General features: G+C 38.5%; 1 protein-coding gene, 1 long non-coding RNA gene and 2 pseudogenes across 2 annotated transcripts; 1 reads left to right on the top strand and 3 right to left on the bottom strand.

Annotated features, from left to right (window-relative positions):
* Positions 1-21,092: 21,092 nt before the first annotated feature.
* LOC112865866 (NXPE family member 1-like) lies at positions 21,093-31,257 on the bottom strand (annotated as a pseudogene).
* A 19,852-nt stretch (positions 31,258-51,109) lies between these two features.
* Positions 51,110-51,766, bottom strand: LOC112865865 (NXPE family member 1-like). The gene is given in 3 exon segments (XM_086676440.1): positions 51,110-51,315; positions 51,318-51,624; positions 51,626-51,766. Coding segments are annotated over 3 exon segments (585 nt in total). The 3' UTR covers positions 51,110-51,178.
* A 6,700-nt stretch (positions 51,767-58,466) lies between these two features.
* LOC147576960 (NXPE family member 1 pseudogene) lies at positions 58,467-61,927 on the bottom strand (annotated as a pseudogene).
* Positions 61,928-63,831: 1,904 nt separating this feature from the next.
* LOC147576959 (uncharacterized) lies at positions 63,832-71,805 on the top strand. Its single transcript, XR_015241341.1, has 3 exons — positions 63,832-64,945; positions 65,214-65,306; positions 71,475-71,805. It is a non-coding gene; the product is annotated as an uncharacterized LOC147576959 (long non-coding RNA).
* The last annotated feature ends 284 nt before the right edge of the window (positions 71,806-72,089 follow it).

The following is a 72,089-nucleotide window of genomic DNA, read 5'->3' as shown; positions in this document are numbered from 1 at the left end:
GGGCTATCTTCCCTTATGTTTACATTTTAAAGAGATGACTTCTAGGTCCTTGAGAAAGACATTCTTGGGTTGTAAAACCATCAAAAGGCTTATTTAGCTTTTAAAAAGATCTACATATACTTTAAAAGGGCAGAGAAAGAATGTGTGATTACAACTTTTCCAAAGGAAAGCGCTCTAAGAAAAGTGAAGCGAGGGGAGAGGTCTCTTTCTTTTCTTTCTTTTCTTTTTAAGATTTTATTTTTAAGTAATCTCTACATCCTGAGATCAAGAGTTGTGTGCTCTACCAATTGGCCCAGTGGGCCAGCTGGGTAACCCCCTCTTATACCAGAGAAAATTCAACTTTTTTTTTTTTTTTGAGATTTGTATTTACCCATATGGTACCTATGATCAGAAACTCTTTGAATGTAATCCAGAGCTTATATCTATTCATTTGATCTCACTGGAGACTGGAGGAGAGCTTATTATCAACCTCCAAATAATTGCTTTGATTTCAAAGATTAAACCTTCCTCCTTCAGGCCACTAATTAATTACTCCAATCATTGTTATCTGAGCCCTTTCTTTTCTTGGTCTGTACACTCCATCAACAAATGAAGACATTTTCAGTCATGTTTAACCAACCATGCTGTGAAGAAAATCTGTATTAAATTCTCTTTGATTCTGAATGGTGAGGAATATTATACAGATACTGCGCCCCACTGTCCTGGGCCCTAGGGATATACGGTAAACATGGCAGGCATGGTGTCTTCTGGTCCTGGAGCTTACCCTCTGGCAGGAAGTCAGACATTTAACATATAGTAACCTGTGCCATGAGCGCTTCTACTGGAGAAGTTTGGGGTGCTTTGGAACAGAATCATGAATAAGACACGCTAACCTAGCCTGGAACCGCAAGAGGTCAGATTGTGAAGGTCCTGTAAACCGTAGTAATGATTTGGGATGAAACATCAGTATCTTGGACCTAACCCTAGAGATTTTGATTCTTTGGGTTTGATATAACTTAAGAGGCAACGTTTTAATAAGCTCCATTATAGGACTCTGGTGTAGTTAGTCCCAATGCATCCGTTTGAGATGGTCTGGGCTTTATAGCATTTGAGAAAAATTTTTTTAATGTTTATTTTTGAGAGAGAGAGAGAGAGAGATTATGGGTGGAGGAGGGGAGGAAAGAGAGGGAGAGAATCTCAAGCAGGCTCCACACTGTCAGCGCATAGTCCGACGTGGGGCTCGAACTCCCAAACTGTGAGATCATGACTTGAGCTGAAATCAAGACTCAGATGCTTAATGGACTGAGCCACCCAGGTGCCCATGAATGATTACATTTAGATTTAAATGGATTGATGGAGGGAGGGAACAAGAATCGTTGTAGGGTAGTTAGGTGGCTACTGTAGTATTTAAGGACAGAATGATGGTAGTTTGGACTAGTAGACATATGGAGAAGTGGATGGTTTTGAGATAGGAGGTAAAATAGGATTTGGATTTTTTCAGTGTGAAAGATGCTGAAGGAGAAGGATGTATCACGGATGCCTCCTAGGTTTTAAATGTGAGTAGTGGGCTGGATGGTGGTATCATTAATAAGTGAGATAATAAACACTGGAGGAAGAGCATACTGGGGTTGAGGGGTAGGAATGTGGAGTTAATTTATGGACACAGAGACAGTCACGGAAATGTTTAGTAGGCAATGAGATGCAGTACTTTGAAGCTCAGTAGCTCTGCAATGGTGTATGGCGGAGATGTGGATTTGAGAGATAGTAGTTGAATGGGAATGGACCCCACAAAGAAAGGCTCTCTATAGGTGAGAAGGGACGAAGGTCTAGAACAAAGCTTGAGCAGTGTCAGGATATATTTTGGTGGGAAGAGGGAGAGGAGTCAGCAGTAGATGTTGAAAGGGGATGGCTAAAGAGATGGACAGAAAAGTGGGACAGTGTGCTATCCATGTGGATAACTATGCAGAGTGGCCCCTGGTGGTTTTCTGTATTTGTAATTGGGCCAAGTCAGGTTAACAACATTTCTGTTCACAGGATCTGAAGGGTGGATATTCTTAGTGCCGTGTGCAATGGTTTTATCCCAGGCATCAATCACACTTACACTGAGATCCTAAAACATCCCCTTGAGGATAAGTGAGTTAATAGAGCTACAAAAATCACTCAACCCCTCTCCTTCCATATGCACATTGTTAATGTTTTCCATCTCGCTTTGGTGTCCAGACTTCTCAGGGGCAGACATTCGATGGCTCTTTGATCCTGTGAATGAAAACATTGGTAGGAAAGGGTCTGAAGTGCTGGCCTAGGGTGATGGCAGTGACTGTGATGTTTCCTGCTCCTGGGTCAGTTTCTTGGGTGATATACTTACCTTTCACTGAGAAATGCTTCAGAGTGTTAAATGGAATCCACATCTTTTCCACTGAAAGTGAATGTTTTTTCTGCATCTAGAAGTACATCTCTTCTCCCCCCCTTTTTCTTTCTTTTTAAAAGAAGTCTGCCTAACTCTTGGCTATTGACCAGGGGTCGGCAAATGTGGCCTGCCATCTGCTTTTGTACAGCCCACCAGCCGTGAATGGTTTTACATTTGTAAATGGTTGCATTTTAAGGTATTATGTATTTATATAACCTTGATTTTGCCTGTTGGACACAAAGCCCAAGATGTTTACTGTTTAGTATTTTATGGAAACACTGGGCAGTCCCTGCTCCTTGAGTATTATTCCTTAACTACATGAGGCTGAAAAGAAATCTGTTCACTTGAATGGGAACAGATAGGCCAGTGGTTCTCAAACTTTAGTACGGGTTAGAATCCCCTGTAGAGGGCATCTGGGTGGCTCGGTAAGTTGAGTGTCCAACTCTTGATTTCTGCTCAGGTTATGTTCTTATTGTTCCTCAGTTCAAGCGCAGCATCGGGCTGTCTGCTGTCAGCACAGAGCCTGCTTCAGATCTTCTGTCCCCCTCTCTCTCTGTTCCTCCGCCACTCGTGCTCGCTCGCTCTCTCTCTCATGTTCTCTCTCAAAAATAAACATAAAAAAAAAAAATAGAATCCCACGTGGGTTTTGTTAAGTATGGATTGCTGTACCCCAACCCTGATGTCTGGAGTGGGACCAGAGAAGTGGAATTTTCCTTTCCTTTCCTTCTCTTTTCTTTCTTTCTTTCTTTCTTTCTTTCTTTCTTTCTTTCTTTCTTTCTTTCTTTCTTTCTTTCTTTCTTTCTTTCTTTCTCTCTCTCTCTCTCTTTCTTTTTCTTTCTTCCTTCCTTATTTCATTCTTAAAATTGAGGTTCTGTTTGACATTTGACATTATATTCGTGTCAGTGGACAATATAATGATTTGACATTTGTGAATACTGTGAATTGTTCACAATAAGTTTAGTTAGCCTTCATCTGCATATACAGTTATAAATTTTTTTCTCTTGCTGAGAACTTTTAAGATCTGCTCTCTTAGCACCTTTCAGATGTGCAACACAGTATTACTAACTGTAGTCACCATACTGTGCTTGACATTCCCAGGACTTATTTATAACTGTGACTTTGTACCTTTTGACTCCCTTCCTCCATCTGCCGACTTTGCACCACCCACCTCTGGCAGCCACCACTTTGTTCTCTGTATTTATGAGCACGTTTTTGTTTTTGTTTTTTTAAGATTCCACATGTAAGTGAGCTCATACGGTATTTTTATAGAGGTTTTTTTATTTTTTTGGAAAAAAATAGTATTTGTCACTTTCAAATGTTTGACTGTAGCAGCCATATAGCCACCAAATCTATCCCTCTCAGGGAATCAGTCCCCCCTTATTCCACCTATCAATCTGTCAGTCTGTTAACCTACCATGTCCTGTGCCCTGCCTTTCTACTATATGGTTGTGGACACATGACCCTATCCCCTAGGCCAAATGATTGGTTTAAGGATGGGCACATGGCCCATAGGTTCGTTCCTGGGATAGATACATGGATGTTAGGGGAGGAGAATCTCTTTTTCCTATTGTAGTTGCTCAGCTGGAAGTATGTGAATGTGGGTCTGTGGGCAGCCACTTTTCACGCTGCACGACGAGGGCTTCTTTGAGGTGGGAAGCTGGCTCATGACCAGAAGTTGAGAGATGGGGAGAGAAGCGCTCCAGTGACACCATGTGAGTGGTGGGTCCAGCTGTCATTTTGAATCCCTGTATTTACGGATAATACCCCTTCTCCCTCAACCTGGTTGGAGATGGACTTTTGTCAATAACAACTGAAAAAGATCTAATGAATCCAGTTACCCAGTGGTCAAAGTATTCACCTTAATGTTCTAGGAGATATTTATTAAACATCCTTAATGGGCCTGACGCCCACTGCTCTCTCTCTCCCTCTCTGCTCGCCATAATGAACTAGAAAAAGGTTCATCGAATTGTGACGTTTTAATTTTAGATTCCTTAATAGTATGCTCTTTTTTAGGAAAATAAATGATATTTATTAGAATAAGGCTAGAGAATAGATAACATTTGCTAGGTTCCCTTGAGAAACCTCTCTCTAGAAATTATGCTTGCTTGCTGTTTTAATGTTTAGTTAGCACACAGAGACTCTGTCCATTCAACTTGCCTCAAATGATATTCTAGAGTTAGGATTAGATTCACCAGGGACTATTTATTTCTCTCCCGGAGGATGAGCAAAAGGAGTTAGAACCCTTGTTCTCTTGTGTCCACAGAACTTGGTTTTCTAACCCTTGGTACCAAGTTAGTTTCTGGCTTAGTGTGGGGGTGGGGTGAAGGTATCACACTGTGGCTGGAGGTTGGCAACTGTGATGTAATATTTAAATATTGTTTAGTGTCGCCTTCAAAATGAGTGGACAGAGATCTTTGATTGGTGTCCTGAACTTTCCAACTTCTTGTTTAACAAATTTCAAGGTAAGCCCGGTGCTGAAAAGGAACTCGTCCCAGATTTTGGGAAGGGTTTAAAACACATGCTAAGATAGTCACATTTATTTTTTATTTTGTATTTTTTTAAATTTTTTAACGTTTATTTATTTTTGAGACAGAGACAGAGCATGAACGGGGGAGGGTCAGAGAGAGGGAGACACAGAATCGGAAACAGGCTCCAGGCTCCGAGCAGTCAGCACAGAGCCCGACGCGGGGCTCGAACTCACGGACCGCGAGATCGTGACCTGAGCCGAAGTCGGACGCTTAACCAACTGAGCCACCCAGGTGCCCCGATAGTCACATTTAAACCACTGTTGTCTAAGAAGGGCAGGACCCTAGCTCACATGAATTAGAACTGCAATGACAGAACTCGTTATTAGAACATGTTATGAGGATAAATATTATTTTTAATTTTTTATTATTGAAATAAATTGGCATACAATGTTATATCAGTTTCACGTGTATATCATAGTGATTCAATAGTTCTATACAGTACTCACTGCTCACCATAATAGGTGTAGTTACTGTCTGTCGCTATGCGATGTTATTAAAATATCACTATATTCCCTATGCTGTACCACTCATCTACCTGACTTATTTATAATATAATTGGAAATTTGTACCTCTTAATCCTTTTTATCTATTTGGCTCATGCCTTCACCCACCTCCCCTCTGGCAACCACCAGTTTGTTCTCTGTAGTTAAGAGCTTGTTTTCTTTTTTGTTGTTGTTGTTGATTTTTATTTTTATTTTTTTTTGCTTTTTAGAGTCCATGTATAAATGAAATCATGCTATTTGTCTTTCTCTGTGACTTACTTAGAATAATATCGTCTAGATCCATCTGTGTTGGCAAGATCTCATTGTTTTATGAGTTAGTAATACTCTTGTGTGTGTGCGTGTGTGTGTACCGTATCTTTATCCATTAATTTGTCGATGGATGCTTAGGTTGCTTCTATATCTTGGCTATTGTAAATAATGCTGCTGTAAACATAGAGGTGCATATATCTTTTTGAACTAATGTGTTCATTTTCTTTGGGTAATACCCAGTAGTGGAATGACTGGATCATATGGTATTTCTATTTTTAATTAAAAATTTTTAAATGTTTATTTTTGAGAGAGAGAGAGAGGAAGGGAATGTGTGAGGGGCAGAGAGAGATGGAGACATAGAATCCAAAACAGGCTTCAGGTTCTGAGCCGTCACCATAGACACTTATGCGGGGCTCAAACTCACAAACTGTGAGGTCATGACCTGAGCTGAAGTTGGACGCTAAACCAACTGAGCCACTCAGGCACCCTATTTTTAATTTTTTGAGGAACTTCTGTGCTATTTTCTACACTGGTTGCATTAATTTACATTCCCACCAACATTAAGATTCCCTTTTTTCCACATTAAAAAAACCGTTTTATTTTTGAGAGAGCTACATTGAGAGAATGACCATGTGTGCGGGGGGACAGGGGCAGGGAGAGTGGGACAGAGGATGTGAAGCTGGCTCTGCACTGACAGCAGAGAGCCCAATGTGGGGCTTGAACTCATGAACCATGAGATCGTGACCTGAGCCGGAGTCGGATGCTTAACCAACTGAGTCACTGCCAGAGCCCCCTTTTCCTACATTTTTGACAATACTTATAATTTCTTGTCTTTCTGATACTAGGCATTCTGACAGGTGTAAGGTGATATCTCATTGTGGCTTTGATTTGCATTTTCCTAATGAGTAGTGTTGTTGAGCATCTTTTCATATGTCCATTGGCTATCTGTGTGTCTTCTTTGGACAAATGTCTGTTCAGATCCTCTGCCCATTTTTTTAATCGAATTGTTTAGGTTTTTTTTTGGTGTTAAGTTGTATAAACTCTTTATATATTTTGGATGTTGGCCCCTTACTGGTTGTATCATTTGCAAACATCTTCTCCCATTCAGTAGTGTTGCCTTTTTGATGGTTCCTTTGCTGTGCAAAGGCTTTTTATTTTGGTGTAGTCCCAATAGTTCACATTTTGCTTTTGTTTTCCTCTCCTGGGGGGACACGCCCAGAAAAATGTTGCTATGGCTGATGTCAAAGAGATTATTGCCTGTGTTTTTATCCAGGAGTTTTATGGTTTCAGGTCTCACCTTTAGGTCTTTAATTCATTTTGAGTTTATTTTTGTGGATGGTGTAACAAGATTGTCCAGTTTATTTTGCATGTAGCTGAGAGGGTGAATATTTTTTTTTCTTGTGAAAGGAGAAATGAAATTTAAAAAATAATAACTCACAAGTCAAAAGGGTGGATAAACCCATATAAGATCAAGAGCATAGAAAGATGTAATCATTTAAAGAAATTAAAAAACTTAAGGTTAAATTTTTTTAAAAAAGATACTATTTTTAAGTAATCTCCACACCCACTGTGGATCTCAAACCCACAACCCCGAGACCAAGAATTGCATGCTTCACTGACTGAGCCAGCCAGGCATGTCCCCTAAGGTTGAATTTTAAAATGGTGGTTTAGAGGCACCTGGGTGGCTCAGGTGGTTGAACGTCTGACTTCAGCCCATGTCTAATGTCCTGGCTCGTGGGTTCGAGCCCTGCGTCGGGTTCTGTACTGACAGCTCAGAGCCTGGAGCCTGCTTCAGATTCTTTGTCTCCCTCTTTCTCTGCCCCTCCCCTGCTCGTGCTCTGTCTCAAAAATAAATAAACATTAAAAAATTAAAAAAAATTTGAGCATAAAATGATGGTTAAACTTTTGTTATTTTGACTTCACAATGGTGTGAAAGCAATATACATCTGGTAGAAACCATACTTTGAATTTGTAATTTTGATCTTTTCCCCAGCTATATGTATGTGTTACCTTCCTCTCCTGTGATGCTGGGTGGTGCCAGTGAGCCACAGCTCCCTGTCACCACGCAGTCACGAGGGTAAACAGTTGACACAAACATTCCACATCCATACAACCATTCTGTTTTTCACTTACATTACTTGAGATATTTAGCACTTTATTACAAAGTAGTCTTTGTGTTACATGGTTTTGCCCAAGTGTAGGCAAATTAAGTGTTACATTCAAGGTGGGCTAGGCTAAGTTATGATGTTCTGTAGGTTAGGTGTCTTAAATGAATTTTTGACTTAAGATACTTTCAAGTTATGAGGGGGTTATTACTATATAACCCCATAAGTCAAGGAAGACCTGTAATTTTAAAAACTTTGGGAAATAGTAAATACACTGGTATAGAATCTTCCATGAGGTAAACAAATTTTCCTTTCAAATGGTCATGGATGGTTTTAAATCCAATCTGTTTGCAAACTTCTGAAATTTATTTCTCTTCCAAAGGAGAACCGGTGGGGGTGGAGAACTTACCTCAATTTTTGTATCATTTTTTAATTTTTCTGATAAATCCCACACCCCTCAAAAGCAATATTCAGCATCATTGTTTTTGTTATAGCCCTTCCTATATGCCCACAACTATCAGATGAATTAGCCATATTTTTCTCCAACCTTGGCATATGGAAGAATGTAGCACAGGTACTGAGTGAAGAATATTCATACATAGGTTTCAGCTGAAAAATACGTGAAAAAAATCTCTCAATTCGTGCTCCTTATCAAGTGGTGGTTGCATGACTGCCTTTTCCTTACTCATTTATCAAGTGCCTCCACCGTAGCTATGCAAGGTTCAGGGGATACAGAGATGGAAGAAGTATTTTCTGTTCTTTTAAAAAAAATTTTTTTTTTCAACATTTATTTATTTATTTTTGGGACAGAGAGAGACAGAGCATGAACAGGGGAGGGGCAGACACAGAATCGGAAACAGGCTCCAGGCTCCGAGCCATCAGCCCAGAGCCTGACGCGGGGCTCGAACTCACGGACCGCGAGATCGTGACCTGGCTGAAGTCGGACGCTTAACCGACTGCGCCACCCAGGCACCCCAGTATTTTCTGTTCTTAAGTAGCCTACAGCCTAGTGTAAATTCAGATATGAAAGACAGTAGTATAAAGGCTCTTCCCCATTGACTGAGGTTAGGAGTGCACGCTGTAGCTCTGAAACAAGGCATTTAACAGACCTGTGACACTCAAGACACTGGCCTTGTCAAAATCGTGTTTTAACAAACTGAGTTAAGCAACTAGCGCTGTGTGTGAAATCCAGGTGTTACCTAAGTACTCATAAAAGTATTCAGAAAATAACTCCCAAGAAGTCTGTTTACAAGCAAAGGAATCCACACGTCTTGATGGCTTGAGTTTTGGAGTGTTCTTTAGTTTTAGCTATATTTTGAATATTTATACATTTTCTTTCTCCCTTCTTGCTTATATAACAAAATATATTGCTTTAGTTACGAATCTTTGTTATTAAAGCAGGTGCAAGGTACCTTAGCTAATTTTTCTACAACTACTAAGGTCTGGCACAACTACCTTCGCCTTATAATGCATACCACATATTGTCACATTGTCCAATCTGTCATTCCCATGCTTTCCACCATTGTGTCTTGAATATGAATACACTAAGACTTTGGTTGTCCCACACGACTCTTCATGTATGTCACTTATTAAGTTTTTTTTTTACTTAGAAAAAAGCAAACACTGGGATATTTCATAAGTAATACACACTTTAGGGGCACCTGCCTGGCTCAGTTGGTAGAACATGTGACTCTTGATCTTGGGATTGTGAGTTCAAGCCCCATGTTCGGTGTAGAGATTACTTAAAAATAAAACCTTTTAAAAAATAATATTCATTTTAGAAATTATATTTTTAATTTAACAACAGCTTTTTCAGATATAACTCTCATACTATAAAATTCCCCTTTTAAGGTATACAGTTAAATGTTTTTAGTAAATTCATAGTTGTGCAACCATCACCAATGTTATTATTTTTTAATTTTTAAAAAATAGGCTCCATGCCCATGTGGGGCTTGAACTCACCACCCTGAGATTAAATGTTGTATGCTCTACTGACTGAGTCAGCCAAGTGCCCCACCAACATGTTATTTTTATATATACTTTAAAATTATTCACTTTATACTTAATGTCATAGGAATCTTGACACAGAAGAAAAAAGTAGTGCCACTCTAGTACAACTATGTTGATTTCCTGAGTCTGATATAGGTGGGCTTACCAAATAACCCGGGAGATTTTAAGTTGGTAAGTTTTTTGTATTTGATGTCTTTTTTTTTATTGACTTTTGCCTTTTACATATAGTCAGGATGTTTATAAATTTTGTATCCTGCATTGGCCACTTTATCATAAGCGTTTTCCTTTTGTCTAAATGATGTTCATACTCATGATTTATAATGGCTGCATAACAGTATAGCACATGGATGTATCATAATTTACGTAACTATTTCCTTATTTTAAAGTATTTAGGTTTTTCTAATCATCGAATTTTATGAGTAAGACGGAATAAAATCTTTATGCATATTAAAACATTTTTTTTTCTTTCAGTAAGAGGTATGGTTTTCTTATGAGGTCTGAGCATGTAAAATCCACAAAGGTTTTCTCAGCATTATTTCTTGGGCTCCATACCAACTCATCTGATCATACCCATTCATTCAGTGGGATTAGTTGTAATCCCACTTTGTTAGGTTACAATGGTTAGGTTCCTCTCACTGTTCCCAGTGTTCAGCTACCAACTTGTCTTTCTTTCATTTATAAAACTTTACTGAAGTTACTTTATATTCTCTTATCTTTTTATTTTTTCATTTGTCGCTATCCGAATCTGGTGTTTTCCATAGTTATGAAAGCAACAGTAAGGTTTAAAATTTCAGTAAGTAGATTTGTTAAGACACTTAAAAATTGTTCAAGAGGTAGAAACTGGCGTATCTTGAGCAGAATGCCTCGGTTCAAACCCCAGCTCTGCCACTTGCTGTTGGGTTAGTCTTTTGCCTTTTACATATAGTCAAGATGTATATAAATTTTGTATCTTGTATTGGCCACCTTATCATAAGCGTTTTCCATTTGTCTCAATGATGTTCATACTCATGATTTATAATGGCCGCGTAACGCCTCTTTCTTTTAACATCTGCAGAGGAGGCATAATGTTAGCACAGAGGGAGTATTACATAGTGGGTAGGATGAGTGGCTCTGGCATTGGGTTCAGATCTTTGCTTTGTCACTTATTTGCTGTCTAAACTTGGTTAGATTTATTTGACCTTTCTAAATTGCTATTTTCTCTTCTTTGGTCCAAGGATTATGCTATCACCTGCCTCTTTTGATTGTTGATATGAATGTAAAACATTTAGCACAGTGCTTGGCAGACCATGAGTGGTAAACACGTGATAGATATTAGGGAAAACACATACCTGGGTCAAAATCAATAAACAAAAAATCAGATATGCAAAACAAGATAGCTTTCTAATTTTTCTAAGACTGACTTAACCTTCTTCCTGCTGACTTAATATTGTTCCTGCTGTTGAGGGAACAAAAGTCAAATTTCCCATCACCGGTCAGTGTCTCTTCCAGTTTAAAATGGTATCATTCAGATTATTTCCCCATTTCTTACTTTGTGAAATGGACAGTGTTGGAGGAGTCGTCTTCTTGCCCTATCCCTCTTGATCACCCTCCTTTTCTTCTTCTCTTTCTCTGGTTTCTATTCCAGCACAGAGAGATGGTTATATGACCTCCTGGTAGCAGGAGAATTTCTATCCTAAGGAAAAGCTTTCTCTGCTGGTCCTGACTGTTCTAATTCATGTGATTCACTCCACCTCATCTCTGAGCATCTGTTGCTGTCCTTGCCTGTTTTCTAGTCAAGGGAAGTGCAAGATGGTGGCTCTTGGGGAAGTTCTCGATCATGTCCCACTGATGGCTCTGCTCCCATTTGAATCTTACTAATGCTGATGACCTTATGTGACCCAGTATCATTGTTCACCTCTCCCCTCCCCTGTCCCTTGGTGTTGTTTCTGTATGTCATTGTTTTCACTCTATTGTACATTGGCGAAATACCTGCTAGCCATGCTTTTATCAAAGTTCCAAATGGAACGTGAAATCCAAGTCCCCCCATTGGTATGACCTCAAACTATCTCAAGCTATTTTGATTGTACTTTCCTCAAGGTTTGACTATGGTAGTTGTAGGGGCAGAATCGAGGACTTCCTTGATGGCTTCTTTCCCTCCTGTCTCCCAGCTGCTTTTCCTAGTGGCTAAAGGGCTCTATTCTTTTCCTGTCTATGTGTTGGAAGTCCTCTATCATCATGGATTTTGTAAAACTCTGATTAAGTTGACCAGACTTAACTCTCTTGATATATGAAGGGCATTAAATATCCTTTTGAAGGTATTGTCCTCTCAGAAACCAAAAAAAAAAACAAAAACAAAAAAAAAAACCGACCAAACAAATCTAGCTTTCCAGTTTCCTGTTTCTGTGGGCTAGAATTCTGGTTTGAAGATCAAAACTGAGCAATACTTCTTTTTTCTCCCCAAAATGATGAACACTGTTGATTAGGTAACACAACATATGGGAAATGAAATTTGCATCCATTTACTGTTTCAAATATTATCCTTATTATTTCTATTTGTTAGAAAGGGATCATCACAAAGTAGAAAAATAATTATCTGTAATCCCATCTCCAAGAAATAATCACTGTTAATAACGTTTTCCAGCTGGATGCTAACTGGATGATATAGAGCAAGTTACTCTACTTGTCATCCTCTCTTTCCTCTTCTGTTAAATGGGGTTAACTCCTCCTCCTACACAGGGTTCTTTTGATTCCAGATGGCATTTTTATCTAGAGTAAATGGTTATATGTAATTGGTTCTTTTTCTGTCTATTCCCGTTGCAATGCTCTTACTCTAATTCCTGTATCTTCATAGTACATTTTAATATTTGACAAATATTCTGCATCTTTTATTATTAACTTATTACTCATGTTTCAAAGTATTTCGGCCATTTAGAACTTGTTTATTCTTTCAAATGAACATTGGAATTGTGTTAACTTCTTAAACATTCTGTTGGTATTTTCATTAACATGTTTATGATATTAAACCTTCTCATAAAGAGGTTTTCTTCTCTGGTCCTTAGTAAAGCTTGATAGCTCTCATATAAGCTGTTTGAAATTTCTTATTAAGATGTTTCCTAGGCATTTTATGTCTCTGGTTGTTGTTTAAAATAGGGTGCTCTTTTTCCTTTTAAATTTCTCAACGGGTTACTTGTATATAGAAAAAAATGGTAGGTTTGGTATATTTCTAAAGTAGTTACCTCTGCTAGTAGTTTTCATTTAATTGACTTGGGTTTTCTATTTAGAGAAGCATCCTCTGAAACTTGTCTCGATTCTTCTAAAAGTTACCAGTTAAACAAATTCTTCTGTCCTTTATTGAACTGGCTAGAATTTCCAGAAAAGTGCTTGACGTTAAGCACACTGCTCTTGTTGAATTTAATGTGAATGGGCTCTAGTATTTCATTAACAACTATATATTGGCTGTAAAAATGTAATTATTCTCTGATAGATTGAGGAGGTTTTCTTCTATTATCAGGAAGCTTTTGAATTTACTTTAATATTGCATTTATTTTAATTATTTTTAATCTTTGCATTTACTTTTCAATATTCTGAGGTATTGAAGTGGTTAATTAATTGACTGGTATATTTAACATGCTACTGGATTAGTATGTTATTTACATCAATAGGGAGATTAATCTGTGTTTTCTGTTTTTGTGCTCTATTTGTTGGGCTTGAAATGCGAATATTGCTGGCTTGGGAAAATGATTGGGAAACATGCCATCTTTTTCTGTGCTCTGGAACAGTTTAAATTACATGTGAAATATCTTTCCTTGAAGCTCTGCTAGAATTCGCTAGTTAAATTGTTTAGATATGGTACAGCATTTGGAGTTATTCCCTAGGCAAATTTTTTATTTCTTCCATGGTTATTGGTACCCAGATGGACTACTTTCTCAAGTCATTTCTGGAAGTTTATGTGTTCTTAGAAAATTGTGTGTTTCATCTGTATTTTCAGAATTTGTAGCTTAGAGTGGTGCATGAAAATTTCTTATACCACTATAAAGTACTTCTATATCTGTGAATACAGTCTATTTCTCACTTTAATGATTTGAATGTGTTTTCTATGCAAAACTGCTATATGCTTTTCCATTTCATTGGTATTTTCGAAGAAATTAGCTCTAGGATTTATTTTTATCTATTTTTTTATTTTCAAATAATGTCTGCTTTTATATTATTAATTTATTTCTCCTCAACCTATATGCTTCTTTTCTTTTTGAAATTTTTTTCAAATTATTTTTATTTTTATGTTTAAAAATAAATATATTTGCTGAGACTTCTGAATATAGTTGCCCTCATAATATCACTTTTGACTTGCAGATTGTGTTGTTTTTATAGGTTTAATGTAATTGCATTGCTTTCGGATTTTGTAAAAATGGAGTATAATTTACAAACAATAAAATGCACATACCTTAATTGTACAATTCGATGGGTTTTTGACAAATCTTTGTAACGAACAAACCAAGCCAAACACGGAACTTCTGCATCCTTTGAGAGTTCCTTATGCTCTCTCCACTAAGTCTCTGCTCCCATCCCACCCCCAGCAACCACAGTTATGTTTGTTTTTTAATGTTTATTTTTGAGAGAGACAGAGCATGAGTGGGGGAGGGGCAGAGAGAGAGGGAGACACAGAATCTGAAGCAGCTCCAGGCTCTGAGCTGCCGACACACAGCCCTTCAATAATGTTTTCTATCAGCAGAGTCATTTTGTTGATTCTTGAACTTCATGTAAATGAAATCACACAGTATGTGTTCTTTTTTGTCTAATTTCTTGCCCTCAGTGTAATGATTTTTATATATTTTTTAAAATGTTTATTTTTAAATATTAAAAAAAATTTTTATTATTTATTTTTGAGAGAGAGAGAGGGAGAGAGACAGAGCGTGAGCAGGGGAGGCGCAGAAAGCTGACCGCACAGAGAGCATTGTTCCATTCAGTTTTGGTTTTGTTGATTGTTTCCTTTACTGTGCAGAAGTGTTTTATTATGGTGTAGTCCCAGTAGTTTATTTTTGCTTTTGTTTACCTTGCCTTGGGGACCTAGTATCTAGGAAAATGTTGCTAGGGCCAGTATCAGAGAAATTATTGCCTATACTCTTTTCTAGGGTTTTTATAATTTGGTCTTTAATCCATTCTGAGTTTATTTTTGTGTATGATGAAAAAAAGCAGAGCGATTTCAGTCTTGCATGTTGCTGTCCAGTTTTCCCAACACCGTTTGTTGAAGGCACTGTCTTTTCTCCTTTGTCGAAGATTAATTGACCATATAATTGTGGGCTTATTTGTGGGTTTTCTGTTCTGTTCCATCGACCTATGTGTCTGTTTTTGTGTGTGTGTGTGTCAGTACCATACCGTTTTGAGTATACAGCTTTGTAGTATATCTTGATATCTGAGATTGTGATATCTCCACTTTTATTTTTCTTTCTCAAGATTGCTTTGGCTCTTTGGGGTCTTTTGTAGTTCCATACAAATTTTAGGATTGTTTGTTCTAGTTCTGTGAAAAATGCTTTTGTTATTTTGATAAGTATTGCATTAAACGTGTGGATTGCTTTGGGGACATTTTAACAATATTTGTTTTTCCAATCCATAAGCATGGAACGTCTTTCCATTTCTTTGTGTCATCTTAAATTCCTTTCATCAGTGTTTTATAGTTTTCAGAGTAGAGATTTTTACCTCTTTGGTTAATTTTATTTCTAGGTATTTTATTATGTTTGGTGCAATTGTAAATCGCTTCCTTAATTTCCCTTTCTGCTGCTTCATTATTGGTGTACAGAAATGCAGCATATGTCTGTAGATTGATCTTCAAACCTGTGATTTTACTGAATGCACTGATCAGTTCTAATAGTTGATCAATTTTATTGATCTTTCAAAGAACAAACTCCTGGTTTCATTGATCTATTGTTTTTAAAATTTCTATATCATTTATTTCTGCTTTAATCTTTATTGTCTCCTTCCTTCTGCTGGTTTTGGGTTTCGTTCTTCTTTTTCTGGCTCCTTTAGGTGTATAGTTAGGTTTATTTGAGATTTTTCTTGCTTCTTGTGTTAGGCCATTATCGCTACAAAATTCCCGCTTTAAAACATGTTTGCTGCATCCCAAACCTTGTACCATTGTGTTTTCATTTTTATTTGTTTCTATGTAATGTTGTATTCCTTCTTTGATTTTCTGGTTGGCCCATTCATTGTTTAGTAGCCTCTTAATTAATCTCCATGTATTTGTGGTCTTTCCAGATTTTTTTCTTGTGGTTAATTTCTAGTTTCATAGCGTTGTGGTCAGAAAGATGCATGGTATAACTTTGGTCTTTTTGAATTTGTTGAAACTTGTTTTGTGGGCTAATATGTGACCTATTTTGGAGAATGTTCCCTGTGCACTTGAAAAGAATGTGTATTCTGCTGTTTTAGGATGGAATGTTCTGAATATATCTGTCAAATCCATCTGTTCCAGTGTGTCATTCAAAGCCACTGTTTCATTGTTGATTTTCTGTTTTGATTCTCTGTCTATTGATGTAAGTGGGTGTTAAAGTCCCTTACTATTATTGTATTACTTTGGGTTATTTCCTTTATATTTGTCATGAACTGTTTTATATATTTGGGTGCTGTCATGTTGGATGCATAAATATTTATGATTGTTACATCTTCTTGTTGGCTTGTTCCCTTTATTATTATATAGTGTCCTTCTTTGTCTCTTGTTATAGTCTTTGTTTCAAAGTCTATTTTGTCTGCTATAAGTATGGCTACCCCAGTTTTTTTTTTTTTTTTGACCTCTGTGTGTATAATAAATGTTTCTCCATCCCCTCACTCACAATCTGCAAGTGTCTTTAGGTCTCACGTGAGTTTCTTGTAGGCAGCATATGGGTGGGTCTTCTTTTTTGTTTTGTTTTCTTTTTTAAGTTTTTTTATTTTGAGAAGGGGAGAGAGAATCCCAAACACACTCCACGCTGTCAGTATGGAGCCCAATGCAGGGCTTGAACTCACTGTGAGATCATGACCTGAGCCAAAATCAAGAGTTGGATGCTTAACTGACTGAGCCACCCAGGTGCCCCATAGATAGGTCTTTTTTTTCATCCACTCTGTCACTTTATTTCTTTTGGTTGGAGCATTTGGTTAATTTACATTCAGAGTAATTATTGACAAATATGTGTTTATTGCCATTTTGTTACTTGTTTTGTGATTACTTTTGTAGTTTTTCTGTGATCTTGCTTTCTTTCAATGTTTGCTGATTTTCTTTAGTGATAAACTTGGATTCCTTTCTCTTTATTCCTTGCATATCTATTACTGGTTTTTGATTTGTGGTCAGTATTAGGTTTGTATATAATATCTAATGCATATAGCTGTCTAAGTGAAGTTGATGGTCACTTAAATTTGAACCCATTCTTTACTCCTTCCTACCCACCCTACCATGTTTTAGGTATATGGTGCCATATTTTACATCATTTTATTTTGTGAATCTCTTGACTGAGTTTTACAGATACACTTATTTTTAATGCTTTGTGTTTTTTACTTTTCATATTCTCATTTATGGCTATTCCTTTCCATTCAAAGTGTCCCTTTAATATTTCTTATAGGGCTGGTCTAGTGGTCACGAACTTGCTTAGTTTTACTTATCTGAGAAACTTTATTTCTCCTCCTATTCTGAATGATAGCTTTGCTGGATAGAGTATTCTTGGTTGCAGATTTTGGCCTTTCATCACTTTGAATACATATATAATATATCATATCATATCATATGTATTTTTAATAAAGTTTATTTAAGAGAGAGAGAGAGAGAGAGAGAGAAAGAAAGAATGAATCCTAAGCAGGCTCTGCCCTGTCAGCTAAGAGATCCATGTGGGGCTCAAACACATGAACTGTGAGATTGTGACCTGAGCTGAAATCAAGAGTCGGCTGCTTAACGGACTGAGCGTCTTTGAATATATTATGCCACTCCCTTTTTGCCTGCAAAGTTTCTGTTGAAAAATTCACTGATGGTTCTATGGAGATTGCTTTATACATAATTTTTTTTTCTCTCTTGCTGCTTGAAAAAATTTTCTTTATTACTACTTTTTTTCATTGAGTTATTATGTGTCTTGTTGTGGACCTCCTTGGGTTGAGTTTTGGGGGATTCCCTGTGCCTTCTGGATATGGATATCTCTTTCTCTCTCCATATCTAGGAAGTTTCCAGCTATCGTTTCTTCAAATAAAATTTCTGCCCCATTTCTCTCTTTCTTGTGGGTTTCCTGTAATGCAAATGTTATTATGCTTGATGGAGTCAGTGAGTTCCCTAAGCCTATTGTCATTTTGAATACTTTTTCTTGCTTGTTGAGCTTGATTACTTTCCATTACTCTGTCTTCAAGGTCATTAATTTATTCCTCTGTTTCTTCTAGCCTGCTGTGTATTTCATGAACTGTATTTTTAATTTCAATTATTATGTTTTTCATCTGGTTAGTTCTTTTTAATCTTTATGTTAAGGGTCTCACTGGTGTCCTCCACTCTTTTCTCAAGTCCGGTGAGTATCCTGAGGATCGTTGCATTTAATTCTCTACCGGGCATGTTACTTACATCTGTTTCACTTAGATCTCTGGCGGTGGCCTTGTCCTCTTTGCTCATTTAGGATTTCTCTGTCTCCTCATTTACAAATTTCTTTGCTCCTCTGTGTCTGTTTCTGTGTTAAGAAAGCCATCTGTGTCTTCTGCTCTTGAAAGTAGTGGCTTTATGAAGAGGAGGTCCTGGGGTGCCCTGCCGTGCAGTGTCCCCTGTTCACCAGAACCTGGCACTTCAGGAGATTATTCTACGTGTGTTGCTTATACCCCGTTGTTGTGTGTGAGTCGCTGTTCCTTTTGGTGAGCTCGTCCGCACTGACTCTCCCCTCGTTGTGGGCTGTGCTTGCTCTCTGTGGTGTTAGCGGGATGCCAGGAGGCCAGCTCTGAGGGAGCGTGCCTGCCGGGGGACTTGGGAGCGCGGAGGTAGTATTAGCAAAATTTGCACCGGGTCACCAATCCTATGCCGAAATCTCTGCAGCGCTGCAGCAGCTGGGGACTGTGCCCTGGGGCAGCTGGGGTGACAGGCTGAGCGTGGCACCCGGCGGGGGCACACGTCTAGGTACGGTGCGGCGGTTGGGCCTGGTGTGGTGGCTGTGCGCGGTGTGCGATGGCGCCAGTGCACCTGTTCCCCGGGCACAGCATACCGTGTTGACCGGGGGCGCGCGGCTGTCCGCAGCACGCAACGCTGCCTGAGGGGACGTGGCTGAGCGGGTGCAGCACATGGGCGTGGTTCGAGGTGGCCACCGCGCACCCGACACTTGGGCGGGGCACATGCGAGGTTTTAACAAAATTTGCCCTGAGCCCGGGGCGGAGGCTGGCAGGCTTGGAGTGGGTGAGCCCTCAGGAGAACTTGTGGGCGTGGCGCAGTGCTAGCTGCTTGGGCGGCAAGCCTCTGTGCGGCCTTGACTCGCACAGGTGTCTCTGTGTTTATGATGCAGGATGTGGGAGGAAGATGCCAGCCCCCTCGTTTTGGAGAGGGCCCCCAACACACTCCAGAATCCATACGAGCAGAGCTGTCTCCCATTTGCCCTGGTGTGCTCAGCGCTAGGTCAGCTCTTTTAAAGTTGCAGGCTCCAAATCCCACTGGTTTTCCAAACTCACGGAATTCATCCCCTCTGTTTTCTAAAGCCAAACATGGTGAGGATTCGTCTTTGCTGTGTGAGCTCCCGGGTGTGAAGGCTGTTTCTCTGCCCTCTTCTTGTGCACAGCGCCCTCACTCCTATGGACAGCCTCCCTCCGTCTTTCTGACCTTCCTAACCTTTCAGATGCAGTTTCGTCCCTGTATTTAGTTGTAGAGTTTGTTCTGCCAGTCTTTGGGTTGCTCACCAGTTTATTGACTTGGAGGTGGATGATACCTAGTTCATAATGTGGGGCAGGGTGAGCCCAGGGCCCTTCTACTCTGCCGTCTTCCCAAGCCCCACCCCCCCTCCCTTAGTAATTTTAAATAATTCATAACCTGTCACCTTTGCCCCTTATTTATTACCTTCCAGTCTTACTAGCGTTCTTTGGTGTTTTAAATAATGAAATCTCTCATCTGAGGTTATTGGAGATCTAAACTGCATGATATCTTCCTATTCTTGCTTATGTAAGATAGTTTTCTTGTGTACTTTTGGACTGTGATTTTATGAGAATCCTACGTGGATTGTTTTGAGTGCATGAATTCAGGAAAAGTTTGCATTTGTTTCTGTTAAGTTACCCTAAGGAGTCCTCCCCAGCTTGCGTATTTACTTTCTTGGTTATTGGATTGGGGTTTCCTGAATTGAACAGGTAGTCTAGATAAGAATTTCTTTATCAAGCCAGGACTGTGCTTACTGACTCCCAGGTAGAGATTGTGCCTTCCTTCTAAGAGTTTAGGACAAAACTGAGAAACTTCTTTGTCATCTTTCATTATCAATAGGTATATTTTTTTCCAGTAGACCCTTTCTCTGAGAGTAGCCCTTTGGAAATTTAGGCTTATGCAGGGATTTCAGGCCCCATACCTTGTATATGTTTGTATATAAGTTTGTATCCTGTTTGAGTTAAAGCCAAGAAAGCTAGTAAGACTGGAAGGAATAAATAAGGGGCAAGGTGGTAGGATATGAAGCCAGAGAGGTAATGAGAGGCAAGAACATGTAGGACCTTGTGAGTTAGGACAAGATCTTTTGCTCATATTCTGAGTGAGATGGAAAATCATTGGAGGGTTTTGAGCAAGGGTGTGGCATGTACCCAATTTATATTTTAAACTTTTTTTTTTTCATGTTTATTCATTTTTGAGGGACAGATACAGAGCGGGACTTGGGGAGGGGCAGAGAGAGGAGACACAGAATTCGAAACAGCCTCCATGCAGGCTCCAAACTGTCAGTGCAGAGCCCGATGTGGGGCTCAAACTCAGGAGGCGTGAGATCGTGACCTGAGCCGAAGTCAGACGCCCAACTGACTGAGCCACTGAAGTGCCCTGACCCAATTTATATTTTACGTGGATTTTTCTGGATGCACTTGAAAATAGACTATAGGGCCCAAGATTGGAAACAAGGAGACAAAATTGAATGCCGTGGCAGTAGTGTGGGTGAGAGATGGTGGTGGTCTACACATGGTTACGATGACGGTGGAGAAAAGTCATCAAATTCTGGATATAGTTCGAAGGGGAAGAAAATAGGATTTGATGATGGAATTAACGCAGAGCGTATGTGAGAGACTTCAAGGTTTTCAGACCCGGGCAACTGGCAAGAAATGCGTTGCTACTTATTTAGATGAGGAAGACAGGATAGAACAGGTTTTTGGAGGAATAAAGAGTTTGGTTTTAGACACTTAGATCTTAAGCTTGAGATGTATCAAGTTGAGATGTTGATTGGCAGTTGAATATATCAGTCTGGAAGCATTCAGAGGAAGTTGCCTGCATTATACCCGTAAATTTGAGAATTGTCAGGTTATATATGGTATGAAATTCCATGGGACTTTGTAAGATTATGCTTTTAAAAAAGGTGTTTGTTATAAATCATCTAGAATTTCTAAGTATTTTGCAACAGATGTGGTTTTGGATTATATTTGTATACTATGGTAGGAGAAATAGAGGTATGTTTTTTTTTTTTAATTGTGGTAAAATACACATAACGTAAAATTTACCGTTTTAACCATTTTTAAGTGTACATTTCAATTTTGTTAAGAATATTCACATTGTTGTGCAACCAATTTTCAGATATTTTTCATCTTTCTAAACGGAAACTTTGTGTACTTTATTTTTTTTTTTCAACGTTTATTTATTTTTGGGACAGAGAGAGACAGAGCATGAACGGGGGAGGGGCAGAGAGAGAGGGAGACACAGAATAGGAAACAGGCTCCAGGCTCTGAGCCATCAGCCCAGAGCCTGACGCGGGTCTCGAACTCCCGGACCGCGAGATCGTGACCTGGCTGAAGTCGGACGCTTAACCGACTGCGCCACCCAGGCGCCCCTACTTTGTGTACTTTAAATGATAACTCTGCCTTCCCCTTTTCCTCTGGCAATCACCATTTCACTTTCCATTTAGAGGAGTTTGACTTCTCTAGATACCTCCCATAAATGAAATCTTGAGGCATTTGTCTTTTTAGGATGAGCTTATTTTAGTTAGCATAATGTCCTGAAGTTTCATCCATGTTACAGCACGTGTCAGAATTTCCTTCCTTTTTAAGACTGACTAATACCCTACTGCATGTATACAGACATTTTGTTTATGCGCTCATCTGTCTATGGACATTGGAATTGCTTTCATCTCTTGGCTTTTGTGAATCATGCTATGACTGTGGGTTTGCAACTATTTCTTTGAGACCTTTCTGTCAATTCTTTTGGATTTATACCTGGAAGAGGTATTGTTATGTCATATGGTAATTCTATTTTTATTTTTAGGAACTGCCATACTGTTTTCCATCATGGCTACATTGTTTTACATTTTCACCAATAGTATACAAGGGTTCTAATTTCTGCGCATCCTTGTGAACACTTGTTATTTTATGGGTTTTTTAAAATAACATCCATCATAATGGGTACGAGATAGTATCTTTTTGGTTTTGATTTACATTTCTCTAATGATGAATGATATTGAGCATCGTTTTTATGCTTGTTGATATCTGTATATCTTCTTTTTAAAAAAAAATTTTTTTTTACATTTATTTATTTTTGAGAGACAGAGCACAAGTGGGGGAGGGGCAGAGAGAGAGGGAGACACAGAATCTGAAGCAGGCTCCAGGCTCTGAGCTGTCAGCACAGAGCCCGACACGGGGCTCAAACTCAAAAACCATGTGAGATCATGACCTGAGCCGAAGTCAGACCCTTAACCGACTGAGCCACCCAGGCGCCCCAGTATCTGTGTATCTTCTCTGGAGTAACGTCTTTTCGAGTCCTTTGCCTATTTTAAAATCAGGTTATTTGGATATTTGTTGTTGGTGAGTTGTAGGAGTTATTTATGTTTTCTGGATATCAGCTCCTTATTGGATACATAATCTGTAATTATTTTCTCTGATTCCATAGGTTACCTTTTTGCCCTGTCGATTGTGTCTTCGATGCACACAAGTTTTAAAATTAAAAAAAAAAAAAGTTTATTTGAGTGAGAGTGTGAGTATGGGAGGGGCAGAGAAAGAGAGGGGGAGAGAATCTTAAGCAGGCTATGTGGTCAGCATGGAGCCTGATGTGGGACTTGATCTCATGATTGTGAGATCATGACCTGAGCCAAAATCAAGAGTCAGATGCCAACCAACTGAGCTGCCCAGGCACCCTAGTTTTAAAATTTGGTGTAGTAAGATTTATCTATTTTGCTTTTTGTTGCTTTTGGTGTCATAGCCAAGAAATTGTCATCAAACTCAGTATTACAAGGCTTTCCTTGTTTGTCATCCTATCAGTGCACAGTGAGTTTGTTCTGTTGACTAGTCGCATCCATGCATGTAGAGCATCCAAGTGGCTTTTTAGTGCATAGTGAACAGATATAAGTAGAATCTGAAGGATGTCAGACATTTGACGAACACATCCTTCATGAAAGACCAATAATCATACAGATGAAAGGAATCAAAAAAAAAATTAAACATAGTAATCTGAATATCTTCATAGTATAATAAAATATTGCATCCACGAAATAATGGGGTGCTGTTAGAGTATATTCAAAGCAAAAGTAGGAGCTTTAAAATGAAAAGAAACATTGGTGACTGAAAAACAGAAATGCCAAAGATAAGATCAAGAAAATCTTGCAGAAAATATAGGGAAAATGTACAGTTGTTAAAAAATATAAAAATGGGGTGCCTGGGTGGCGCAGTCGGTTAAGCGTCCGACTTCAGCCAGGTCATGATCTCACGGTCCGTGAGTTCGAGCCCCGCGTCTGGCTCTGGGCTGATGGCTCAGAGCCTGGAGCCCGTTTCCGATTCTGTGTCTCCCTCTCTCTCTGCCCCTCCCCCGTTCATGCTCTGTCTCTCTCTGTCCCAAAAATAAATAAACGTTGAAAAAAAAATATAAAAATGAAGAAATTTAGAAGGTATATCTAGGAGATCTAATGTTGGACTATTCCAGAAGGGGACAAGAGATTAAGTGACAGGCAATTATCAAAGAAATAATAAATATTTCTGAAATCCTCTAGTTTGAAAGGATCTATTGGGTGTCCAGCCAACAAATGAAAAAGTCTTTATTCCTATTCGCCTCAAACCATATAATCATAACATCAGGATAGAGAGATGATTTGAAGAGATGAGGAGAGAAACAGATAACATAGATGTGTTTATGAATCAGAACAGCCCTGAACGTCTCTGTAGTTAAAGACAACTGAAGGAAAATCATTATCAACTCAGAATTCTAAACTCAGCCAAACTATTCAACGAGTACCAAGGTAGAATGAAGATATTTTTAGATAGGTAAGAAGTAAAAATTAAAAATTTTCCCTTATAAAGTTGTGGGAAGATATACTTCATCAGAATGAGCAGTAAACTCAGGAGATGGGAGATGCTACACAGCAAAGTGGTCAGGGAGAGTTCCAGGTCTTCTACACTGTGCAGCAGGTAGAAAGTGGTCATTGCTGACTAGAATAGATGGATACAATGTTCTGGGGAAGGATTCTGATGGCCAACGATAGACTTGAAACACTGTCTAATGTTAGTGATGTTTTAGAAAATAAAGTTGGAAGAATTTTCAAGGATATGATGGAGGACGTGGACAAATGAAAGACCAGTACGTAGTCAACTAAACAAATGAAATTTCAGTAAAACCAAAAATTAGTGATTGGGGTGAAGAGGTGGAAGGAACATGTGCTACATGGCTCAACAGACAGCACATTTTTTTGTTGTTGTTGTTTACTAAACCTAATTTTATTTATTTATATACTTAGACTCAGTAAATATTTTTTATATGTATATTAAAAAATATTTTTAATGTTTATTTATTTTTGAAAGAAAGAGACAAAACATAAGCGGAGGAGGGGCAGAGAGAGAAAGGGAGACACAGAATCTGAAGCAGGCTCCAGGCTCTGAGCTGTCTGCCCACAGCCCGATGTGGGGCTCAAACTCACAGACCGTGAGATCATGACCTGAGCCAAAGTCAGACGCTCAACCAACTGAGCCACCCAGGCACCCTTTTTTTTTTTATATTAAATATAGTTTATTGTCACATTTGTTTCCATATACACCCAGTGCTCATCCCAGCAGGTGCCCTCCTCATTGACCATCACCCACTTTCCCCTCTCCCCACCCCCATTAACCCTCAGTTCTCAGTATTTAAGAGTCTCTTATGGTTTGCCTCCTTCCCTCTCTATAACTTTTTTCCCCCCTTCACTTCCCCCATGGACTTCTGTTAAGTTTCTAAGGATCCACACATGAGTGAAAACATATGATGTCTGTCTTTCTCTGCCTGACTGATTTCGCTTAGCGCAACACTCTTCCATCCACGTTGCTACAAATGGCCAGATTTCATTCTTTCTCATTGGCAAGTAGTATTCCATTGTATATATAAACCACAACAGATAGCACATTTAATTAGCAATGTATACAGTACTCATTTAAAAAACCCTTGTATATACAGTTGATCCTTGAACACAGGGGTTGGCGTACCAACCATATGCACAGTCAAAAATGTGCACAAAACTTTGGACTCCCCCAAACTCAACTACCAATAATCTATGGACCAGAAGCCTTACTGATTAGCATAAAAGGTCAATTAACACATTCTTTGTATGTTATATGTATTATATATTGTATTCTTATGATGAAGGTAGAGAAAAATATTTTTAAGGAAATTATAAGGAGAAAGTATGTTTAGAGTCTTGTACTGTAGAGCTACTATAAGTTAATGTTGTTTGCTCACAAGATGAACTGTTTGTCAGTACCAACATCAGTATTGTCTTCTATGATACACAACACTGTAGCTGTGAAATTTGTTGCTAATACTAGACATCAGAAATGAAAAAATAACGTGAAAATGATGAATTTTGTGTAATTATTGTAATGATTTCATGTTAATGATTCATGCACTGATAATGAAGAACCAGCAATATGATTGCTTTGTGGTAGCCTAGTGTCATTTGATACAATTGCTTCACCGTAGCCTCGCCTACACACTAATGAATAAATTGTTATAAAAATTTTATGGCATAGTCACCGTGATAATACTGGAAACATTGTTACATTATAAAAACTCACTTGCCTGTGATGATAGGCTGAAATGCAATTTCTCCCATTATGAGAGGAAGGCATACTGTATTGTGATATAATTCTTTGGAAGCAAAGTTATGAAGCAGCAAGAAAACTAACATATTAGAAATTTTATGTTAAATACCACCCACTTGATGCCTATTAAGGATAAGCTATCCACTTCCATGCAAGTCTGGCATGTGATGTTCTAACGAATACTTTGGTGATGATGATAATGACAACACAAAACATCTACAGTTCTTGCTGTATGGTTATTAGATTTTTTTTTTTAAATTGTTTTTTTTTTTTTTAACCTTTATTTATTTTTGAGACAGAGAGAGACAGAGCATGAACGGGGGAGGGTCAGAGAGAGAGGGAGACACAGAATCTGAAACAGGCTCCAGGCTCTGAGCCATCAGCACAGAGCCCGACGTGGGGCTCGAACTCACGAACCGTGAGATCATGACCTGAGCCGAAGTCGGACGCCTAACCGACTGAGCCACCCAGGCGCCCCTGGTTATTAGATTTTCACACAAAGGCACTCATACATACAACAGATAAGTTTATGAACTTACTTACTTTGTTAACATGATTATTGGTAAGAGGAGGGAGATCGTCATAAAGGTCATCATCATCGTTTTCAGATGTAATAGGCTGAGGAGGAAGAGGCAGGGTTGGTCTTGCTGTTTTGGAGAGCAGAGGCAGAACAGGTGGCGGAGGTGGAATAAAATCCGGACGCACTTTATAGAAATAGATCATAATTTCTGTCTGACCTTTGCTTTTTAGTCTCTCTGAAAATGTGTCTCTCCATACCCATCCTTCTTGACCACTTGCTTTAGTTTCAATGCCCATATCATGGAAGCACTGGCGTCACAAAAGAAGTCAGAAGCAATCTTGAATGATCAGAACCCTTCTGCCAGAATGCCCAATATCCACTTGTTTTCCGGCACTGCCTCTGCGTCTTCTTCCTTACCGTCTGGCACTGGGTCAGAAAGACTCATCTTCATCAACTCTTTTTCTCTTCATTCCTCTGGTGTGGTGTCTATCGACTCTTGAGTTTCTCCAAGGTCCATTATTTTGAAACCCTTCACACACACACACACACACACACACACACACACACACTCCCCCCCCTCCCCCCCCATATCCACAGTCTCTTTTATAATTTCCTTGAGTGGCCCTGTCTTAAATCCTGTAAAGACACGCACAAAATCTGGACATAGTTTTCTCCAGTAGGAATGTATTATTTTGGGTTTGATGGCTTCCAAGGTTTTTTTTTTTTTCCCTATAAACAACAATGGCATTTTCAAGGGTATAACCCTTCCAGACTTTCTCGATGTTCTCTCTGTCAGGGTTTTTTCCATAGTGTTGACAGTCTTTCGTGGAGTAGCTTTTTGAGTTTTAAAGGTCCTTATCATTCCCCGATCTAGAGGCTGAATTAGAGATACTGTATTTGGGAGCAGGTAGACCACTTTGATAATTTTGGTGTTGAACTCACATAGAGTTTTGCATGCCCACGAACATTGCCCAATATCAAAAGAATTTTAGAAGGCAGTCTCTCATTGGCAAGGTGCTTCCTGACTCCAGGGACAAAGCATCAGTAGAAACAACCCAGAAGAGTTCTCACTGTCTGGGTCTTCTGTTGTGCAACCAAAAGACTGACAACTCGTGTTTATCTTTTCCCTTCAAGGTGTAGAGGTTAGCAGCTTTATAGATCAAGGCAATCCTGATCGCAAACCTAACTGCGTTTGCATAAAATAGTAGAGTTAATGTATCGCTTCTTGTCTTAAATCCCCGTGCTCACTTACTGAGACATGTCCTGTATGGTATTTCACCCCCGCTGCCCCCATCTATATTAAAAACCTGTTCAGGCAAATAGTGTCTGGAAACCCATCTGCTGTCTTTTGGTCAGGCAAAGCAGCTTCCCTTGTTAGCTTGATGTTTTTTTAAAGCCAAACTTCTCTCTTAAATTATTAAACTGTCCTTTGCTGGCATTAAATTCTCCAGCTTCAGATCCTTCACCTTCCTTTCACTTTATAATGACTTCATTTTTTCTTGAATCCTTAGAGTCGTTAGGTATGCCTTTCTTATAGCAATCCTGCACCCACATAAAAGCTGTATTTTCAGTATGGGATAAAAAGGTATTTCACAAAATGTGCAAAGTTTTTGTTCCTGCTGGCAGAGCTACAAATGACAGCATCACAAATTTCCTTTTATTTTATTTTTTGCAGTGGTCTTTATGCTGGATTCATTTATCCTGAAATGGCGGGCCACCGAGCTGCAGACCTCAGTCTGTGGTAACATATCAAACAATTCAACTTTTCCTTCTAACGTCACGACTATTCTCTGCTTCTTGGGAGCAGTTCCAGCCCCGCTCGTGGCACTCTGTATGAGTCCCATGGTGTTGTTCAAGGTTTATGGTGTTGCACCAAACACAATAAAAAAACATGTGAGAACCTTAACACTTTTTGGAGAACCTTAAGAGATCACTTTTTGGAGAGACACACCGCTCACACAGAGATGATTACCATCATAGGGCATTTTAAATGGATACAACACTGGAGCCTACTACTACAATAGCAACAGGAGGTGGCTGCAAAATTATTCCAACAGGGCAGTATCTACTACGGTAAATTGTATACAGTTAGGATTTAATGCTGCGTGTTGGTTTACAGTTCTTTTTGACTACGAATGATGCCATGGATGATCTGTAAGTGTTTATGTGTGTAAGTTTTGATACATTTCAACTTTTTTTTTTTTTTTAATTTTTTTTTTTCAACGTTTATTTATTTTTGGGACAGAGAGAGACAGAGCATGAATGGGGAGGGGCAGAGAGAGAGGGAGACACAGAATCGGAAACAGGCTCCAGGCTCTGAGCCATCAGCCCAGAGCCCGATGCGGGGCTCGAACTCACGGACCGCGAGATCGTGACCTGGCTGAAGTCGGACGCTTAACCGACTGCGCCACCCAGGCGCCCCTCAACTTTTTTTTTAAGTTTATTTTTGATAGAGAGAGAGAGAGAGAGAGAGAGAGAGAGAGAGAGAGAGCATGAGTGGGGGAGGGGCACAGAGAGGGAGACACAGAATCTGAAGCAGGCTCCAGGCTCTGAGCTGTCAGCACAGAGCCCCATGCGGGGCTCGAACTGACGGACCGCGAGATCATGACCCGAGCCGAGGTCGGACGCTCAACCGACTGAGCCATCCAGGCGCCCCACATCTTAACTTTTAATGACAGATTTGTATATATTTTATGGTGGCAAATGATAAAATACACTAGTAGCTACATATATTACATATATTTTATGAATTCACGACCTACCTTTTTCTTAATTTTTTTTTTTTTGTATATCCCTAGGCTATGTGGCTTATCTGTGAGTTTTCTTTTTTTTTTTTCAAATTGTTGCACACCTCCAAATAGTTTTCCATATATTTATGGGGAAAAAATCCACATATATGTGGACCTGCGCTGTTGAAACCTTTGTTGTTCAAGGATCAACTGTTGTTAAGTTGGAAGAATGTCGTGAAGGCAAATGGGGTACAAGTGTGATGTGAGAGAACTGGAGCTTTTACAACGAACCCTGGAAATTGATAGTCAATGGAAAAAGGAAAAACCAAGGGATAGCCGTGTGGTAATACCACTAGTGACCGACTCAGGGTCCTTCCTCCTCTCTCCTTATTTACAGAACACAGAGTGGCAGCATGCTTAGCAAAAGCTTCTATTTCCCTGCCTTTCTTGTCAGTAAGGGTGGTTATTTTACATGATTCTGGCCAGTGATGGATGATCAAAAGTCCCTGGGTAGCAGACGCAGCTGGAATGTGCCTTTGCGTTTATCCTCCCTCTTTTCTCCTGGGACACAGTTGAGACGGTAGATGTGGCAAGTCCATCTTGAGACACTGAGGTGACAAGCTTGAGAGAGCCACATGCTGAGGAGGCAGAACAGAAGGGTCTCAGATGGGTCCTGGAGGGCGTATCGGGTCCTGTGTCAGCCCTGCATTTCTTCTAGGCTTCCTTACCTGAGAAAAATCCCTCATTTGTTCAGAAAATTGAGCTTTGTGTAGCTGACCAAGCTACATAAGCACAATATTTAAGAAGTATGGTGGTAAATAGTGTTTAAAACATTTAAAAAATTCAAAGCGGGGGCGCCTGGGTGGCCCAGTGGATTAAGCGTACGGCTTCGGCTCAAGTCATGATCTCACAGTTTGCGAATTCTAGCCCTGTGTCAGGCTCTGTGCTGACAATGTGGAGTCTGCTTCAGATCCTCTGTCTCCCTCTCTCTATCCCTTCCCAGCTTGTACTCATCCCCTCTCTCTCAAAAATAAACCAACATTAAAAAAATAAAAAAAAATAATTCAAAGCAGTTGCATCTGGGGCAAGGGAGACTATAGTGGAAATTGATGAGGTTTGGTATGGCTGATGCTATACTTAGCTCACTTTGAGTTTTGCACATTTTCTCTGCCTGGAACATTTTGATAGATCTAGAACTGTGGACTTTAGTAAACAAAGCTGATAACCAATAGGTATTTGAGAGTGCAGGGCTCACTGTTAATTAAAGTGATTGGGGTAATTGATATAGAAAAATAAAGTACCTTCGAATTGCACATTATGTCTGACGGCCTGCTAACCTTACATAAAAGGTTCTTCTTGGCTAAGTCACTAGTGGTCACATGGGTCAGGCCTTCAAAGGGCAGGTGATGAGGCCTCTTGCTTCTTGGGTTCCAGCATCCAGGTACTGACACCGTTCAACAGTTGCGGTTAGGGTCAGGCTACACTCAGAGAAGACCCTGGAGGTGCCTTGGACCAACTGGCCTCCGAAGATCACTCTGTCATAGCCATGGTTCCTTGCCCTCCAGAGAACTGACACTCCTTTGTTGTGGTGGATGAGCAGGAGAGACAGAGGCCCAGCCCTCCCAAGAATAAAGTGAAGCTGACCAGGTAGGTTTGGTTGTCTCACCTTTTCTGAAGCACCTGTCTTCAGGGCTGAGGAGGACATCCTGGCCCTCAGGGAGATCCTGCCATATTCCTCCCTGCGTCCCAAATAGTCTCTCACCTCTAGCAGGATGGTTCACTGATTCCACCTGCAGTAGATGTCTTGGGGTGGAGGACGGTAGGTCTGCTGTGTGTGGCACTGGTGATGGTACCACATGGGTGCAGAGTCTGGGTGGGACCAGCCGGTGTCGTTTCTCCACGATTCCCTTTATTCTCAGCCCAGTCTCTGCTGATGAAACTGGCCGGGTCCAATGGCAGTTCACGGTGTAAGAGCACTGCGAAGGTAATCCTGTGATGCAGAAAGGTAAGCAGCTTTTATCCACACCCAAACTGGCAAGGAATGTAACGGAATGTATGTACATGGCTGAGCCTGTCTCTACTAACCTGAATGATGGACTTGTACCATTATTCATATGTTAGCCACCAAATGTCCAATCCAGCAATTGCCATAATTGAAGTGCTAAAACTTTAGTGGTGCCTGGGTGGCTCAGGCGGTTAACTGTCCGACCCTCGATTTCGGCGCAGGTCATGAACTCACTGTCGTGGGATTAAGCCCCATTTCGGGCTCCACACTGAACATGGAGCCTGCTTAGGATCCTCTTTCTCTCTCTGTCTGCCCTTCCCCTGCTCATGCTCTCTCTCTCTGTCTCTCTCTCAAAAATAAATTAATAAACATTTTTTGAAAAGTACTAAAACTTTAGATAAAACATATGAATTGATTGTTCCATATTTATTTAAACCACTATTCTCTAGGATGCTAAAACTCCTTTAAAAATATTGAAATTAAAAATGTATGCCTAAAAGGGGCGCCTGGGTGGCTCAGTAGGTTAAGTGTCCGACTTCGGCTCAGGTCATGATCTCACGGTTCATGGGTTTGAACCCTGCATCAGGCTCTGTGCTGACAGCTCAGAGCCTGGAGCCTGCTTCAGGTTCTGTCTCTCTCTCTCTCTCTCAAAACTAAAATAAACATTGAAAAAAAATTATAAAAAATATATGCCTAAGAAATTTTAAGAAATGGTTATAACTAAATTGAAAGAAGTAAATATTTAAGAAGTGTTTTCCTATATGTAAATCCTAATAGAATAAAAGGAAAAATCATAGTAAAAATTAAACATTTTAAACAATGAACTATGAAGTTACCTTTTTGTAAAAAGTTACCAAGTTTGGAATAGTTACCATATAAACATAACTCAAAATTCAAAAGTTACGAAAGGGAATGCAGTGTGAATGCAACCTCTTTTTTTTTTTTTCTTTTTCCGTTTTCAAGTTTTTATTTAAGTTCCAGTTAACATACAGTGTAATGTTAGTTTCAGGTGTAGGATTTAATGATTTATCACTTTCATACAACACCCAGGGCTCATCAAGAGTCCCCTCCTTAATGCCCATTACCCGTTTAACCCATTCCTACCCCCCACGTCCCCTCCAGTAACCCTCAGTTTGTTCTCTATAGTTAAGAGTCTGTTTTCTGGTTTGCCTCCCCTCCCCCCCACCCCCATGTTTTTTTTTTTTTTTTGTTTATTTGTTTCTTAAATTTCACATGTGAATGACATCATATGGTATTTGTTTTCCTCTGACTGACTTGTTTCATTTCGCATAATACTCTCCAACTCCATCTATGACATTACAATGGCAAGGTTTCATTTTTTTAAGGCTGAGTGATAATCCATTTTGTGTGTGTGTGTGTGTGTGTGTGTGTGTGTGTGTGTGTGTGTGTGTGTTTGAAGTATACATCTTCTTTATCCATTCATCAGTTGATGGACATTGGGCTCTTTCCATAATTTGGCTATTGCTGATAGTGCTGCTAATAAACATCGAGGTGCATATATCCCTTCGAATCAGTATTTTTGTATCTTTTGGGTAAATACCTAGTAGTGCAATTGATGGATCATACTAAGTCCTATTTTTAACTTTTTGGGGAAACTCCATACGGTTTTTCAAAGTGGCCATACCAGTTTGCATTCCCACCAACAGTGCGAGAGGGTTCTGCCTTCTCCACATCCTCAGTGACACCTATTTTTCTTGTGTTGTTGATTTTAGCCATTCTGACAGGTGTGAGGTGATACCTCATTGTCATTTTGATTTGTATTTCTCTGATGATGAGTGATGATGGGCATCTTTTCATGTCCTGCTAGTCTTTTTTGGAAAAAGGTCTATTCATGTCTTCTGTCCATTTCTTAACTGGATTGTTTTTTGGGTGATGAGTTTTATAAGTTCTTTATACATTTTGGATCCTAACCCTTTATTCAATATATACTTTGCACATATCTTCTCCATTCCCTAGGTTGCCTTTTAGTTTTGTTGGTTATTTCCTTTACTGTGCAAAAGCCTTTTATTTTGATGTATACCAATAGTTTATTTTTGCTTTTGTTTCCTTTTCCTCAGGATACATTTCTAGTAAGAAGTTGCTATGGCTGATGTCAAAGAGGTTACTGCCTGTGTTCTCTTCTAGGCTTTTAATGGTTTCCTGTCTCACATTTAGGTCTTTAATCCATTTTGAATTTATCTTTGTGTATAGTGTATTAAAGTGGTCCAGTTTAATTCTTTTGCGTGTGGCTGTCCAGTTTTCCCAACACTATTTGTTGAAGAGATGGTCTTATTCTCATTGGAGCTTCTTTGCTGCTTTGTCAAAAATTAGTTGGGTCCATTTCTGGGTTTTCTATTCTGTTCCACTGATCTATGTGTTTGTTTTTGTGCCAGTACCATACTGTCTTGATGACTATAACTTTGTAATATAACTTGAAGTCCAGAACTGTGATGCTTTGAGCTTTGCTTTTCTTTTTCAAGATTGCTTTGGCTATGTGGGGTATTTTGTGGTTCCATACAAATTTTAGGATTATTTGTTCTAGCTCTCTGAAAATGCTGTTGGTACTTTGATAGGGAGTGCATTACATGTGTGGATTGCTTTGGGTATTGTTGACATTTTTACAATATTTGTTCTTCCTATCCACGAGCATGGAATGTCTTTCCATTTCTTTGTGTCGTCTTCAATTTTGTTCATCAGTGTTTTTATAGTTTTTAGAGCACAAGTCTTTCACTTATTTGATTATTAAAAATGTGTGTGTGTGTGTGTGTGTGTGTGCGTGTGCATTTTTGGGTTTGTTTTATCCTCTTTGTAAAAGTTTTTAATTCCGGTATAGTTAAAATACAGTGTTATATTAGTTTTATATGTACAATATGGTGATTCATTAATTCTATACATTACTCAGTGCTCATCATGATAATTGTCCTTTTAATGTCCTTCATCTATTTCATGCTTCCCACCACCCCCCACCCCCGACCTCCCCTTTGATAACTATCAGTTTGTCCTAGATAGTTAGGAGTCTGTTTTTTGGTTTGTCTCTTTTTTTTCCCCTTGGTTCATTTGTTTTTCTTTTCTTTTTTTTTTTAATGTTTATTTATTTATTTTGAGAGAGAGAGAGAGAGAGAGAGCACAAGTAGGAAGAGGGACAGAGAGAGAGGAGAGAGAGAATCCCAAGAAGGCTCTGTGCTGTTGGCACCGAGCCTGATATGTGACTCAATTTCACAACATGAGATCATGACCTGAGCTGAAATCAAGGGTTGGATGCTTAACTGACTGAGCCACCCAGGCGCCTCTCATTTGTTTTGTTTCTTAAATTCCACATAAGAGGAGATCACATGGTACTTGTTTTTTTCTGATGGACTCATTTCCTTAGCATTATATCATCTAGATCCATCCATGTTGTTACAAATGGCAAGAGTTCATTCTTTTTTATGACTAATATACCATTGCACATGTGGGTATATATATGTGTATGTATATATATACACACATCACATCACACACAAACACACACACACACACCCCCCACATCTTTATCCATTCACCTATCAACAGACACTTGGGTAGCTTTCATATCTTGGCTATTGTAAATAATGCTGCAATAAACATAGAGGTGCATATACATTTTTGAATTAATTTTTTTTAATTCTTTGGGTAAATATCCAGTAGTAGAATTACCGGATCATATGGTAATTCTATTTTTAAGTTTTTCCATACTGTTTTCCAATGTGGTTGCACCAGTTTGCATTCCACCAGTAGTGCAGGAGGGTTCTTTTTTTCTCTATGTCTTTATCACATGCCATTCTGACATATGTAAAGTGGTATCTTATAGTGGTTTTGGCTTGCATTTTCCTGATTCTTAGAAAATTTGAGCATCTATTTATATTTCTATTGGCCATCTGTATGTCTTCTTTGGAGAAATGGCTCTTTATGTATTCTCACTTTTTTTTAAGTTTGTTTATTTATTTTGAGAGAGTGTGTGAGTGTGATTGGGAGAGAGGCAGAGACTGGGAGGGAAAGAATCCCAAGCAGGCTCTGTGCTGACAGCAGGACTTGATCTCATGAACCGTGAGATCATGACCTGGGCCAAGATCAAGAGTCAGATGCTTAACTGACTGAGCTACCTACATGCCCCACATGTCTGCTCATTTGTTAAATTGGATTATTTGGGGTTTTTTTTGTGGGGGGGTATTGAGTTGTATAAGCCCTTTTATATTTTGAGTATTAATCTCTTTTCAGGTTTGTCATTTGTAAATGTGTTCTCCCATTCAATAGGTTGCCTTTTTGTTTTGTTGATAGTCTTCTTTGCTATGCAAAGCTTTTTACTTTGGTGTAGTCCCAATAGTTTATTTTTGCCTTTGTTTCCCTAGCCTCAGGAGACATGTCTAGAAAAATGTTGCTAAGGCTGATATTAAAGAGGTTATTGCCTATGTTATCTTCTAGGATTTTATGGCTTCATGTTTCGCATTAAGGTCTGTAGTCCATTTTGCGTTTGTTTCATGTATGGTATAAGAAAGTGGTCCAGTTTCCCACACTAGTTACTGAAGAGGCTATCTTTTCCTATTGTGTATTCTTGCCTCCTTTGTGGTAGATTGAGTATATAAGTGTAAGCTTTTCTTTCTTTCTTTCTTTCTTTCTTTCTTTCTTTCTTTCTTTCTTTCTTTCTTAAGTTTATTCATGTTTATTTTTGAAGAGAGAGAGTGCGAGTAGAGGAGGGGCAGAGAGAGGGAATGATAAGAATCCCAAATAGGCTCTGCACAGCCAGTGCAGAGCCTGATGTGGGGCTCGAACTCACAAACTGTGAGATAATGACCTTGAGCCAAAACCAAGAGTCAGACACTTAACTGACAGATTCATTCAGGTGCTCCCCAAATGATTTGTTTACACTCTTTTACCCTATTTTCTTCCTCTCCACTACTATATATTTGTTTATTAAATTATTTGCCTTTGTGTTTACTCTTATTTATAAATGTATGTTTTTCAAAAAATAAGTTTTATATATATATACTATAATATATATATATAACACTAGTATATATTATATAGTACATATATGTATATGTGTGTTATATATATAGTATGTAGTGTATATATAGACTATAGTATATAGTCTAATATATTGTATATATACTATATGGGATGAAGTATAGTATAATATAGTATATACTAGATATCATAGTATATAGTATGTACTATATTATATATAACATATATACTATATCTAATATGGCTTATACAGTAGTATATATTTATATATAACCTTTTTATTAAAAATATTTTTAAAATATGTATAAGTATATATAAAATAATATAAGTGCATATGAGTATAAGTATTTTAATACATATGTATATAATGTCATTTACAATATTTCTTTGATGTCTCAGTCTAAAATATTTATATTCTGTTTTCCACCTGTAATCTCCATAGTTTTATTTTGTGTTTGGCTAGTTGTATAGTCATGTGGATTTGGTAATTGTCATCATTTTGTCTGTAAGAGTTCTTATCATTTATCTTTTGTTTAGCTGAAGTTGATCTTGTACAGTTTTAAAAGAAGAGCTCATAGAGACTATATCCCATGAGTTTGTTGTAATAATTAGATGTTTTAAAAAGGTGGAACCTATAAATAACTTGAGATTTATTTGATATGTGGTATAAGGTGAGAATACAAATTAACTTGTAACCTCCAGGAATGTGTGATATCTACTGACATAATTTTGATTTTACTCCTTTAACCTTTGGGAAGATGAAACTGAGACTTAAGAATTAACAAATTAAGAATTAATATATGCTTTCCTTTGAGGAAACAGACTTCACACAGAAAAAAACAAACATGTTTCATGAATATGAGGGTGTAGGGGAGAAAATAGTTCAAGTAATTAACCACAGAACCTATGTTGGGAAGAAAAGGAAATTGGGGCTAGCAGGGGTCTTATAATTTGAAAGGGGTTGGAAGAATCCAGGAAAACTGTGCTGGGGACATAAAAGGCATTCAGTACGTTTTTGTTTAGTGAATTAGTGAATTCAAGGTTTCTGGGAGGCATAATAAGAGTGAGAAGCTAAATACGAAAGAGTAAGAGTCTGTGGTTTGAACGTGTAAGGAAGTGTGAGGTGTCATTTGGAGATGACAAGGTTCAAGGTGTGGCCATCAAAGTGGGTTGTCAAAATAGGTGTAAAGGTCACTGTTACTGGGGGACACAGTCACCAGAAAGCTCAAAGTTTGAGTTGGTTTAGATGTGAGATCTCAGTTCTTTCAGGGCACTGGAAGGATTGTGGGGAGAAGATGAAGACAGCCAGCTGCTTACTTAATTACTCAGTGAGTATGGGGGAGCAGTCAAGTCTGGGAGGTAGGTCCTATCTTATACTTATTTTATACATTAGGAAATGAAGCAGGGAGATGGTAAGTAATTTGCCTAGGTCCATAAAATTAACAACTTCCAGCGTGATGATTCAAAGATGGGCAGTCTGGCTTGCAAGCCTGTGATCTAAGTCCCTCGTGTGTGTGTGTGTGTGTGTGTGTGTGTGTGTGTGTGTGTGTGTGTGTGTGTGTGTGGGGTGGTGGTGCAGGTGTTGCTAGTTTATATGAATAAAACCCTAGGGGTTGGTGCGGAAACCGAGCAGCATGAAATGCCTGGATTCTGTCACATCCACCAGAGCTGTCCTGTGGGGCAGCTCAGGGAGCTCTTGAACTCTATTCTGTCCATATAGTTTTGAAAGAGACTTTTCCATTCCACAGTTACCCTCACACAGCTGGGTCACAAGGGGAGGAAACTGACATTTACAAAAACTCTTAGGCATCTCAAAAACCATGATATTTCTTTAAAATATATTGAATAATATATCCATTTGTTTAACAAACATTTTAGAATCTGTCTTGTGCTAGGTATATAGTACATGGCATTCAAGGCAAGTTCTCTACTCAAGAGTAATTTAAAATTTAGTTGGGGACTTGAGTTAAGGCAAAGTAGGTTTAACTCTATCCAGCTCATTTATTTTGGTCTCCCAGGCTACCAAGTTATGGATGAACTGAGGGAATATTGTTTTTCTTAATTAAAAAAGACCACAGTACATCACCAGTCAATTTAATGCTGTGTTCTTTGTCTGGCCCAGGGTAGATTGAATACTGAAAGAGGTTATATTGAATAAGTAGAGTAACAAAACCTTTTTTTTTCTTCCAGTCTTTGCGAATCCTGTCCATTGTAAAAATGATTCACACATTTTTACATACATACGTATGTGTGTATGTACGTGCATACATAAGTACCAGTGATATTTTAAGAATCATCTTATTTGAAACAAGACCGCAAACAAGAGAGGGACCGCCTACTAAAACACATGAAAGATGAGGCCTTTTGTCTATGCTGTTCCTTCTGGAATGCTTTTCTTTTAGGTTGCTTTCCTTGTACCTCCTCTTTTGCATCCCTGAATCCTACTCATTCTTCTCGTCTTCTTTTAGATTTCTCTTCCTTTATATCTATTGCAGTAGCTTGACATTTACTGGTATTCATTCTTGACAGTCCGTTTTATGAGGACAGGGACCACAGCAGTTTAATGTTATATCCCCATCTTAAGGTCATTATTGAGTAAAAAAAAGTATGCATTTAATGAATGATACTCAGAACAGAGCCTTGTTCTTCCTACAGTTGCTTCAGTATCTTCTCTGTTGGAATCTTTTAGGTTCTCGATATGTATCATTAGCATAATCGAAAAGGAGGGAAATAAAAAAAACAAGGTGATTGGTGGCTGTAGGTGAATTTTGTGGAAAACCTGGGCTTCCTCATGCTTTGACTGTTTCTCCATTTCCTACATTGTAATGTCTGCTCCATATCACTCCTCCCTAACCCAGGAAGGAGCAGCTATAAAGAAGTGTCAACAGTGATTCTAATTGTAAACAGAGTTTTGACTCCATCACCCTTCTTCTTCTTGGATGATTGTGGTGCTTACTCTTTTTTACCTTGTTTCTCTTCCTCTCAGCTTACAGAAGATTATATTAATTTGATTTTTAAAATGGGCCATGCCCCTTTTCTGTGTTCTGTTTTACAACATGTTCTGGAAGTATAGAGGTGCAGCATCATTTATTTGACAAATACTGATTGATGCTATTATGCGTGTGCTCCTACTTAAAGAACTAGAGATGAAGAAAACCATTCCAAGGATGGTGCTGGGGTCATGACTGTGCATCTCTGTGGAGGGGTGTCTTCTGTGCTCTGGAGAGATGGAGGAGGACAGAGAGAGTTGGGGTTGGGGAACAGTAAGTAGAGGAAAAGGAGTCTTGAGCAGGAAAGGGTATCCAAATGGTGTGTGGGGCCACTTGGGAGACTTTGAATACCATGTTTGTTTGTTTGTTTGTTTGTTTGTTTGTTTTTTGAGAGATACAGAGTGTGAGCAGGGGAGGGGCAGAGAGAGAGGGAGACATAGTATCCGAAGTGGGCTCCAGGCTCTGAGCTGTCAGCACAGAGCCCGACTTGGAACTCGAACCCACGAACCATGGGATCATGACCTGAGTTGAATCTGGACGCTTAACTCACTGAGCGACCCAGGCACCCCTGAATCCTATGTTCTGACAAAAGTCTCAGCTGTAACCCTGGCGGTTCTACTCCTATAACTTTGTCTCTGTCAGTCCTCTTTGTCGTAGCCACACAAATGCCAGGAGGATACACAGATTGTGGACTAAAGAGTGACCCTAAAGAATATTGGGGATGGAGTTCACAAAGTACATCGGTACCTGAAAGCTTCAGACCTTCTGAGAGGTCAGATGGGTTCTGCTCATGTGTAGTGGTGGAACTGATGCCTTCCTACATTGTGGCAATAAACCTTCAGGTTGAAAATGGCTCTCAGCTATTTGGTATTCACCTTTGCATTGGCACCCCTTCCTTACCAAGTGCCAGTCACCATGACTGAGGCTTCGAGATCAGGAGCAGTGGCAAGAAAGCTGTGCTCCACAAAATCAGCCAAAGTCTGATGAGAGGTACAGAAAATCTTAGGACTGGCTCAGCATGTTCAGCCATGTAGCCATGGGGCCCTTGCTTTCTAACTTTTATTGGTTTAGGCTGGAAACAAACTTAGATAGCCAAGGAGCCACATGAGATATTTCAGTGAAGAAAACTCCTATCTTTAAGGAAGATGTTGCCAGCTACCAGCCTTAGTTGAGGACTGAAAAAATAAATCTTGACGAAAAAAGCATGTTTTTACTGCGGATAAAGGTAATTTGCTTTTGTGAATGGGATTTTTGCATGTTTTTAAAACATTTTTGCAAGGTCTTGTGGATGTATCTTGAAATTAAGATCTTCACTGTTGGAAATCGAATGGGGGAATATTGAGGAATGGGGAAACCATCTTTTGGTCTGTGTTGATGCCTTAGTATGTCAAAATATCTTGACTATTCCAGGGGAGGACTTTGAGTTAAGGGAAAGTGTTTTGGGAAAAAGGAGAAAGGAAACTTATCACTCACTGTTTGCAAATTAACTAATGTGTCCTAATAACAGGGATGATATGTCTGGTCTTTACAAGTCCAGATCTGTCAGCAAGACCCCAAGAACAAAGCCAGAACATCTAAGCATAATGTGACCAAGGTTGCAGACAAGGAGACAGGACTAAGTTAACAATTTTGAAAGCACAGCCCATACACATTTTGTGAGCCTTATTTATTTTTTTTGAGAGAGAGCGAGAGAGAGATTGCAGGTGCATGTGCAGAGAGAGAGAGGAAGAGAGAATCCCAGACTCCACCCTGTCAGCACAAGCCCGATGCAGTTCTTGATCTCAGGAGCCCTATTGTTTTTTTAATGTAAAATTTTTGATATGTAAATCATGTATGTGGTTCCAAAATGGTATAAAAAGGCATAAAAGAAGTTTCATTTCTATTCATGTTCCTTCTACTCTGAAGTTTACATGCCTTTATATGAAACTTTTTATTAGTCTTTATATTACAGTGGGTTTTTAAATTTAAATTTAATTTTTTAAACTTTATATATTTATTTTGAGTGAGAGAGAGAGAGATTGGGAATGTGAACAGGGGAGAGGCAGAGAGAGAGAGAGAGAGAGAGAGAGAGAGAGAGAGAGAGAGAGAGAGAGAGAATCCCAAGCATGCTCCGCACTGTCAGCGCAGAGCCTGATGCGGGACTTGAACTCATGAACTGAGCCAAAGTCAGATGCTTAACTTACTGAGCCACCGAGGTGCCTCTACAATACTAAAGATTTTAAACGATATATTTACAATGGATCAAAAAGTACCAAATTTCTAGGATTAAATATAATAAAACATGTTCACATTCTCTATGCAGAGATATCATGCAATTTTGATTATATTGTCTAATTATTGCACATATGCCAAAAACTTTTAATTTTCCTATGTTGAGCTTGTGTTATGTCACCTTCTAAATTTTTATATTTAGCTTCTTGGTTTTTTTTTCTTTTTCTTTTCTTTTCTTTATTTTCTTTTTCTTTTTCTTTTTTTTTTTTTTTTTCAACGTTTATTTATTTTTGGGACAGGGAGAGACAGAGCATGAACGGGGGAGGGGCAGAGAGAGAGGGAGACACAGAATCGGAAACAGGCTCCAGGCTCCGAGCCATCAGCCCAGAGCCCGACGCGGGGCTCGAACTCACGGACCGCGAGATCGTGACCTGGCTGAAGTCGGACGCTCAACCGACTGTGCCACCCAGGCGCCCCTCTTTTCTTTATTTTCAATATATGAAGTTTATTGTCAGACTGGTTTCCATACAACACCCAGTGCTCATCCCAAAAGGTGCCCTCCTCGATACCCATCACCCACCCTTCCCTCCCTCCCACCCCCCATCAACCCTCAGTTTGTTCTCAGTTTTTAAGAGTCTCTTATGCTTTGTCTCTCTTCCACTCTAATCTTTTTTTTTTTTCTTGTTGGTTTTTTTGTAAGGGAGTGAGCAAATAACCAGAAACAGTTATTTCTGTTGTTTCTTTTTATTGTTTTTTATTCATTATTATTATTATTATTATTATTATTATTTTTTTTTTTTTTACTTCTGTTCCTTTCTGACATGGAACACCACAGCATTGTTGAGTAAAAGTCATTCATATTTTCTTCCTGACATTAACAGAAAGTGTTTGTTATATTTCTTTCACTAAGTGATATTTATTGCAGTTTTCTAGTAGATAAACTTTCTCAAGTTATAGGAATTTTCTCCTTTTTCTTAAGTTTTTCCCTCAACCTCCAAGGAATTTGTGTTCAATTCTTCCAAGTTTTTTCCCTTCTTTTTTTACTGAAATAAAATTAACATAGTGCTGTGTTAGTTTCAGGTGTATAATATAGTGATTCAACAGTTCTGTACATTATCCAATGCTCATCAAGATAGGTGTACTCTTGGGGCGCCTGGGTGGCGCAGTCGGTTAAGCGTCCGACTTCAGCCAGGTCACGATCTCGCGGTCCGTGAGTTCGAGCCCCGCGTCGGGCTCTGGGCTGATGGCTCGGAGCCTGGAGCCTGTTTCCGATTCTGTGTCTCCCTCTCTCTCTGCCCCTCCCCCATTCATGCTCTGTCTCTCTCTGTCCCAAAAATAAATAAATGTTGAAAAAAAAAATTAAAAAAAAAAAAAAAAAGATAGGTGTACTCTTAATCCCTTTTATCTGTTTCACCCATCCTCCCACCCCCAGCCACCAGTTTGTTGTTTGTATTGAAGAGTCTGTCTCTTTCATTTGTCTTTTTTCTTTGTTTATCTGTTTTATTTCTTAAATTCCACATGTGGGTGAAATCATATGGTATTTGTCTTTCTCTGACTGACTTATTTCACTTAGCACTATACCCTCTAAGTCCATCTATTTTGTTGCAAATGGAATAATCTCATTCTTTTTTATGGTTGAGTGGCATCCTATTTTATACACACACACACACACACACACACACACATATACACAACATATATATTTGTATATACATGTACCACATCCATTCACCCACGGATGGACACTTGGGCTGTTTCCATGTCTTGGCTATTGTAAATAATGCTGCAATAAATATAGGGGTGCATATATCTTTTTGGATTCATGTTTTCATTTTTTGTGGGTAAAGACTCAGTACTGGAATTCCTGGATCATAGGTAATTCTATTTTTAATTTTTTGAGGAACCTCCATACTGTTTCCACAGTGGCTGTACCAATTTGCATTCCTACTAACAACGTGTGAGGGTTCCTTCTTCTCCACATCCTTGCCAACATTTGTTGTTTTGTTTTTTATTTTAGCCATTTTGACTCGTGTGAGGTGATATCTCATTATAGTGTTGATTTACATTTTCCTGATGATGAGTGATGTTAAGCATCTTTTCACACGTCTGTTGGACATCTGTATGCCTTTGGAGAAAAATCTGTTCATATTTTTCATTGGATTTTTCATTGGATTTTTCATTTGGTGTTGAGTTGTATTAAGTTCTTTATACATTTTGGATATCAACCCCTTATTGAATGTATCATTTGCAAATAACTTCTCCCATTTGGTAGGTTACCTTCTCATTTTGTTGATGGTTTCCTTTGCTGTGCAAAAGCTTTTCATTTTAATGTAGTCCCAATAGTTTATTTTTGTTTTCATTTACCTTGTTTCAGGAGACATATCTGGAAAAATGTTGCTGTGACCAATGTCAGAGAAATTACTTGCCTGTGCTCTCCTCTAGGCTACTTATGGTTTCAAGTCTCACATTTAGGTTTTTAATCCATTTTGAGGTAACTTCCGTGTATGTTTAAGAAAATGGTCCAGTTTCATTCCTTTTCTTGTACCTGTCTAGTTTTCCCAGCAGCATTTATTGAAAAAACTGTCTTTTTCCCATTGCATATTCTTGCCTCCTTTGTCATAGAGTAATTGGCCATATAATCATGGGTTTATTTCTGAGCTCTCTATTCTGTTCCATTGATCTATGTGTCTGTTTTTGTGCCAGTACCATTCTGTTTTAATTACAACTTTGTAGTATATCTTGAAAACTGGGATTGTGATACCTCCAGTTTTGTCCTTTTTTTCAAGATTGCTTTGGCTTTTAGGGGTCTTTTATGGTTCTAATACAGATTTTAGGATTGTTTGTTCTAGCTCTGTGAAAATGCTGTTAGTATTTTGATAGTGATTGACTAAAATCTGTAGATTGCTTTGGGTAGTACTGACATTTTAACAGTATTTGTTCTCCCAGTCCATGAGCATGGTATATCTTTCCATTTGTGTCATCTTCAGTATCCTTCATCAGTGTTTTATAGTTTTCAGAGTACATGTGTTTCACTTCCTTGATTAAGCTTGTTTCTAGATATTTTATTTTTGTGTGCAATTTTTGTAAGTGGGATTGTTTTCTTAATTTCTCTTTCTGCTACTTTATTATTGTACAGAACGCAACATATTTCTGTATGTTGATTTCATATTCTGTGAACTTACTGAATTCATTTATCAGTTCTATAGTTTTTTTTTTGGTGGAATATTTAGGATTTTCTCTATGTAGTATCATATCATGATAAAATTTTCCTTTTTCCTTACCAATCTGGATGCATTTTGTTTCTTGTTCTTGTCTGATTGCTGTGGCTAAGACTTCCAGTACTGTGTTGGAAAAAAGTGGTATGAGTATAAATCTTTATCTCATTCCTGACCTTATTATGTTGAGGTTTATTTCCTCTAAGCCTACTTTGTTGAAAGTTTTTATCTTGAAAAAATATTGAATTTCATCAGATGATTTATCTGCATCTATTAAGGTAACCATATGGTTTTTATCCTTTTCTTGTTGATGTGAGGTGTCATGTTTGTTGGTCTGCACATAAATCCCACTTCATTGTAGTGAATGATTTTTTAATGTATTTTTGAATTCAGTTTGCTAATATTTTGTTGAGAATTTTTGTATCTATGTTCATTTGAGATATTGGCCTGTAATTCTCTTTTTTTTTTGTAGTATCTTTATCTGGTTTTGGCATCAGGATAATGTTGACCTCATAGAATGAATTTGGATGTTTTCCTTCCTCTCTTTTTTTGAATAGTTTGAGAAGAATAGCTATTAACTCTTCTTTACCTTCTTGGTAGAATTCACCTGTGAAGCTGTCTGTTCTTGGACTTTTGTTTGTTGTGAGTTTTTTGATAATTGATTCAATTTCATTGCTACTACTTGGTGTGCTCAAATTGTCTTTTTCTTTGTGATTCAGTTTTTGGAGGTTATATGTTTTTAGGAATGTATTCATTTCTTCTAAGTCATCCAGTTTGCTGGCTTATAATTTTTCATAATCTCTGATAATCCTTTGTATTTCTGTGATGTTCGTTGTTAATACTGCTCTTTGATTTGTGATTTTGAGTCCTCTCCTTTTTTTTTTTTAAGTCTGTTTATTTATTTTTGAGAGAGAACTTGAACAGAGGGGAAGGGCAGAGAGAGTGGGAGACAGAGAACTTCCCAAACAGGCTCTGTGCCAGCAGCATGGAGCTTGATGAGAGGCTCAAACATATGAATTGTGAGATCATGACCTTGCCGTTTACTTAATTGACCGAGTCACCCAGATGCCCCTTTCTTTTTTTTTGATGATTGTGGCTTAAGGCTTATTAGTTTATCTTTTCAAAGAACAAGCTCCTGGCTTCGTTGTTCTTTTTTTTTTTTAATTTCTATTTCATTTGCGTTTTAATCTTTGCTATTTCATTCTTTCTCCTGTTTTTGGGTTTTGCTTCTTCTCTTTCTAGCTTTAGGTATAAGGATTGGTTTTTTATTTGAGACTTTTCTTCTTGAGGTAGGCCTGTATTGTTATAACCTTCCTCTTAGAACAACTTGCTGCATCCTAAAGATTTCACACCATTGTCTTTTTATGTTCATTTATCTCCATGTATTTTTATTTTTTAAATTTTATTTATTTTTTTAAATGTTTTCTTTATGTTTGAGAGAGAGGTGGGGGAGGGGCAGAGAGAGACACACACAGAATCCGAAGCAGGCTCCCTACTCAGCGCTGTCAGCACAGAGCCTGATGCAGGGCTCGAACTCATGAACTGCAAGATCATGACCTGAGCCAAAGTCAGATGCTTAACTGACTGAGCCACCCAGGGGCCCCTCCATGTATTTTTAAAATTTCCTCTTTGATTTCTTCATTTATCAGTTGGTTTTTTAAAAATTTTATTTTAAAATCTATTTTTTATTCCACATTTTAATGTAAATATCAATTAACATACAGTATAATATTAGTTTTAGGCATAGAATTTAGTGATTCAACACTTAAGTACAACACCTGGTGCTCATCACGAGTGCCCTCCTTAATCCCCATTACCTATTTAACCCATAACCCCTGTCTACCTCTTCTCTGGTAACCATCAGTTTGTTCTCTGTAGTTACTAGTCTGTTTCTTGGTTTTCCTGTCTTTCCACCTCTGCCACCATGTTTTGTTTTTGTTTTTGTTTTTGTTTTGTCTTGTTTCTTAAATTCCACATATGAGTGAAATCATATGGTATTTGTCTTTCTCTGACTTATTTCACTTAGCCTAATACATTCTAGCTCCATCCATGTCATTGCAAATGGCAAGATTTCATTCTTTTTGATGGCTGAGTAATAATATTCCATTGTACGTATATGCCACATCTCTCCTTTATTCATCAAATGTTGATGGACATTTGGACTCTTTCCATAATTTAGTGATTGTTGATAATGCTGCTGTACACATCAGGGTGCATGTATTCTTTCAAAATAGTATTTTTGTATCTTTGACCCATTCATTGTTTTGTATCTTTGACCCATTGATGTTGATAGCATGTTCTTTAACCTCCATGTGTTTGTGTTCTTTCCAGATTTTCCCTTGCAGTTGATTTCTAGTTCATACCATTGTGGTTGGAAATTATGCATGAAAAGATTTCAGTCTTTTTAAATTTGTTGAGACTGGTTTTTTTTTGCCAGTATGTGATCTATTCTGGAGAATGTTCCATGTGTACTTGAAAAGAATGTGTATTCTGCTGGTTTTGGGTGGATGGAATGTTCTGAATATTTATGTTAGCTCCATCTAGTACAATGTGTAATTCAAAACCATTGTTTCCTTGTTGATTTTCTGTTTGGATGATCTACCCACTGATATAGGTGAGGTGTTAAATTCCCCTACTATTATTGTATTACTACCTGTTTCTTTATGTTTGTTAACAGCTGCTTTATATGTTTAGGTGCTCTCATATTGAATGCACAAATATTTACAATTGTTATATCTTGTTGGCTTGTTCTCTTATGATTACGTAATGTCCTTCTTTGGCTCTTGACAGTGTTTGTTTTAAAGTCTCTTTTGTCTGATATGAGTTTTGTTACCCCAGGTTTTGTTTTCACTTCCATTTGCATGATAAATGTTTTATCATCCCTTCACTTTCAATCTACATGTATCTTTAGGTCTGAAATTAGGCTGTTGTAGACAGTACATGAATGGGTCTTGTTTTTTATTAAGTCACCCTATGTCTTTTGATTGGAGCATTTAATCCATTTATATTAAAAATAAGTGTTAGGTATTACTTATTGCCATTTTGTCACTTGTTTTATTGTTGTTTTTGTACTTTTTCTCTGCCCCTTTTTTCTCTTGCTCTCTTGTGGTTTGATGGCTTTTTTAAGTGGCATACTTGGATTCCTTTTTATTTTTTGCAGGTTTTTTGATTTGTGGTCACCATTAGGTTTATATATAATATCTTGTGCGTATAGCAGTCTATATTAGGATGATGGTCACTTATGATTGAACCCATTCTAAAAGTGCTCTAAAAGAGAGAATTTTTACTCTCCCCCTACCATGTTTTAGGTATATGGTGTCATACTTTATGTTCTTTTATTTTGTGAATCCCATGACTGATTTTTACAGATGTACTTGATTGTACTCTTTTTGTGCTTTAACTTCCATACGGGATTTATAAGTGATTAATCTACTACCTTTTATGTTCATGTGTACCTGTGAATTTTTTTCCTTACTTCTGCATATGATACTTTCTTTCCACTCAAAGAATCCCCCCTTTAACATTTCTAATAAGGCTGGTTCAATGGTGATGAATTCTTTTAAGTTTTGTTTGTCTGGGAACCTCTTTATCTTGCCTTTTATTTTCAATGATAGCCTTGCTGGATAGAGTATTCTTGGTTGCAGGTTTTTTCCTTTTAGCACTTTGACAGTATCTTGTCACTCCCTTCTGGCCTGCAAAACTCTGCTGAAAGATCAGTGTATAGCCTTATGGGGTTTCCCTTGTATGTAACTGTTTTCTTTTGCTGCTTTTAAAATTCTTTATGATGACTTCTTGCCATTTTAATTACTATGTGTTGTATGGTGTAGACGTCCTTGGGTTGATTTTTTGGGGTTTCTCTGTGCTTTCTGGATCTGGATGTCTGTTTCTTTTTCCAGTTTAGGGAAGTTTTGAGCTATTATTACTTCAAATAAATTTTCTGCTCCCTTTTCTCTTTCTTCTTCATCTGGGATCCCTGTAATGCAAATGTTATTATGCTTGATGGTGTTGCAGAGTTCCCTTAACCTATTCTCATTTATTATTGTTCTTTTTCTTTTTCCTGTTTAGCTTGGTTGCTTTCCATTATTTTGTCTTCCAGCTTGCTGATATGATCTGCTTCCTTTACTCTACCATTTATTACCTGTAGTGTATTGTAAATTTCAGCTATTGACTTCTTCAACTCTGGTTGGTTCTCTTTCATATTTTCCGTCTCTTTGTTGAAGGTCTTACTGAGATCCTCCACTCTTAAGTCCAGTGAGTACCTTTATGACCATTACTTTAAATTCTCTATCAGGTGTATTGCTCATCTCTGTTTTATTTAGCTGTTTTGCTGTGATTTTGTTCTATTCTTTCATTTAAGACATATTACCTAACCTCGTTTCTTCTTTTTTTTTAAATTTTTTTTTAACGTTTTTTTTTTTTTTTTTTTTTGAGACAGAGAGCATGAACAGGGGAGGGGCAGAGAGAGAGGGAGACACAGAATCAGAAACAGCCTCCAGGCTCTGAGCTGTCAGCACAGAGCCTGATGCGGGGCTCGAACTCACGGACCGTGAGATCATGACCTGAGCTGAAGTCACATGCTTAACTGACCAAGCCACCCAGGTGCCCCGCTCCTCCTCGTTTCTTCTAATTCACTGTTTCTATGTGTTAGGGAAGTCAGCAACATTCTCTTGCTCTTGAAACTAGTGGCCTTAATAAAAAAGAGATCCTACAGTGTCAACAGTGCAGTGTTCCCCTGTTCACCAGAACCTGGCACTTAGTCATGTTTCTGTGTGTGTTGTGTGTACCTTACTGCTGGGCTGGTGTATGTTTGCCTTTAGTCCAGTTATCTGCAATTGTTCTCTTTGCTCATTGTAAGCAGAGTTTACTCCTTGTGTTATTAGTGGGCCAGTCTGGGGCTGCCTTGGGCTTGAGTTGAGTCAGACCAGGCATTTGCCAGAGCTGAGGTAGAACCAATATGCAGTGTGTTGTTCCTGTGTCATCCTCCTATGAAGCTTTTGTTGGTGGGTGGGGCCTGTAGTGAGACCAGATGTCTACCCCCAGCCCACTACTGGGTCCATAGCTGGAGAGGTGTGTGTGGTTATCTTCCCCTCTTGCTGGGGCAGGAATCACTTTGGTGTTGTGCTAGCTCCTTCTTGGGGCTGCTTGCACACTGCCATGTTTGTAGCACTGCTTTGGATGGACTCCTGCCAAGGGCACATTGGAGGAGATGGATCCACAAGAGAACACAGGGGCAGACCACAAGGCACCAACAGGGCCTGCCTGTTCTGCCACAAGAGGCGATCTGCAGCCACCTGGGAAAACTCCCACTGATGCTGGATTGCAGGGGGTGAGTCCACAGAAGAGTGTGGGCATAGGGCATGCTGTTAGCAAGCTAGGTGGAGGGTTTTCATGCTGGGCTGTTTCTGGCAGATGTCTGTGTATCTAAGCTGGGAGGTGGGAGAGGGAATGGCATCTCCCAGCTCTTTTGTCTTAGAGAAGTCTTCCAAAGATCTCTACCCCTTCAGCACATACTCTGAGTTTAGTAAACAAATTTCCCTCCTGTATACCCCAGGCATTTTTCAAACTGCTGCTTGTCTATCTCAAAAGGGCTGTTTGTTGTGCTGCCTCTTTAAAGGCAGGGACTCCCTTTCCTGTCACCCTTTGGCTCTCCCTGAGCTGAGCCTGCTGAGGCTTTTTAAAGTTCCAGGTGTTAACACCACTGATTGAGGGAGCTCACAAAGTTAGGCCTTTTTGGTTTTTAAAGCCAAATATGGAGATTCATCTTCCCAGTGTAGTTCCCCATGCCTGGGTACCTGGTGTGGGGTCTGTTCTTTTCCCCTCTCCCATTGGTGAGTTTGGCTCCTGTGTTTCCACCCTTCTTACCCTCTTTGATGTGGCCTCTTTTATACATTTAGCTGTGGAGAGTCTGTTCTGCCAGTCTTTGGGTCCTTTTCTGGGTTATTTATACTGATGTGGGTGTTACCTAGATGTATCCATGGGACAAGGTGAGCCTAGGATCTTTCTACTTTGCCATTTTCCCTGGAAGTTTAAGAATGGTTTTGTATTTTTTTTTAAGCTGGGAGAAAATCTAAAGAAGAATAAAACTATACGAAATTTGGCTTTCATTGTCATAAAGTTTTATTGGAATATAGCCATACTCATTCATTTACGTGTCTATGGCTGTTGTCACCCTACAATGGAAGAATTGAGCAGTTGTGAGAGAGATGAATGGACTACAAAGTGTAAAACATTTATTTTCTAGTCCTTTACAGAAAATGTTAGATAATGTATGTTTTAGACCATCAAGACGATCACACGTTTATTCTCTTTTACCCTAATAGAGTGTCAAGTTAGGATGCTTTCAGCCACAAGTAACAGAAAGTATGACCCAAACCTGCTTAAGGAATATGAACATTTAATATCACATGTAGACAATCTCCAGGGATGGTATAATCATTCTTCATGTCTGATTTTCTTGGCTTTGCATCCTACATTGTTTGTATTTGTTCTTAAATGTCCTTCCCCTGTCCAGATGGATTATTTGAAATACAAATCGAATTATTTGTAGAGATTGGTTCTAGGGGTTTTGTATATTTATGCTTTAGCAAATGGAGTTTAAAAACATGTTGATCTGATTTCTAATTACATAGTCATGTAGGTAGACACTATTAGTGCCTTGTGTAATAGTCATGTCCCAGGCATCAGTGACATACACACCGAGATCTTTGAAAATGTCCTCATGGTACGATATTGAATGTAACCACGGAAGTTTCCAAACCTGACTGTGTGTATGTGCATCTTCCTGTTTTCTGTCTTAAAGATCACTTTAGTGGCTGGGCTTCTTAGGAATAGTAGTGTAATAGCTTCTCGGGCATTCATGGCCCTGCAAATGAAAATGTCAATGGGGAAGGGCCTGAAGTGTTGGCCACGTGTGATGACGATGGCTGTGCTTTTGTCATCTGATATCCCGTCAGTTTCCTGAGGAATATAACCCTCATCTATTCCAGAGTAGAGCTGAAGGGTGACAAAAGAGTACCTATATTTTTTGCCACTGAATCTGAATGTGTCTTTCTGCACCCAAGAATAAATGCTTCTCAAAAATTCCAGTTCCAGGAAGATGAAAAAAGTTTATAAAAAAATAAAATTTTAACTTGAAGGCAATGATTATTCTATCATTTAAAATAGTCATCCATCTAGATTATTTTTTACTGGAACATCCTACGCTTTGGGGTAGATTATCTGTTCGTATGTGTGAAATATCAATCAAAATGTAAAGTTTTCATTGGAATTCATAAGGAGAAACACCATTTCTTGTGAAAATGGGAATAAAACGTTTTAAATTAAAAGGCTCAAACCTAGAAAGTGAAATGAAGTTGAAAATAAGACAATCAAAGTGAGAGAATAGAGATCTCATTAATAGTACTTTAATATCAGCCTGAATTTCTAAAATAATATAACATAATTACATACTTTTTTACAAGTTTGGATAAGTGTTCGATCCAGTGATGCAAGGTAAAGTCTCCCAGGAGATAAATGAATGTTCCTTTCAAAGAGCGATTTATCTCCATTGTATTTAACTGAATCTGGTTACAAAATGTAATCCACCTTCCTTCTGAAGTATAACCACCAGGGACAGGAGTCTTCATTCTGACTTGGCATTATCCTTTTAATTTTTCACTCTAATAACAGAGACACTTGTGGTAAGTGATTTTATTGGCGTAAGTTAAATATCTAATCTTTCTCTGTCCTTCACTTTTTGATTTCTTTCTCATACTCCTGTTTTCTAATTCCTTCCTCCTACTATTCTTTGATCACCAGCTTTGTTTTAGCCACTTCTATGCATTTCTTTGAGATTTTGAGTCATCTTGACTCCTCCTTGTTCGTTTTCTCCCAAATCTGGTTGTCGGCTAAGTTTTGAAGTTTTGCCATCACTGCAGACTCTTCAGTGACTTAGGCTTTTGTCTCTAACCTGAATATTAGTGATCTGACAGTTGGTGTCCTTGCACCAAATTACTTACCTTTGTTCCATTAGTGAAGCAGTGGTCTTATTTTTTCTATGAAATTTTTATAAGAATATTTTTTTTGTTAAAAAATAGCTTAAAATACAGTATGTCCGCATTTTAAAAAGTCCAAACACTATGAAACACGTAGCTTGAATGGATATATTTAGATAGGATTTCACAAAAACTAACATACAGCAGCCAGTGCAAACCAATATTCTGAGATTTTCCAGCAAGTTCCATTAGATTTAGAGGCTCTCTTGGCACATAGTCTGCTTTCCAAGGCATTGCAGGCAGCAATGCACCGAAAGTTTTGCTATGGCATAATGAAAATCCTCAGATATTTTACGTGTCTTGTTTCCTTTTCACTCAGTACATGCCCCCCTCCCCCACCACTGAGTTCATGCCTTGTATTTTAGGTTTGTTACAAAGCATTTCTATACTGATATCATATTCTGTATTATCTAGAAAGCAAATAATAATGACTTAAGCCTATACATTTATTTATCCCCCACAAAACAGTCCTAACTGAGCAATGATATGACATTACATGCTTTCAAGGACACTTTCTGTCTTGTTCTGCTACTTTTTTTTTTTTTGAGAAGGTATGATAATCTTAACTTTTTCATTTTTTATAGCTATATTGAGATATACTTGGCATACAAATTGCTGCATGTATTTAATGTATACAGTTGAATGAGTTTGAACATATGCATGCACCCATGATACCACCGTCACAATGGAGGTGCTATTCTTAACTTATGACTTCAGTCTCATCGTCTAACATGGATCTTTCATCTCTCAGCATTATATCGAGAGTTCAGCCGGTAGGAAGCAGAGGCCAAGGTGTTTTACTTTTAAAGGCATGACCCAGAAGTTTCCCATATCACTTCCACTCATAATCCAGTCAAAAGTCTAGTTATGGCTACCACCAGCTTCAAGGAAGACAGCCTGTAGTTGGGTGATCACGGGCCTAGCTAAAATTGCAGTGTTTTATTACCACAGAGGGAAGGGAGAATGGGTCCTGGAAGACCACACCCAGTCTTTGCTTTACTCTGCATGCTTAGCACCCCCAGAGGCCTTGCAGTCTCTGGTTGGCTGTCTCCACAGAATATTCATAAGCATGGTTGTACTGTGTTTGTAACCTACAGACAAAGTGGAAAAATGGTGCTAGTGGAAGAATTAGAAAATTCTGAACTAGCTATTCCAGGATTACCTGAAAGAATTGTTAAGTCATAGTGATTAGGCTTGCTCATGAGAGTTTCCATAATCCTATAATTATATCAAAACTTCAGTGTGACATGTTTGGGGTTCTATGAGGTTTGATAGCATTGCGCCTGGATGACTGACGATCATAACCCTGGAATCTTAATAATCCTAATGTACTGGCATACTTTGGTAGGAAGATAGCCTTTGTGCTTATTATTGTAAACCATATCTTGTACAATATATATGTGTCAGAGTATTCATTTTGCCATGTGTCAAGCTAAGTGCTTTGAAAGACTATCTCAAATATATAACAAATTTTTTTAATTAAAATTAAAAATTTTTTTCATTTTATTTATTTTAGAGAAAGTACAAGCAGGAGAGGGACAGAAAGGGGGATAGATTCCTAAGAAGGCTCCATGCTCAGGGTAGACCTGTTGTGGGGCTCTATCCCACCACCCTGGGATCATAACGTGAGCCAAAATCAAGAGTCAGATGCTCAACTGACTCTTGAAGTTCCAATGAGGTCCTAGGTGCCCCTACGACAAATTTTCTTATGATTAGTCTTAATGTTTATTTTACTTAACATTATTATCAATATACTGTTAAGCCTACTCCAGAATTATTAAGATTCCATTAGACTTGTTGAATAGTTTAAAGATTACGGCAGGGAGACTAGCATCCCCCCCTCTGCTAACATATCTGCATTCTAATTCCTGGGACCTGTGAATGTGTTACCTTCCATGGCAAAAGGGAGTTTCCAAATGTGATGAAAGGTATGGATTTTGGGATGAGAGATAATCCTGGATGATCTAGGTGGGACCAACCTAAATCTCATTAGTCTTCAAAAGTGGGAGACGGAGGGCAGAAGAGTGGATCACAAAGATGTTATGGGGGACTTGGCCTACTGTTGTAGCTCTGGAAAATGGAGGAAGGGGGCTGTGTGGAACAAGGGCGCCTCTAGAAGCTGGAAAAGGTGAGGAAGCTGATTCTGCCCTACAGCCTCCAGAAAGGAATGCTGCCCTGCTCAACTTTTATTTTAGCTCAGTGAGACAGATATTTGACTACTGAACTACAGAACTGCAAGATGATATATTTGTATTATTTTAAGCCACTATGACACCTTTTCAACATCAAATCATCCCGTCCAACAACAAAATTTATATAAATAGAAGAAAAAAAAACACCCTTATTTTATATCCCTTAGTAACATTAAAACATTTTTTCTGTAGGTCATACACATTTTGTTAAATCTGTGAAATGGTCTTTTAAAGCACAAAGTGGATTGTATCACTTTCTTCCTTAGTTGATTTTTGTAGCTTTCAAAAGCCTTCTGAATGAACCCTCAAGTTCTCAGCATAGTATACGAGAACCTCCATGATTTAGTTTCTTTTTTCTAGTCTCTTCCTTTGCTGTATTTCCTCAAATACTTCCACTCCATTGGCCTATTGATACCAAATTAAACTTGAATTATTTTTAACAATAAATTTTTTTAGTAATTTCCCATGCAGTGTTTACCCTTTATCTCATGTAATATGCATAAAAAATTAAAAATTACTCAAATCTAAATTATATCCTAGATTATTATTTGCTAAGCCTGGCAATCCTACTCATGATCCTTATGAGTTTTCTCTTTTGTCTCATTCTTTGTCTACAGATATCCTTCAGGGCTAAGTCAAATATAAACTTTAACATACGCCCTCTACCTTTTACTTTCTTTAATTTTTTTTTTTTTTCAACGTTTATTTATTTTTGGGACAGAGAGAGACAGAGCATGAACGGGTGAGGGGCAGAGAGAGAGGGAGACACAGAATCGGAAACAGGCTCCAGGCTCTGAGCCATCAGCCCAGAGCCCGACGCGGGGCTCGAACTCACGGACCGCGAGATCGTGACCTGGCTGAAGTCGGACGCTTAACCGACTGCGCCACCCAGGCGCCCCCCTTTTACTTTCTTTATAGAATTGCTACATTGAATGTCTTTCAGACTGCAACCTTGCTGAACATTTATTTTTCTCCATTTGCCCATAATGCCTCATATCTATTAGAACCTTGATAAACATTTACAGAATACATGAATAAATATTAGGCAATAAATCATTAGTTGAAATAAATCTCAAAATGAATGTTATTGGTAAACTCAGATAAGCTTGAAAGAAAGTTATTTTAAAGCCTAGTATAAACATTATTCTAAGTAACATGGCTTTACAGTTGCCACTAAAACCCATTTAATAAAATGGAAACTCCATATAAAATTGCTAAGTGCATAAACTAAAGGTTAGGAAGTTATGCCAACAGAGAATTCGGCCAACCAAACCAAAATGTTCCAACTCTGAAGCCGTGGGTAACCATCAAAGACATTTGCACAGTGCCCCAGACAGAATCACCAACTCTAGGAGATGCACTACCATGTTTAAATATGAATGTAGAATATTGATACTTTCCCCTTTAGGAAAAATGGCTATGAAATCTGCTATAAAACGAGTTGGAAATAATTTCTTTGAACTGATTTCTCTCTTTAAAATACAAGGTGATTGATACCACAGACACCTGCTAGGACTTGAGCTCCAGGAAATCCATGATTACTAGGACTGGTACTGATCACCATCCCCCTGTGTAAGAATGACTCTTGGAAGATCCAGGACAAGCACCACCTACCATAGGACAGAGCAAACTTACACTGGGAGATGTCAATGACTTTAGGAGGTTTCATCATTTCAACTGCCACATTGGACCTTCAAAAAATAAGATCATAAATTGGCCTTCTGTCTGTCCACACAATACAGGTAATAGAACTCTTTTGCTTGTGAGTAAGAAATAACTTAAAATTTTCTACAACTGACAACTATTATTGTTGTGAATTTTGCATATATTGGGCATTGTATGTGGATTAGCATTTTGGAAAACTCTCTCCATGTCTGAGAGCACGTCAAGTCCAGGGCCACTCTGCTCATCTGCCACATGCAATCAGTGTGTCCTCAAAATTTGTGATTCAAAATATTTACCTGATATGCAACTTGTCTTCTCTCATTTCCACATCATTTTTTGAAGTTCATGTAATAGTTTTCTTGGATTAAAGTGGGCCTCTAATTAACCAAGCTGTCTCAGTTTTACCCCACCTAAATTTTCAACACAACTTCCAGAACACCCTTTCTAGTTGCAAATGTAACTGTATTCATTACTCTTTAAAATCCCAACCGCTTCCTTGAGGAGTTCAGACTCTTTAGCATGGTCTGCAGACCTTTTGTCACAGGGTTGCTGCTTATTTCTTTATACATGTTTCTTGCTGTGCTTACCTCCCATTTTTTCCTAGAAATTTGCCTTCTGACAATTGTAAACCTTATCAAGGAAGGTAATGCATTTTTCTGATCTGCTATTTCCCTATTATCGATCAAAGTGGCTGGCAGAAAGTGGTGTTTAGTCTGATGCATGAATCAATGTACATTGTATTTCTTTCCTCCAGCTGATGAAAGACTACCTTCCTGCTTCAAAGCTCTTATCCTCCCTTTGACTCACTGTTTCAAACCTGTGTACATGTGTATGTAAGTGATAGCAAGCAGAAAGGGGATAAAGGGGGAACGGGGATCCAGGTGCTAGGTACAACGGATAGAAGTGGTACTTAATTTTCTGCTGTGGATGACTCCTTAGGTTCAAGTCCGAAAAAGGAAGAGATCACATTTTCATCCATTACTGTGACTTTAGGCCTCAGGATGGTTAGTGGGTAGGAAAAGATTTGGTGAGGTACACCATCAGAGACAAAAGGGAAAGACCAGAAACCCAACTGAACTTTTACTTCTTTCAGAGACTACAGATCAACACCTGGAAAAGTACGTAAGACCTGAAATGTGTGCTGTTTTTTCGTGTTTGCTATCCATACTTTACTTCCTCTCAGCATATTTTTTGAAAGTGTAAGGGAGGAAGACTGCAAACTTGACTTTGAAAACCACCAAGAAAGGTGTTGACAAGCTAACATTACAGTCTGTCATCAACTTTAGGAAAAGTGAATTCCCAGGAATGAAAAGAGGAAATGGACTGAGCCCTTGAAACTTACAGAAGTTATTAAAGGAGCAAAGGAGTCTGGAACTGACAGGTTTTCTCAGGGCTTGGACCGTAAGTTCAAGGATTTGTGGTGGTACCTAGTTACCCTTTGCAAAGTGGCTTATGAAGAGACCCTGATCCTTCATTCTAAGCAATGAAATTTTCCAGCTTAATAGAGATCCAGGAGGCCAGGAGGTGAGCATCTGTTTGTGAGTAAGGGAAGAAAGGCATGGCCTTGATGCAGCTCTGATAGGAGAAATATGCTTTCAACCCAGTTTGTGGAGGACTGTTTGGGGGATTTTAAGAATCACTACATTGCAGCCTGGGGAGTATGGACTCCTTCAGCCTCAGCAGTACATGCTGAGGAATATCTGATCTTGAGATCAAATGGAGATGACCAGTAGAAGTTGGATTTTTGGAAAGCTTACTTAGGATGCAGTATAGACAACGGATTAGGGAGGGTAAAGTTGGTGGGAGGGAAGCTGTGACAAGTAATCTAGATGAGATGATGATGATCTGAACTCAGCAGCACTAGGCTTGGAGAGAAGTGGATAAATGCAAAAGATATTTAAGAGGTAGAATTTACACAATTTGATATAGGGGATGAACGTACATGGACGTTCCATACTTCATCAAAGAATCCTTTTTTTTGGCATAGCATTTTAAACACATATCAGAATACCTTTACACCGAACATATTTTGTAAGACCTAGGTCTGTGGTAAAGGATGTGTGTTTTCACGGGAAAGTACAGGTACATATAATACCGAGTTCCACTTTGGGCAGGAACATTTTGGTGAGAATGCCAACCTTGGGAGTGGAAATCATAAAAAGGGGTCTCCTAAACACTCCACATATCGAGTAGGACAGCTATCTGAAAGTGTTGTGTTCAATATTAATTGAATGTAGCTCTGCCCACAGAACTTCCCGGGTATCTAAAAGTATATTGATGTGTACAAAAAGGCTTTTTTCCTTCACAGCAAGATAAGACATTTCTCAATTCCTGGTGGCCCTGTGAGTCAGAGCCTCACAGTGTGTGTGCTGAGGTTTCAGGTAGTAGAAGGCTTCTTGGTCTTGGGTATACGAGTACTCTCACAGCTCATACGTGAGTTTGGGGTCAGGCCAAATTCATTGAAGACATGAGTAGTTCCATTAACAAATTTACCATTGAAAATAACCCTGTCGTAGCCTTGGCTCCTTGCCCTCCAGAATACTCCTTCACTGGGGTGGATGATCAGGAGAGATGGAGACCTGGCCTTCCCAGAACAGACTGAAGCTAACAAGGTAGGTGCTGTTGTTGAAGTCTGCCTCCATTCGTGTCGTGCCTGCTTTTTGAGATGGGGAGCACATCCCAGATCCCAGCCCTCAGGGAATCACCACCAATTTCCTTCCTGCATCCCAAGGGATGCAGGACCTCCGTTAGGATGTCTAACTGCACCCCCCCCCCCCCCCCCCCCGCCCACTGTGGAGAACGGTGCTGTGCTGTGTGCAGCACTAGGGGTGGTGTTCATGCGGGTGAAAGATCTGGGTGGGGTCAGCGGGTCTGGTTTCTCTCTGATTCCCTTTATTCTTTGCTCAGTCTCTGTTGGTGACTTTAACGGGATCAGTGATAGTTCAGGGTATAAGGATTTCATTGAAGTGTTCCATTGATAGAATGAGATCGGTAAGTTTAGACCAGACCCAAGCTGACATTACCAGGTATGTGACATAATGAAATGAACCTCTTCAAGTCATTTTAGTTATGAATTGTAATGTTTATTTGCCTATTATCATCAGTATTATTTAAACTGATAATTTTGAAAGACATGTAAATAACTTAAAAATTTATTTTCAACTTTAGTTGATATACAATGTTATATTTCTGTCAGGTATATGACATAGCGATTTGCCATTTCTGTACATTACAAAATGTTCACCACAGTCAATGTAACCATGTGTCACTATACAAAGTTGTTATACTATTATTTATAAATGGAAGATGGTACTTCTTAATCCCCTTTATGTGTTATGCTTATCCCTACTCTGCTCTCTCCTCAGGCAACCAATAGTTCTGAGTCGATTTCTGTTTTTCTTTATTTGTTTATATTTTAGATTCCACATATAAATGAAATCATACGGTATTTGCCTTAATTCACTTAGCATAATATCCTCTAGTTCCATCCATGTTGATGCAAATGGCAATATTCGATTCTTTTTCATGGCTGAGTAATCTTCTATTTTGTATGTACCTTGTATCTTCTTTATCCATTCTTCAATTGATGGACACTTAGCCATATCTTGGCTCATGTAAGTAATGTTTCAGTAAACATAAGAGTGCATATGTCTTTCTGAATGAGGGTTTTCATTTTCTACAGGTAAATACCCAGAAGTACAGTTACTGGATGGCTTGTCTATGTTTTTTTAAAGCTTATTTGAGAGAGAGGGTACAAATGGTGGGAGAGGCAAGACAGCTCCACAGTGACACCCGTGAGCCTGATGCAGTGCCACACCCATAAATTGCGAGATCATGACCTATGCCGAGTCAGATGCTCAACCGACTGAGCCACTCAGGTGACCCAAGGTATTACTATTTTTAACCTTCAAGGAATCTTCCTATTGTTTTTGCCTACAGGATGCATTTATATTCCCACCAATAGTGCACTAGAGTTCCTTTTTCTCCACATATTTGCTAACACTTGTTATTTCTTGTCTTGGTGCCATTCTGACAGCTGTGAGGTGATAGCTCATTGTGCTTTTGATTTGCATTTCTCCGATGATGAGTGACGTTGAGCATCTTTTCATGTGTCTGATGGTCATGTGTATGACTTATTTGAAAAATGACTATTCAGGTCCTCTGCCCATTTTTTAAGTAAGGTTAGTATTATTTTTGGTGTTGAGTTGTGTGAGATCTTTATATATTTTGAATATTAATACCTTATTGGATATATCATTTGGTAACACCATCTCCCATTGAATAGGTTGCCTTTTCATTTTGTTGAAAATTCCCCTCACTGGGCAAAATCTTTTGGTTTGACATAGTTCCAGTAGTTCATTTTTGCTGTGTTTCCCTTACCTGAGGCGATGTCCATAAAATGTTGCTAAGGTTAGGGTCCAGGTTATTCTTTAAGTGTTTTATGGTTTCAGATCTTCCATTTTGAGTTTATGGTGTAAGAAAGTGGTCCAGTTTTTGCAACACTATTTATTGAAGAGACTATGTTTTCTCCTTTGTATATTCTTGCCTCTTCTGTCATATATTAATTGACCATAAATGTGTAGATTCTTGGAATCTCTACCCTGTTCCCTTGATATGTGTTGATATTTTTGACTACTGTAGCTTTGTAGTATATATTTAAATCTGGGATTCTGAGAGCTCTCATTTTGTTCTTTTTCAAAATTGCTTTTGCAATTTGGGGACTTTTATAATTCCATGAGTATTTTAGGATTGTATGTTCTAGTTCTGTGGGAAAAGAAACTGTTGGTATTGTGATCAGGATTGCATGGAACCTGTAGATTGCTTTGGGTAGAATGCACAGTTTAACAATATTCCTCCAATCCATGAGCATGGTTTCCTTCCTCTGGGTCTTATAGTTTTCAAGTATAGGTCTTCCACCAACTTGGTTATATTTATTCCTAGGTTTTTTATTCTTTTTAATGCAATTTTAAGTGGGATTATATTCTTAATTTTGTATCCTGAATTTTGATGAATTCATTAGTTTTAACAGTGTGTTGAAATCTTTAGGTTTCATGGTATATGGTATCATGTCATCTAGAACTAGTAACAGTTTTGCATCTTCCTTACCAATTTATTTCTTAGTCTTCTCCAATTGCTGCAGCTAGTACTTCTAGTAGTATGTTGAACACAAGAGATGAAGCTGGACATCCTTTTCTTGTTCCTGATCTTAGAAGAAAGGCTTTAGTTTTTCATCACTGAGTATGATGTTGGCTGAGGATGTGTCATGTACTGCCTTTTTTATGTTGAGGTATATTCCCTCTACACATACTTTGTTAAGAGTTTTTATCATAAATGAATGCTGAATTTTGTCAAGTGCTTTATATGGTTTCAGGAGTAGAATCCAGTGACTGATCTCTTCCATATGATACCTAGTGCTCATCCTGAAAAGTGCCCATGGTAATGCCCGCCACCCATTTAACCCACCCTCCCTTCCAGCAACCCTCTGTTTGTTCTCTATATTTATGAGTCTTATGGTTTGCCTCCCTGTTTTTATCTTATTCTTACTACCCTTCCCCCACGTTCATCTGTGGAGTTTCTCAAATTCCACATATGAGTGAAATCATATGATAATCTTTCTCTGACTTATTTTGCTTAGCATAATACCCTCCAGTTCCATCCACGTTGTTGTAAATGGCAAGACTTCTTTTTCATCATTTGTCATTGTGTGTGTGTGATATATATGTGTATATACGTATATTACATCTTCTTAATCCATCACTTGATGGACATTTGGGCTCTTACCATAATTTGGATAGTGCTGCTATGAACATTGGCATGAGTGTGCCCCTTCAAATCAGTATTTTGTATCCTTTGGATGAATGCCTAGTAGTGCAATTGCTGGGAACAACACTAAAAGGCAACCAATGGAATTGGAGAAGATATTTGCAAATGCCACATTGGATAAAGGGTTAGTAACCAAAATCTATAAAGGTCTTACCAAACTCAACACCCCCAAAGCCCAAATAATCCAGTTAAGTGATGGGCAGAAGACATGAATGGACATTTCCAGATGGCAAACAGACCTATAAAACATGCTTAATATCACTCATCATCAGACAAATACAAATCAAAACCAATTCTGACCACCTCACACTGGTCAGAATGGTTACAATTAACAACTCAGGGAACAGCAGAGAAAGGGGAACCCTTGTGCAAATATGTTGATGGGAATGCAAACTGGTGCAGCCACTCTGGAAAACAGTCTGAGGTTTCCTCAAAAAATTAAAAAAGTGACCTCTTTTAATGTCCATGACTCATTTAGCCCATCCTTCCCCCCACCTCCCCTCCAGCAACCCTCAGTTTATTCTGTATATTTAAAAGACTCTTATGGTGTGCCTCTCTCTCTGTTATTTTTCCTTCCCTTCCCGTATGTTCATCTGTTGTTTTTAAATTCCACAAATGAGTGAAATCATCTGTTATTTGTCTTTCTCTGACTTATTTTGCTTAGCATAATACTTTGTAGTTCCATCCACATTGTTGCAAATGGTAAGAGTTCATTTTTTTATCCCCAGTTTCTTTTTTCAAATAATGAACTCTGTTTTAAAGTATTTATTTCATTGGTTTTTTCCTTTTATTAATTTTGGGTGTGTTTTTTAGTTTTTCTGACTCCATTAAGTGTTGCTTCTGATGGCTCTATTGTCATATATGTCCCTCTAGGAACTGCTTTTGTGTCTCAAAGATTTTTGACCATGATATTTCCAGTTTTATTTGTGTCCTCATGTTTAAGTTCCTTCTTGTTTTCTCCATTAATTAACCCATTGGTTGTTTAGTAGTATGTTGTTTCACATCCATGTTTTCTTGTTTTTCTAGTTTCATACCATTGTGTTTGGAAAAGATCAATCTTTTTGAATTTATTTAAATTTGTGTTCTTACATGTGATGTATCCTGGAGAGTGTTTCATGTGCATATAAAGAACGTGTGTTCTGCTATTTGTGGATGGCATGTTATGTGTATATTTTAAGTTCATTTGGTCTAATGTATCATTTAAAGCCACTCTTTCTTATTGACTGTCTGTGTGGATGATCTTTCTATTGCTGTAAGTGAGGTGTTCAAGTTCCCTACTATCAGTGTATTATTGTCAATTTCTCCCCTATGTCTGTTAATATTTTTTTTATATATTCAGGTGCGCCTATGGTAAGTGCACAGATATTTACAATTGTTGTATCCTCTTGCTTATCACTTATTATTCATTGCCCTTGTATATTGCTATAGTCTTTTTCTTAGTTTATTATGTCTGATATAAGTATAGTTACACTGGCTTCCCCCCCCCCCCCGCTTCTATTTGCATGGAATATCTTTATGTGTCTTTAGGTCTGAAGTGGGTCTCTTGTAAACAACATATAGGTGGATCTTTTGTTTTCTTTTTGAAATCCATTCAGTCTGTCTATTTTGATTGGAACATTCAGTCCATTTAAGGTAATTATTTAATATATATGTGCTTGTTCCCATTTTGTTAATTTTATTAATTTTATTTTCCTTTTTTCTTCTCTTTCTTCCCTTGTGATTCCTTTCTTTTATAGTTTGATTTGTGGTTACCATGATGTTCATATATAACATCCTATGCATATAGCACTTCATGTAAAGGTGACTGTTGCTTAAGTTTGAACACATTCTAAAAGAATTATGTTTTTACTCCCTCTTCCATGTATATGAAATATTTCCTATCTTTTTTGTATCTCTTAACTAACTGTATATAAAATTGATATTAGTATTTTTGTAAATTTTTGGTCTGCTTTTTCTCTATGGGCTCTTTTTCCTTTCAAAGAAGTCTAATAGGTCTTATATGGCCATTTTAGTGGTGATACACTCTAACTTTTGTTCATCTGGAAACTTCTTTATGTCTTCTTCAATTCTGAATGCTAACCTTGCTGGTTTCAGTATACTTGGTTGTAGGTTTTTTCCTTTCAGTACTTCAAATATACCATACCACTGCATTCTGGCCTGCAAAGTTTCTGCTCAAGAATCAACTTAAAGCTTAAAATGGGTTTTCTTGCAAGTAAGCAATTGCTTTTCTTTTGCTCCTTTAAAAATTCTCTTTAATTTTTATGTCATAATTAGTATCTGTCCTGATGTGGGCCTTTTTGGGTTCACACTGGAGCTCTCTGTCGATCCTGGAGCTTGATGTCTGTTTCATTCCCCAGTGTAGGGAAATTTTCAGTGATTATTTAAGTTTTCTATGTGAATGGCATTATCCTTGATGTTGTCCTAGAGGTTTCTTCTTTTAGATCACTGATCTGTCCTGCATCTTGTTATCTGCTATTGATTCTCTGTACTATATTTTTCATTTCAGTTGTTGTACTTTACAGCTCTGATTGGTTATATTTTCTGCTTCCTTGCTGAAGTTTTCAAGCTGCTCATCCACTCTTCTCTCAAGTATGGTGGTCATCTTCATGACTATTGCTTTGAACTCTTGATCAGGTAGGTCACTTATCTCCATATTGTTAATTCTTTTCCTCATTTTGTCTGACTCTGTTTGTCTCTATGTATTAGGTCAGCTATGTCTCCTGGTCTTAAAGTTACTGGCCCTATAGAGAAGAAATCTTGGGGTTTCTTTTAGTGCAGTACTTATTGTTTAGTAGAACCAGATGTTCCAGTGGTGTCTCCTATGTTTGCAGCTGGGTGAAAGTCCTGGGTACAACTTGCCACGGGTTTGGTGGTAAGCAGGGCTGCCTCCTTCTCTCACTAGGGCAAGACTTGCTTTGGAGTGGTGCTGGTTCTGGACCGGGTTGACCACAAGGCATGGCAGGGTAATAGTCGCTATACAGGAACACCTGCAATGGTAAGTCCACAGGATAGATGGCGAATGACCAACTGGCACCTACCTGTGTCAGGCCAGCTAGGCTCAAGAGGGGCAAGAAAAGTGGTACCTGCCAGCACTTCTGTACCTGGAGATAGTTCCTGCCCCCTGGCACATGTCCTAGTCTATAAATGTCCTACATGTGTAGCTTGGGCACTTTTCAAACTGCTGCCTCTGTGGTCTCATTGTACTTGAGCCCTTTAAGGGTGTATCCCTCTTTCTGATAGCCCTCCACTCTTACTGAAGTTAACGCCCTGCTTATTTTCAAAGCCTGATGTTATGGGGCTCATTGAGCCAATGCAGATCCCTGTGACTGAGCGTGCCCAATGAGGGACTTCAAACCCTCATCCTTCAGGGAGGACCTCCACCCCTGTGATATCCTTCCTGCTGGTTGGTCACTGAGGGTTTTGTCAGGACTACATCTCTGCCCATCGTACCTTTCTAGATGTAGCTTTGTCTTCGTATCTTTAATTGTGGAAAAGCTGTCCTGTCAGTCTTCGGGTTGTTCTCAGAATGAGGTGTACTGTATGCCATTGCAGCCTTGTGTCTGCAGGAGGAATTGAGCTCAGACTCTTCACGTCTCCTCTTGACCAGTAAAAGACTATTAGACATAGGTAAAAAACACTAGATTGAGGTAGAACTAACAGAACTTAGTTATGGCAGGATATGAGTTGTATAAGTAAAGGAAGAGTAAATGCACCTGAGTCAATTAATTATTCATCAGTATTCTCTGCGGTATATATTTTAACTTCCATATTTTATGGAAGGCTTGAACAGTTGTGGGTAAATATATTGAATCTAAAAGATTATTGGTCTGGCAGAGCGAGAGGATCCTGAGCTCCCTTCCTCCCAGGGACACACTGAGACAATAACTACATATAATGCAACTCAGTCTGAAAATGACCTGTGACTGGCAGAATAGATCTCCACAACTGAAGGTATAAAGAGAAGGTCACGTTGACAAGAATAGGAGGGGGAGGGAGGTGGTCGTGAACCAAACTCCCAATGTGGTGACCCCTTGCAGTAGAAATATCACAGGTGTGCAGTTACTCCCTGAAGAACAAGGGGATCAAGCTCCACATTAGGTGCCCACAGCCCTGGAAAGCTTTCACTAAAAAGAGAAGCACCCATAATGTCTGGCTTTGGCAGATCCTGAGGGGGCTATAGGAAATAAAGACTCCTCTTTTAAAGGACAAGCACACACTCTATCTCTTGCACAGAAGCAGCACTTTGAAACATGTCTGGATTATATGTGAAGGAGGCTCACTAACTAATTTTAGGGCGTGTGCTGGAGGGGCAGAATTCTGTAGGAGCTTTTTTTGGAGTATCAGGGGGTGCCATTTTTCTTGCCTTCCTTCAGCCTAGCCTTGCAGGAGGCAGTTCAGGCACTTTCCATCTACCTTGCTACTAGTTCTCACCCCACCCTGGTATTTTTGTGCAGATCAACATCACCGAAGCTGCCCCCCACTGCAGGTGTCCCTTCATAATAACTCCTGCCATAGTGGTGGGGGAAAGGAGCCGGGCATGCTGGTGGGCTAGATTGGTTGCCTAGGGGGCTGGCTGGCAGCCACCCCCCAATAGTTGCTGAATTACAACACGAGGGCCCATGCAGGAGTCACCCCTGGTGATCAGAAACTTCTGAGCCTCCCAGGACATTTTCTACAGAAGGCTGCTACTTTCAAGAACAGGAAATAGAGCTGACCTACCTAATACAGAGAGGCAGACGAAATGGCTTCAAACAAACAACTGAGGTAATCTACCTGAGAAAGAATTCAAAATAACCGTCAAAAAGATGCTCACAGAACTCGAGTGAGAAAGTTAGTATAAATAAAAACCCAACCCATCAGAGCAGAATAGAATAACAACTGAAACAAAAATACAGTAGAAGGAATCAACAGATTAGAGGATGAAGAATGGATCAGTGATATAGAAGACAGGAAATTGCCCAAGCTGAATAACAAAAAGAAAACAATGGGAATAGGTTCAGGGAACTGGGACAGCATCAAGTATAGTAGCATTCACATTACAGACCCCTCTGGAGAAAGAGAGGGGCATATAATTTACTTGAAAACCTGGGCAATGAAACAGATATTAAGGACCAGAAAACTCAACAAGATGAACACAAAGATGTCCACACAAAGACACATAATAATTAAAGTGTCAAAAAACAAAAAAAGGTGAAGGGAGATCTTAAAAAGAGCAAAACAACAAACTGCTTACAGAGAGCCCTAGAAGGGATTCAACAGAAATGTTTCAGACCCGACTAGACTGACCTGGTATATTCAACATGATGAAAATACCTACAAGCAAAAATACTCTAACCAGCAAAATGATTCAGAATTGTAGGAAAGTTTATCACCATTAAACTGACCTTACAAGAATTAGTAATGACACTTTTCAAAGGGGAAAATAAAGGGCCATAAGTACAGTAAGAAAATTATGACAAAACTATTTCACTGGCAAAAGGAAACATAATGAAGATAGATCAATAACATATGAATGTTGATAGCATGAAATATCCATAATAACTAGCTAAGAGCTACAGAAAATAAGATGTGAAATATATATTAAACTTTCAGAGACATAGAAAAATATAGTGCTTTTAAGTTGGAACACATTTTAAGTGGCCATCCACTTAAAATGGATTGCTATACACTTAGGGGCTATATATGAACTATATTATAAACATAAAAGCTTCTAATAGATATAGAATAAAGAAAAAGGAATCCATAATAATAAAGCCTTCAAATCACAAGGGAAGGAAGCAAGAGAAGGACCAGAGAAGAGCTACAAAAATAACGAGATGACAATTAACAAAAAAGCAGGAAGTTCATACCTATCAGTAACTAATGTAAATGGACTAAATGTTCCAATCAAAAGACAAAGGGAGACTAAAGAGATTAAAAAATAAAAACCAAAACCCAAAGACCCATTTATATGCTGCCTACAAGAAGCTCATTTCAGTCTTAAAGACATACAGAAAGAAAGTGAAGGAATGGAAAAATATATTGGAGGCAAATGGAAACAAAAAGTCAGGGTAGCAATATTAATAGACAAAATAGACTTTAAAACAAAGACTGTAACAAGAGGTAGAAGAAAATTACCTAATGATAAAGGGATCAATTCAACAAGAGTATAAATAGTTGTAAATATTTATGCACCAAACATGGACTCACCTAAATATATAAAGTGATATTACAGACATAAAAGGAGAAATTGACCAGAATACAACAATAGTCAGGTACTATAACACCCCAGCATCAATGGATAGATCATCAAGGCAGCAAGTCAATTAAAAACAACACTGACTTTGAATGACACATTAGACCAGATACACTTAACAATTATATACAAAACATTCCAATCCCCACACAGCAGAGTACAGTTTTCAAATGCATATGGAACAATTCTCTAGGATAGATCACATGTTAGGCTACAAAGTAATTCTCAGTAAATTCAAGAAGATAAACCATTGGCCAGATTCATCAGGGAAAAAGAGGACTCTAAAGGACTACTATGAAAAACTACATGCTGAGAAACTGGAATAAATGGAAAAATTTCTAGAAAAATAAAATTTTCCAAGACTCAATCCGGAAGAAATAGACAATCAGAACAGACTGGTTACTAGTAACAGAATTGAATCAGTAATCCAAAAATCTCCCCAAAAGTCCCAGACCAGATGGCTTCACAGACTAATGCTACCAAATATTTTAAGAAGGGTTAATACTTATTCTTTACAAAATGTTCCACAAACTTAAAGAGGAAGGAATTTTCCAAATTTATTCTGTGATGCCAAATTTATTCTCTGATACCACAGCTAAAGACACTATAAAAAAAAATCCGCCAAACTACATAATCTCCCTAATAAACATAGATGCCAAAATTCTCAGCAAGTAACTGAGTCCAGTAGTATATTAAAAGCATCATTCACCATGAACAAGTTGGATTTACTCCAGGGATGCAAGGATGAGTTAACATCCAAAATTGATCCATGTAATATACCACATTAGCAACAACAAAAACATTAAAAATTATATGATCTCAACAGATGGAGAAAAAGCATTTGACAAAATTCAACTTGTGTTCACAATAAGAACTCTCAACTAGGTGGAGGTCGAGAGTACGTACCTCAACATAATGAAGGTCATATATGACACACCCACATCTAACATCATCATCAGTGGTAAAAACGTGAAAGCTTTTCCTCTAAGATCTGGAACAAGACACACCTGTCCACTTTCACCACTTCTTTTTTTCATAAATTTTTTTTTTTCAACGTTTATTTATTTTTGGGACAGAGAGAGACAGAGCATGAACGGGGGAGGGGCAGAGAGAGAGGGAGACACAGAATCGGAAGCAGGCTCCAGGCTCTGAGCCATCAGCCCAGAGCCCGACGCAGGGCTCGAACTCACGGACCGCGAGATCGTGACCTGGCCGAAGTCGGACGCTTAACCGACTGCGCCACCCAGGCGCCCCCACTTTCACCACTTCTATTGGAAGTTCTAGCATCAACAATCAGAAAAGAAAAAGAAATAAAATACATCCAAATTGGTAAGGAAGAAGTAAAACCTTAACTAATTCCAGATGACATATGACTGTGTAGAGGAAATAGACCCTGTGAAAAAAAAAGAAGCCCAAACAGAATAAATGAATTCATTAAAGTTGCAGGGCAGACAGTTACATAAATCTTTACATTTCTGTACACTAATAACAAACCAGAAGAAAAAAAAGTTAACACACATAAAGCTTAACCAAAATATGTCTCCACTGCACCCCAGCAACAATCAATAAAATCCTTGTGGCTGGTAGAAAACAGTAGAGCAAACCAAAAGGGACAAAAACAAACAAACAAACAAAAACCCAAGGAGATGAGATGTTATAAAAAATAAAGCTTAAAGGAACCCAAGAGTCAACCTCTGATAAGATCAGTGAAGAAATAGAGATGCAAATAAATAAAACCCCAAACAAGAATCTTTTCATGTACTTCTGGAAAATTTTACAAACCTTAATTTGCACAAAAGGGAATAGAAAAATTGGATAGAGAATAACCATTCAATACACACAAATAATAATCACAATAATAATAATGTAATTGTGATAATGATAAACATGTTACCATTTTCCGCACTTCTAGAAGTCACAGGCTGAGATTGTTTTATCAGTGGGTGCAGATATCCCTAGGTTACATAATGAGAAAAAATTGTCCAATTAATATTATGAGTTAGAAATAGGTTTTATGCTAAGACTTCACAAGCACAATATAAGAAAAATATAGGCCTATTTCCTTCCCTTCTGAATATGTTGAACATGGCTTTAAGATTCTTTTATATCTATCAATGTAGATACAGATGTAGCCTGAGTGTGTATGTGTGTTTATTCATCATGGTCAATTATGTATTAATTTAGGATTAACAAATGGCCCCAGAGAGAAAGATCTTACAGTGTAATTTATTCTTAGTGGTTTAAAGACAAACATTTCATGTTTTTTACTGTTCTCAAATTAGGAGTACAGTTGCCAAAACAACATTTGCTGTATTTCGAAACTAATGTAACATTAAAATTCAATTTAAAAAGTTAAATACTTTTAAAAAATTAAAAATAATGTGTTTTTTTTTTAAATTTTTTTTTCAACGTTTTTTATTTATTTTTTTGGGGACAGAGAGAGACAGAGCATGAACGGGGGAGGGGCAGAGAGAGAGGGAGACACAGAATCGGAAACAGGCTCCAGGCTCCGAGCCATCAGCCCAGAGCACGACGCGGTGCTCGAACTCCCGGACCGCGAGATCGTGACCTGGCTGAAGTCGGACGCTTAACCGACTGCGCCACCCAGGCGCCCCAAAATAATGTTTATTTTTGAGAGACAGAGTGTGAGTGGGGTAGGGGAAGAGAGAGGGAGACACGGAATCTGAAGCAGGCTCTGAGCTGCCAACCCCCAGCTTGATGTGGGGCTCCAATTACATTACTGTGTTATCATGACCTGAGCCCAAGTTGGACACTTAACCGACTGACCCACCCACTCGGCCCTAAATACCTTCGTTTTGAGGTCAGAAGAAGACAAAGAGGTTAGCAATTTTAGAAGCCCTGAATAAAACAAAAAATCAGAGGTATGAGAATTTTAAGGGAAAAAGGAAACTGTCCTTATTTTTGCAGATGTTGTGATTGTCCACAAAGAAGACCAAACATAGCAAATTATGTGCATTAAGAGAGTCAGTAAGGAACTGGATACAAAATAAACTTGCAAAAATCAATAGCACTTACCTATACCAGTAATAATCACCAAAACAATATAATAGAAGGTAAGTTCTGAACTTGATGGAGGCATTTTGAAAAGACCTGAGTGAAAAACTCTAACACTTTGAAAAATAGGTTGGCTTAATATTATAAATTTGTTAATTTTCCCTTAAATAACTTTAAAATTCTATGTATTTCTCTTGATGTATTTAGTTCTCAAACTGTTGATGGCTTTCTACTTAAAGTTTTTTTTTTAAATGTTTATTTTTGAGCGAGATCGCGAGTTGGGGAGACACAGAATCTGAAGCACCCTCCACGCTCTCAGCTGTCATCACAGAGCTGGATGTGGGGCTCAAACCTATCAACTGTGAGTGAGATCATGACCTGAGCCGAAGTTGGACACTTAATTGACTGAGACACCCAGGTGCCCCTTTCTACTTACAGTTTTTGATTTCTGGTCTAATTTCACTATATCAGAAAGCATATGCTGAACAATTTTAACCTTTAGAAATTGAGACTTGCATTATGTGAAGG

Source organism: Puma concolor, chromosome D1 (assembly GCF_028749965.1).
Source record: "Puma concolor isolate L17-30 chromosome D1, mPumCon1.1.hap2, whole genome shotgun sequence".
Classification (NCBI taxonomy): domain Eukaryota; kingdom Metazoa; phylum Chordata; class Mammalia; order Carnivora; family Felidae; genus Puma; species Puma concolor.
Note: the sequence above shows the minus strand (reverse complement) of the source record. Positions and strands in the feature narration are given on the sequence as shown.